The sequence below is a fragment of the Hemibagrus wyckioides genome, linkage group LG05 (genome assembly GCF_019097595.1).
Source record: "Hemibagrus wyckioides isolate EC202008001 linkage group LG05, SWU_Hwy_1.0, whole genome shotgun sequence".
Classification (NCBI taxonomy): domain Eukaryota; kingdom Metazoa; phylum Chordata; class Actinopteri; order Siluriformes; family Bagridae; genus Hemibagrus; species Hemibagrus wyckioides.
The window spans coordinates 4,268,063-4,340,151 of record NC_080714.1 but is presented as its reverse complement, the minus strand read 5'-3'; the positions used below and the strand labels follow the sequence as shown (position 1 = coordinate 4,340,151).

Here is a 72,089-nt window from a genome sequence, read left to right as displayed (position 1 = left end):
TGTATCATTCAGGAAAACAGCTGGGTGACAGTGAGTAAGTGAGACCTTTAAAGTGAACCATGTTGTTTGTAGGTGTACCTAATAAATTGACCACTTGTGAAACGTCTGATGAAACACAAACCCCTAAAAAAAGAAAAGGCAGTGTTAACTTCCTAACACTGTTATTGTCTTAATAGTAAATCCGAATGTTCTCTTTTGTTCTCTCTCTCTCTTGTGTGTGTGTTTGTGTGTGTGTGTGTGTTTGTGTGTGTGTGTGTGTGTTTGCCAAAAGCACAAGGTCAAAGCTGCCGAAGCGACAAACTTCTCACTGTGTTTTGGTTTGTGTAATGAAGCCCTTTTTTTATGCAGGATGTGTTTCCTTCCAAAAGTACAATCTCTCTCTCTCTCTCACACACACACACACACACCCACACACACACACACACGCTACAATCACACCACTTACTCTGTTATTAACACATGTTTATAGCCATGACATATATTCCTTTGAGCCTTGGCTTTATTTGACACCTGTGCTTCATACTGTATACACAAAGCAGCCATGTGTGTGTGTGTGTGTGTGTGTGTGTGTGTGTGAGAGTGTGTGTGTGGCTCGCTTATCAGTGTATCAGCATTTGTCAGTCATGTAAAGAGCCAGTGGTGATGAGTAATTAATCCCAGCGATGATCTGATTCGGGTTTAAATAAATCAGACAGCCTTCACGATTTAAAGAAGCTGTTCAGTCAAGAATCTGACACACAGATCTCACCTTTTATACGAAATCAAGTCTTCTTGAAACTCGGAATTTCTTTAAGTTACTATACTATTTTTATTTTTGTAATTTACATTACAGATAAGTCTAATGAGGTGGGTTTGTAATCAAAATGTGTGTGAATCTTCTGCCAGAAATGCAGATTTTACAAGGTGAAGTTTTGGAGCATTCTGGTCAGTTTCCACCTTTAAATTTAGAAATTCAGGGTCTTCATAATGGAAAATTTGTCCAGAATGCTTGAGTCCATAAGGCTGGACCTTACATAGTGAAGTTTTCTTCATGTTTTCAGATAGAATTTAAGATTGTTGGCTAGATTGGTCTCATAGCCCAAGTGTATTAACCAAAGACACAACCAAAAGATAACCAGAGGTGTCTGGATTAACTGGATGATAACTGTAACACACACACACACACACACATGCACACACAGATTAACTTGCTTTCAATACGAATGGAAACTCTCTGTTCTCTCCGGTGTCTCTTTTCTCAAGCCAACACATGATGTGGAACAAAAGAGAAGGGAGGAGAGTGTTTTATCTTATTAGTGCCTTTTCTTTATATCTTTTTCACTGCCCCTTGTGTTCCTCTCTCTCTCTCTCGCTCTCTCTCTCTCTCTCTTTAATAGGTGGGAGAGACGGAGCACCAGCTGTTGATCCAACATGCTTCACCCTGCCTGAACCTGAGAGAGAGAGAGAGAGAGAGAGAGGTGGAGGATAAAAGGGAAGATAAAGCAAGTGGCTGAGTGAAAGTGAGGCATCACCCTCAGGCCCTGAACCACACACACACACACACACAGGTGTACAGAAGATCAATGGGCCACAAGCATATATAACCACAAGTACTATAGTCCGAACAAACTGTACGCAACACACACACACACACACACCTCCATTTGTTCACTGACAGCGTTGGCCAGAGTTAAGAAAAAAAGGTGACAGCTGCTTCTGAAGCATCTGTGACCAGATTCCATCTTTCACATATTTCAAGTGATTAATTTCCCCCACTGCAAACACACACACACACACACACACACACACACTGAAAAATTTCAACTGAATAACCCCTGACAGTTTAATTACTCTTCACATGAAAAGAGGTCTAGAGAGCGGCAGTTTTAAGTGACAGATCAGTTACAATCTGTACAGATGAAATAATTATCCCACACCCATCCGTTGCACTAGACATAACTCTTTTTATTTATTTTTCTTTTTAAATCTCATCCCATTTTTTGACAGGCACCATAAAAGCTCGGGGGGGTGGGGGGGTGGTTGAGGCCGTGAAACCGTTCTCGCTCTGTAGGTTCAGCTGTTCTGTCGTGTCAAATCTGACAGAGTTGTAAGAAGGATCTACGAGGTGCGGCGTAGCGGTCTTCCATTTCCCTGTTTATTCATTTATTCAAGGATTAAACCGCAGACACGCATATTTCAGCTGTAGATGACAAACTCCACACTGATATTGTATACTTTCAGAAAGTTACTGACCCCCAATTACTTGTTATCCCGCTATTCTCCACTGTGATTGGTCAGAAGGTATTTTATAGAACAGGAGCTCTGACTGTAGTCCAGCTGCAAATCACGGCTGGATTCGAAACACGATACCGTTTCTGTAGTAACTTGCATAGCCTTAGATGCCAAACTGCACGCTGATATTGCATACTTTCAGGAATTTGGTGACCCCCAATTACTTGTTATGATGCAATTCTCAACTCTGATTGGTCAGAAGGTGTTGGTTGGTTTTCTAGCACAGGAGCTCTGACTGTAGTGCAGCTGCAAATCACAGCTGGATTCGAAATTGTTACATTACTGTTTTTATAGTAACTTGTGTAACAGATGTTCAAGGGAAACATGTGAAACTTGAACAGAGGTGTGTTGACAAAATGCAGAGCCTTGACTCTGACTCAACCCCACCCAAGACCTTTGGAATTAACTGGAAGACATCAGTGTCTGATCTCACTAATGCTCCTGAAGCTGAATGATCAGAAATCCTTGCAGCCACTCTCCAACATCTAAAGGATAGCCTGGAATCTGGAATACAATGTTCAACCTGCACATACTGTATGGGTGTGATGATCAGGGGTGCACAAACTTAGCATAGGAACCTCGGCATAGGAATTTAATTCATTCTGGAGGCAAGGATGTGTATTGTGAAACAAATTTTCCCATAAGAAATAATGTAAATACAGATAATCCGTTCCAGCCACCCAAAAATATGACCAATACGACCGATACGAAGTGTACGTAAACTGTACGGCTGCTTACAAAGAACTGACCCAAGCCAAGCATTCCATGTCAAGAGGATCCTCACAGGAAGTCGTGCCACCAAGCTTGGGCTAAAAATAGAACAGGCCACCCGTGCCACCAATCCGTCAACAAAAAAACGCCCGAGAAATCAACTAGCTTTTGAACGCATGTCAAAGGTAACGTTGGTATTGTTGTTGATTCTTTCCAAACAGCTTTCGCTGACTGAAAAAACTTTGGTTGGCTTCGTTTGGATTTCCTTAAAAAGGGAGGGCATTCATATGCCAAGGTTCCACTGTATACTGGAGCTTCCACAATAAAGTTTTAAGAGTAAAGTAGTTTAGTGAGAAAAACAGACGATCGGATTGGTCAAGAGTAGCATTGTTTAGGAAACAATGTTTTTTTGTGAAAGGGAAACCCCTCAGTTCTTGAGCATTCACATTCTGTAGACTAGGACATTTTCATCGACGGTCATATCGATTTCATTGTCAGGCCTTTAAAAGGTCACGTATCAACGCGTATTCACATGATCTGATAAGGTAAATAAACAGCCTAATTTGGAGACTTTTAAGCAATGGGAAATACCCAGGCCCAGTGACCAAGGGTGTGTTCAAAACAGCACTGGAACAGAGACTAAGTGAAAAAAGCCTTGTGCCTTGTAGCCCTGTGTTCCTGTTTCCTGTTATGGGTTTGGTGGTCGTGTTTGGACTTCACGGTGTACAATGCGTTCTCTACGGTTATCAGTTCTGCTTAATGCGTCGAACTTACGAGCGATCGGATTACAGAGCTGAATCTGTTGAATAAATCACATGTGCTGTGGGGTTTCGCTCTGAAACAAGACACTGCATGGAAAGACTTTATGGAGTTCAAGGTCATGTACAAGTGACACACACACACACACACAAGCAATCCAATCAGCAGATACAAGATACAACGACGAATAAAAGGCAAAGCGTGCCACTGTTTCATGAAATCATCACCGCCAGTGCCAAGAATCCCTCGAACGGGTTCCAAGGACCGCGGCTTACTTTTTAAATAAAACATAAACAAGGAAAATATCAAACCCATTAATCTTTCATTAAGCACGTCGGATAAAAAAGAATCGCTTAAAGTACCATTGGTTACCGTCAGTGCGAGAGAGCGGGGTCCCCTGCTGACTTCAAAGACTTCCTCAAAGGAAAAAGAGCAGCGAGAGAGAGAGAGAGAGAGAGAGGGAGAGGGAGAGAGAGCATCAGTTAGTTATCTGCTTGCTACTTAATGTTTGGCATTGAACCAGTTTGTGCCTGTTTTTTATTACAACTCGCAAAAGCGAGGGAGAGAGAGAGAGAGAGAGAGAGAGAGAGCTAGTTTGGGTTGAATGGATGGAATTCTGGAGGTTAACACACCATGAAATATAACATCCAGAAGTCAGTTTTTCTAGAATGAATGAAAGAAATGAAAGAAATGGAGGGGGAAAGAATCTAAAAAGAAATACTGGTTTGAATCGTTAGCCTAATACTAGCTAGCCTTCAAGATAACTGGTTTTAAGTAGCCCTATGTTTGCTAGCTTGGCTAAAATCATACCATGATGCTACCAGGTTATTAGTTTCAAATTAAACAATAATATATAATGCTAAGCCTTATGTTAGCTAGCTTTTCTTGTTGTTGTTGTTGTTAACTATCAGCTTGAAATAAGCTTGAAATGTTGTGTTCAGTTAGCTGCCTGATGTAGAGTATTATATTGTGTCACTAAAAGCAGACTTTTGTGCTAATTTAAGCTGCTGAGCCAGGGATGTCTGTTATTAGGTAAAATGCAGATAAGCAGGGAAGTACAGAGAGAGAGAGAGAGAGAGAGAGAGAGACAGAGAGAGAGATGCTGATAAGGCGCAATCACTGCCATGATGTAGGTTATTTAGCGTCATGGCGACCTGATGGAAAACATCAACCCAGCATGACCAAAAGCAGGTACTGTGTGTGTGTGCGTGTGTGGATGACAACGCTTTTACATTATGCTCTCTATTTAACCCCTCTCTATTTAAGTGTTCTACCTCAAGTACCCTTTGAAGTCTCCACAGTTTTCTCTCAACCTCTGTCATTAAATCATCCAAGAAACTTTTCCTTTACACCTCAGAGCATTATAGCTGCAGTCTGCTTCCTGGGAAGTGAGTTGTGATTACAATACAAATCGTGCACAAGACGTCTTAATTGTCCCGAGAACAGATTCTAAACCCTCTGTTAAAACCTGTGCTTGTCTCACTCTGTCCTAGATGAAGGCTGAGCTCATTTCAGGGCCAGAAAAATGTAAACAGTAGATTTAATAAAGAAGCAAACAGATGATTAGCACAAGTTGGGTCTAGCACATGGTAATATTGTGATATCACAGGTATCTCTGAAATGACATGAATATTAAAGTCGTTTAAAATAGTCACCTTTAAGGTGCAGTATGTGACCTTTAATTAAATATTGACACTCTTACATGTATGAATAACAATTTTTATAATATAGTTATTATATAATATTATTATATTATTATATAATATCTATTTATGTTATAAACTACATTATCTAAACTACATTTTCATCATCATATATGATAAAATTTGATATTTTATAAAAATATTTATTTAAAAAATAAATATGCCACGTGGTTAATTGTTACACAACAAATTAAATAACTAAATAAAAGCTGCATAAATTAAAGATATAAGGTTAATTAGATATAATCTTATCTTTAAACGGTATTATTTATTGCATGACATTTTTTAAAAATGTACTGGAGCCAAGAAATTGATGAAGCTAATAAATAAATTAATTAATTAATGAAACACGTTAGAGTACCTTAGAGTAACTTTAAAATACAAATTAATGAAGCTAATAAATAAATAAATAAATAAATAAAATACACTTTGGGCTATGGAGTACCTTTAAAATACAAATTAATGAAGCTAATAAATAAATAAATAAATAAATAAATAAATAAAAAAAAATACACTTTGGGCTATAGAGTACCTTTAAAATACAAATTAATGAAGCTAATAAATAAATAAATAAATAAATAAATAAAATACACTTTGGGCTATAGAGTACCTTTAAAATACAAATTAATGAAGCTAATAAATAAATTACATGTTTGCCTATACAGTACATTTAAAATACCAAAATACTGAGAAATATCTACACAACTGTCCCAGTTTTTTTTACAAGTTAATTGACTCAATTTTACTCCCCAGGGTCAGGGTAAGCAGGGACGCAGACGATGCTGCAGCACCCCCTATTTTCAGGACTGTATAACTGCATCTACAAAAAATAACGGTTTAGAAATAGTGGATTTGGACTGTAATCATCACGGATTCTTTTACATACAAGCCTCCATCAGTGAACAGTTGATCACTTCAACAAGACAGACGTCATGTTAAAATGAATACAATGAATTTCCTGCTTATTTTTTGATCATATAAAAAGAAAATTATTCGTAATCAAACTCCAAACCAGATAAGGATGATTTACCTTTTGAGACTGGTTTCTTCCCCTTGTCATCTTAGAGAGTTTTTCCTCACCCCCATCACCTCCGGCTTGTTTATTAGGGATCAGTTGAAATTTCTATATATCTCTAAAGCTGCTTTGTGATCATGTCCATTGTTTAAAATGCTACACAAATGAAATCAAATAATGATATTTCAGCTCCCAGTTTCATTCCACCTCCTAAAACATGCATGTTGATGGATTGATGATGTTAAATTGCACCTAAATGTCATAAAAAGCATAATATAGTTTAAACACAAGTAAATGCTGTGTACAATTTTAACCTCCTCCCCAAACTCATTTTATTCACCACGCTTTGCTATTCTATTGCCTTTTCAATTAATATTTCCTCACCGACTCGCTACAAGTTCCACGAACGTGATCGGTGTGTTAATACACTTCGTATCTTTACATGTCCCAGAAATCCTCCAATCAACAGGAAGGGTGGTTCATTAGGACCGCTTCAGAAGATGGCCTAATTGTTTCCCAGCTCTCGTTTCAGTGCTAAACATCGTGATTAGCGTGAGGATGTTGTTTCGGATTTGGGCCCCCACCCCAAGGCGTGACGGAGCGATGAAGTTCATCTGTAGGACGAAGGAGCAAGTGGACGGAGGAGAGGAAGCAGAGGAGAGGACGGGTTTAATGAGATTTCAGAGCAGTGGGGGAGATGGTTTTAATTACTGCTGAGGATTGGTTTAGAGGTGTAGAGTTGGGTGCTTAGTGTGTGTGTGTGTGTGTGTGTGTAGGGGAAACTGGGTGTCTTTGGGTGGGAGTTCACACACCACTAGAGGAGCATGCTGAGATCCAACGCCTTTGATGCTCACTTCAGCATGGCGTTTCCCCTCTCTCTCTCTCTCTCTCTCTCTCTCTCTTTCTCACACACACACACCCACCCACTGTCACTCTCTTCCTCTCTGTCTCTGTCTTCTCCTTCCACCCCTTTCTTTTTCTTCTTATTAGATCACCCGCTCCTCCCTACACTATTGTTTTGTGCCAGACTCAGAAAGGAGACATGGAGAGTAACTTTGGTGCCCTTTAAAAAAAGTTCCTGTCAACACTGTGGGTAGAAAGTTAATCATCTGTGTGTGTGTGTGTGTGTGTGTGTGTGTGAGGAGAGCTCTTGTTCCAGAGAAATCTTTCAAGAATAATCTTTGCCAAAATGGCTGCCAGGACAGAAGGCTAATATATTTAGATAAGAAGTAAGTCTATCTCACTTAAATGTGTATCAGAAATACACACCAGACTCGGCTTTTAAAACGATGTTCATATGTAGAGGTCATGATCTCTTTTTTTTAACGTAACATCACTACTTAATCTACTAGATTATCAGCTAGTCTGAAGCTAAAGCTAAAGCTAAAGAACTGAATATGAGACATTTCGAAGATTTAGAGAGAGTTTCTAAGTGCTAGTAAAATTATCCTCATAGCCGATGAAGAAAAAATACAAGAGCAAGCATCAGACACCAACATTTTGGTTGATCAGGTATGTTTGGGGTAAAAAAATGCCTTCAAATTATAAACGATTTTGTGGTTTTTGTATCTAATGTACTGTCTGAGCTGAATCGCATGTTTTCTTTTTGTCCGGTGTGTAAATATTAGAGTGAGAAGTAAAGGCGTCTGATTGGTGTGTATCCGCTGTATCGTTGCGTCCCAGCGCCCCCAGTGGGACACCGCTGCCTTCCCCGGACTCTCTGTTTCCTCAGCCGCCCAGCTGTGTCCCCATGCTTTTGTTGACTTTGAAAAAAGATCACATATCTTCCCCGCTCAGCATGGGGGGGACAAGAGAGGGGAGAGAGGGGATTCACAGAGTTTTTCTCCAGTCAAAACCACACACACACACACACAAACAGAACCATGTCCCCTACCCCATCTTGATGAAGGAAAAGTAACTGAGCTAATGTTTACACATGAGGCGTCTGTGTGTCCATGGCTACTCTGAGCCAAAGGGCAAGTGGAACTCTCAGCTCGGCATCTGGATCTTTCAGTAAAGTAATCACTGCCTTTATATCGCTCTGGTTTCCTGGAAAGGAAAAAGCCTTTTGTGTAACAGGGACAGGAATTAAATGGAGACAGCAGGAAAGTGCGCGATGGACTGTAATGGTGACTGACTGACTGTGTGTCTAAACGACTGACTGACTGACTGTTTGACTGACTGACTGACTGTTTGACTGACTGACTGACTGACTGTTTGAATGACTGACTGACTGACTGACTGTTTGAATGACTGACTGACTGACTGACTGACTCACTGACTGACTGAGTGACTGACTGACTGACTGACTGACTGTTTGAATGACTGACTGACTGTTTGACTGACTGACTGTTTGACTGACTGAATGACTGACTGTTTGACTGACTGACTGACTGACTGATTGTTTGACAGACCGACTGACTGACTGACTGTTTGACTGACTGACTGACTGTTTGACTGACTGACTGACTGTTTGAATGACTGACTGACTGACTGACTGTTTGACAGACCGACTGACTGACTGACTGTTTGACTGACTGACTGTTTGACTGACTGACTGACTGTTTGAATGACTGACTGTTTGACAGACTGACTGACTGACTGTTTGAATGACTGACTGACTGACTGTTTGACAGACTGACTGTTTGACTGACTGACTGTTTGACTGACTGACTGACTGACTGTTTGAATGACTGACTGACTCACTGACTGACTGACTCACTGACTGACTGAGTGACTGACTGACTGACTGTTTGAATGACTGACTGACTGTTTGACTGACTGACTGAATGACTGACTGACTGACTGACTGTTTGACAGACAGACTGACTGACTGACTGACTGACTGTTTGACTGACCGACTGACTGACTGACTGTTTGACTGACTGTTTGACTGACTGACTGACTCACTGACTGACTGACTGACTGACTCACTGACTGACTGACTGACTGACTGTTTGACTGACCGACTGACTGACTGTTTGACTGACTGACTGACTGTTTGAATGACTGACTGACTGACTGTTTGAATGACTGACTGACTGACTGTTTGACAGACTGACTGACTGACTGTTTGACTGACTGACTGACTGTTTGAATGACTGACTGACTGACTGTTTGACAGACCGACTGACTGACTGACTGTTTGACTGACTGACTGTTTGAATGACTGACTGACTGACTGTTTGAATGACTGACTGACTGACTGTTTGACAGACTGACTGACTGACTGTTTGACAGACCGACTGACTGTTTGAATGACTGACTGACTGACTGACTGTTTGACAGACCGACTGACTGTTTGAATGACTGACTGACTGACTGTTTGACAGACCGACTGACTGACTGACTGTTTGACTGACTGACTGTTTGACTGACTGACTGACTGACTGTTTGAATGACTGACTGTTTGACTGACTGACTGACTCACTGACTGACTGACTCACTGACTGACTCACTGACTCACTGACTGACTGACTGACTGACTGTTTGAATGACTGTTTGACTGACTGACTGACTGTTTCACTGACTGTTTGACTGACTGAATGACTGACTGTTTGACTGACTGACTGACTGTTTGACAGACAGACTGACTGGCTGACTGACTGTTTGAATGACTGACTGACTGACTGACTGACTGTTTGACTGACCGACTGACTGACTGACTGTTTGACTGACTGACTGACTCACTGACTGACTGACTGACTGACTGACTGACTGTTTGAATGACTGACTGACTCACTGACTGACTGACTGACTGACTGACTCACTTACTGACTATTTGACTGACTCACTGACTGACTAACTGACTGACTGACTGACTGACTAACTGACTGACTGACTGACTGACTGTTTGACTGACCGATTGACTGACTGACTGTTTGACTGACTGACTGACTCACTGACTGACTGACTGACTGACTCACTGACTCACTGACTCACTGACTGACTGACTGACTGACTGACTGTTTGACTGACTGACTGACTGTTTGACTGACTGACTGTTTGACTGACTGACTGACTGTTTGACTGACTGAATGACTGACTGTTTGACTGACTGACTGACTGACTGACTGTTTGACAGACAGACTGACTGACTGACTGACTGTTTGAATGACTGACTGACTGTTTGACTGACCGACTGACTGACTGACTGTTTGACAGACAGACTGACTGACTGACTGACTGTTTGAATGACTGACTGACTGTTTGACTGACCGACTGACTGACTGACTGTGTGTCTGAACATCTGTGTGTCAAAATGACTGACTGAATGACTGTAGGTTTGACTGACAGACTGACTGACTGAATGACTGACTGTGTGTCTGACTAACTGACTGTGTGTCTGGCTGACTGACTGACTGACTTTGTCTGACTGACTGACTGATTGATTAACCAACTAAATGTTTGACTGTCTGACTGACTGACTGACTGACTGTGTGTCTGAACGACTGACTGAATGACTGTATGTTTGACTGACTGACTGAATGACTGACTGTGTGTCTAACTAACTGACTGTGTGTCTGGCTGACTGACTGTCTGACTGACTGACTGATTAAACAACTAAATTTCTGACTGACTGACTGACTGACTGGCTGGCTGACTGACTGACTGTGCATCTGACTGACTGTGTATCTGACTGACTGTGTATCTGAACAACTGACTGAATGACTGTATGTTTGACTGTCTGACTGAGTGACTGACTGACTGACTGTGCATCTGACTGACTGTGTATCTGACTGACTGTGTATCTGAACAACTGACTGAATGACTGTATGTTTGACTGTCTGACTGAGTGACTGACTGACTGACTGTGTATCTGACTGACTGTGTATCTGACTGACTGTGTATCTGAACAACTGACTGAATGACTATATGTTTGACTGTCTGACTGAGTGACTGACTGACCGATCGTCTGTATGACAAACTAAATGTCTGCCTGACTTGCTGACTGACTGACTGACTGTGTATTTCTCTGACTGACTGACTGTGTCTGTCTCTCTGATTGACAGACTGACTGACTGTGTGTCTGTATGACTGACTGACTGTCTGTTTGACCAACTGAATGTCTGACTGACGGACTGTCTGTATGACAAAGTAAATGTCTGCCTGACTTACTGACTGACTGTGTGCCTGGCTAACTGACTGTGTGCCTGACTAACTGACTGTGTGTCTGACTGACTGACTGATTAACCAACTAAATGTCTGACTGACTGTGTGTCTGAACAACTGACTGAATGACTGTAGGTTTGACTGACTGACGGACTGTGGTTCTGACTGTGTGTGTCTGTCTGTTTGATAGACTGACTGATTGACTAACTGACTGTGTGTCGGACTGAGCGTCTGACTGACTGACTGACTGTGCGTCTGACTGACTGACAGACTGACTGTCTGTTTGATAGACTGACTGATTGACCAACTGAATGATTGACTAACTGCCTGTGTGTCTGACTGTGCATCTGTCTGACTGACTGATAGTGTGTCTGACTGTGTGTCTGACTAACTGTCTGACTGACTGACTAACTAACTGTCTGACAGACTGACTGTCTGTTTGATAGACTGACTTATTGACTGTATGTCTGACTGATTGACTGTCTGATCGACTAACTGATTGATTGATTGACTCTGTGTCTGACTGTCTGACTGACAGCAAGCTAGGTAAACTAATTAGCATGCTGGCTAGTTGACATGCCAATATCAGTCCGTAGATCATTCAAAAAACGGTAAAGGAAGTGTCTAATATGCACTCAATTCTTTAGAGCTGCAAGTGGCCACTCCTGACACGAGGGACGTATGCACTTCTGAGTCACAAGAGAACGTTAAGTATAAACCAGTGTATCGATACTGTTACGGTCTGCATGTACAGCAGGTCTCACTGAGATTATGTCATAAAACCATGTTTTGTAGATTTGTTTGTTTGACTCTAGCTGCATTAGTGCCCAATTCTTACTGCTGTGTTTCTGTTTCTACTGTCAAAAGTCACTGCATACCAAATGACAAGGGAAAAAACCCCACAGACTGAATAAACTGAGTTGCAGATCCAGATGTTTGATTTTAATAGCTTTTGAAACCACATACAATTGTGGTTCGAATCCTTTCAGAGTATATCAGATTTCATGCGTTTTCTTTTTCGTCCAAAATACAGGAAATCTTTCCTGTTCAAATTCCATATGGCAAAAAATCGCAACGGGGCTGCTTGTTTGAAAGAAAAAAAAACATGGCATAATGGTGTAAAGTTTTATTCAGCGGGGTATTATGTAATTAAATTTACTATTTTTTTGTTTAAATCAGTTCCTACATGATGTACAGTTCAAATCCTATGTTGTTTGGCCTGTATGATAAATACTACTGACAATAATATAATAAAATATCATATAATATCATCATAACCACTACCAGACTATTCCAAGCCAAATATGTCTTTGGCACATCAGGGTCAGTTATGGCAATGACAAATGTATTGTGAGCCAGATATGTGGTTTTATGGTTTTTAAGAGTCTTTGGATGCTGGGCCAAAAATAATGTTTAATTCTTGTGCTGTGTTTCAGTTTTGGACGTGTTATCCAACTTCGTGTTGTGCATAAGATATGGTTCTTTAGCCCTTGTAACTCTTAAAAATTCATTTCATTTGATCATTTTTCAACACTAAATCTATAAAAACACGCATTTAAACATTTAATAGTGTGTTAAACCGTCTCAGGCAACACCGTGGTGACTGGCTCTGCAACAAGATTAGGTTAGTTTATAGTGCAGAATTAGTATATACTTAAAATGTGGTTAACTAGCCGGAGGAGTTCGGTTTTTGTTGTTTCCATGTTTGCTGATTTGATGTCTTTGTCATGTTCCACTCTCCACAGTGGTGCTTAATATGAAGCTTATATGAAAGTAGACATTCAGGAATTTGTAGTGTTTCATATGTATTTCTGTTGTTCCCTAGCCTACTAGGGGCGATATTTTCACCGAAAAGTTCCAGAAAAACACAGATTTTTCACAAATGTGCAAAGAATCAAACAGTCATCGATCACGCAAAGAAGCAAGCTTGTCTCACTGTAAGCTTTCAGTGTGAGACATGAGTTTTTCCCTGTTGGATAACCTTACATCGAATTTATTAAGAGATTATAGCTGAACAAGCACTTGGAGCCTTTCAGAGAGCAGAAATGGGTTTGATATCATCATTTACATTGAAGATACACTATATTGCCAATATGGGTGTTTTGGGACACCCCTCCAAATCATTGAATTCAGGTGTTGTTTTTCAGGGGTTAGGCTTGACCCCTTAGTTCCAGTGAAAGGAACTCTTAATGCTTCAGCTTCATACCAAGACATTTTGGACAATTTCATGCTTTGTGGGAACAGTTTGGGGATGACCCCTTCTTGTTCCAATATGACTGTACACCAGTGCACAAAGCAAGGTCCATAAAGACATGGATGAGTGAGTTTGGTGTGGAGGGACTTGACTGGCCTGCACAGAGTCCTGACCTCAACCTCACAGAACACCTTTGGGATGAATTAGAGCGGAGACTGCGAGCCAGACCTTCTCGTCCAACATCAATGCCTGACCTCACAAATGCGCTTCTAGAGAAATAGTCTACTAATAAATACATTCCTAAACCTTGTGGAAAGCCTTCCCAGAAGAGTTGAAGCTGTTTTAGGTGCAAAGGGCAGGGCAACTCCATATTATATTCATGTGCATGTAAAGGCAGACGTCCCAAAACTTTTCACAATGTAGTGTAGAAACATTTGTGTGGAAAAAAACCAACAGTAATTCTATGAATTGTCCCTAGCAGGCTAGGGAACAACAGAAATACTTATGAAACACCACAAAAGTCCTGAGTGACAACTTTCATATGAGTCATTAAACAACTGTGGAGTAACAAAACAGGCATTAATAAAGTTATTTATAGTGTAGACTGACATGCATTGCTCATAAGATGATACTGGACTTTATTTCAATTTCATTTAAAAACACATTCCAGTACAACGTTCACTCAATCATGTGTGGTAGAAAAATCTCCACTACATTTTGCGCCTGCCTCCTAATCTACATATATTGTAATAGAAACTCGAGCTTCAACCCTAAACCACTGTTCAGTATCAACTGTTTCGGCTTCTGACCAGCATCCTCGATCGTTCCAATCATAATAATTGGCAAAGGTCCTGAACAGAAACTTCCACTGTATCACAGAGTGTTTTGTTTTTAATCTTCATGACTGCCTGCCCGCATTACCTCCCTTCAGCAGTTCTGCTAGATGTGGAACAGGTCAAGGGCGCTGCACCGACTGGCTCCGATTATGTGTTATCATGTGTAGGGGAAGCTGATGGTGCCAAAGGGCCCAGGAATTCAAGCGTACGCTCAGGGAATTTTTTTGAAGGTCACGTTTTGTTTGTGTGTGTGTGTATGTGTGAGGAAAGTGTCCTGTTGAATATGCGATATTGAAAAAAAAAACACTTTAGGTTTAGAAATCCATTTTGATATTCACAAGTCAGAGTACACTTATACTATATAGTATACCTTTAAACTAGGAAGGTTAAATCGGGAAAGAAAATAAGAAGAGGAAGAATGTTTCTGGTTTGGTCGGTGGATGGATATTTGGTTCCTGTGTATGATTTTTAAAGACCCTTGTTGAACAAGCATCAATTTCACTGTCAGGATTAACACTAAACGTGTCTAAACGTATATATCCCACATATGCAACCCACGTACGCGTGGAATAAGAAGTCACTGCGTCGTCTTTGATTAGCAGACACGCATGCTAATTAGTGCCAGAGTTAGCACCCTGCATCTGCCCAGTTCCGTATCTCTATATCGGGACGAGTGCGGCTAATCAAAGTGACACGGCAAACATGGTACGATTACCGAGTTGTCACGAACGTTCAGTTTCCCCTTCATCTCGACAGCTTGCTTTGCTAAGTGCCGAGCTAACTCTAAGGATATCTGTCAACTCTGTGGATTCACGTAATAAAAGATGTGAAAGCTTCTAAGCTGCAGTCATTAGACCATGACCTAGGTCATGGTACATCGGTGCCTTGGTGTGTATCTCTGGAAGCCATGTTAACTGCTCCCTGAAGAACATGTGTTTCAAAGCCAGAAGCAGAACAGGGACGAAAGTGAGCCCCATTTGCTCCACTCGGTCTGCAGACTTCAAAGCTGTCCTTCATCTTCAATTAATTGAATTGCACTCTTGGTAAGTACAGTTTGTCGTGTCTCAAATATCTTCCGACAATTAACGGGAAGTGAAGGGATTGCTTTTGGGCTCGGACAGAAGGACGAAAACGTGGTCAGATGTTTCATTTTGCTAATTCTTTCTTCGCCAGTAGACCAACTGCATGCTGAATTAGCCGAACATATTCAGCCTGTCTTTTGCAATCGCGGCTTTCTAGAAGGATCTTTATCTCAAAGGACATTTGTTTCCACTTACCAGTTCAAAGAAGTCCATTCATGTTAGTCAGAGCTGGTTAGCGTGAAGATAATGCCGTCATTTTGTATTTTTGCAGATTAAAGCACAGAGTGTTTGGTTTATCAGGGAAACTTTGACTGTTTCTGTTCTTTCATTCTTTTTTTTTTAGTTCTCCGCCCCATAAGGCCCGGGAAAAAGGGAAATTATAAAACACGGTGAAAGTAAAATGTGAGAGACGATGATGATGGAGATGAAAATGAATGAAGAGGCTCCGAGAGATTCACGTGCATACCAATTTGCATTTATGTTTTCAAGAAAAAAAAGCCCAATTATCAGAGACACTTATATATAAAATAAGTGGTAAGTATAAGCTTTTGTATGGATCGACAATAGGGAGGCTAACACAGCAGATTATGATGCTAATCTGATTTGTATTACCATTTTTAATATCATGCTACGCAATTTTTCTTCTGTTACTGCAGTCATTATTTAAATATTTAAAATATGACCATGCATTGATTCTATTGTTGTTGTAACTTTTACTCACAATAGTCTCTACAGTTTACACAGAATGGCGCAAAGAAACTGGACTTAAATAATCACTCTTTACAACCATGGTAAGCAGAAAAGCAACTCAAGCCACTTTGAACCTTGAAGCAGATGAGCTACAGAAGCAGAGGAACCACTCAGAGTCCGATCGTGTCAGCATGAAAACAGGAATCTGACACTACAGTGGGCTCTGCTGGCATATGATTGGCCAAATGAAGATGTACATAAAGTGGACAGTGAGTGTACATGACGTATAGTTGGTTAAAGTCATGCACTATAGTAGGAATCACTGTGCAAGTTGAGTACTAAATAAAACGAGCGACACCGTGTGCATTTCCATCAAAGATAAAAAGCGACAGTCATCCATCTTGATCACGAGCAGGTAAACATTGACGGCTGGGAGATTTCTCCCTCAGGACGAAGCCTCTAATCAGGCTCAGATCTCAGATATGAAAGCCAGCCTGAAGTCTGCCCTCAAATGCCACTCCGAGGTGCCAAGTGCTGGCTCTGAAAGCTTTCCCTGGCTGTGGATAAATGATGGGGGCAACTGGGATGTTGGGGTGGGTGGGGCATGTGGTGGTGTGTGTGGGGTGACTTTCCAGCAGAATCTTTTACATTTGAATCATTAATGTTTCATCAAAGTGTGTGGGAAACAAGAACGGGAGAAATCAGGCTATGGAGCGTTCCTGCAAAACCCACCATTTTTAAAACAGCTTGATGTCGAGATTTCAGAAACGATGAGGCCGTGGTTACTCCTTTCATCAGGCCAGAAGGAGAAGCAGAGGAATTATTAAACCAGCATGCTTGAAATAAAAATAGGCAGTTTTAGTATCTTTTCTCTGATCTTACTCAGTAGCAGTCTGTAGAAAAGACAGATAATATTTTTTATCCAGCCTGGAATTAATGACACCTTAAGTTTAAACCATGCCAATTCTCACATGAAACACAGAACAATAGGCAAGCCTGTGTCCAAACGACATGGCATGGAGCATCAAAAAAATCAAGCAGTGACTAAAAAACTGCAGTGTGATAATGGAAATGTATTAGCAGCATGTTTTTTGTAACTGGAAACACAAAAGGGAGGCATGGATTACGGCGAATAGACGACATGCATCATGTTTTGGAAGCAAACAAACTAAAAAAAACTGACTAAGAAGCAATAAACAGCATGACAGGAGAAATTTATGGGCGACCAAGAAATCATAAAAGGGGAAAAGCGTCTGCCTTTGACCAGGGACTAACTCTTCCCGAGCTCATTAGGGCTTCGCCTTAAATCTGAGCTCAGCGCACACAACAAATGCACCAGCTCATTTCCGGACATGAGAGAATTCTCTCCTGATGGATGCTGACTGCACTTTGAGCAGGCGACAGAAATGAGAAATGAGTAGCGTTCATTCAGAATTCATGTCAAAGTCTATTTCCCTGCATCCTACCGACTCGCCTCTCACTGATCATGCTTACTTCAAAACAAATGATGCCCGAAGAAAGGGAGCAGTTCTGCACATGGGGTGGAGGGGGCAGGATTTGTTCCCTTAAGCAAATCGGAGACAGGATAAGTCTTAAATATCTGGTAATGTTTTTTATATATATATATATATATATATATATATATATATATATATATATATATATATATATATATATATAATATAATATAATATAATATAAAGCTTTCAAAATTTTATATTTATTTTATATATTTTTTATATATGTACATTGCTCTGATAATGGTGTCTGCCAAACGCTTTATATGAAAATTATAATAATGATTTTGGTGTAGAATGTGTGTATAAGTGTATAAATTATATGCTTTACTGTAATTAAACTTTAAATAAACTTTAGTCTTATCTATTCATGTCATGATGGTAATTTTTACAAGAAGTATCTTATAGCCCTGTTGTTTTCCTTTCTGAGTCCTGAGATGTGGGTGCAGTGAAAGGACTCGTCTATAACCAGGGTGATAGATTTAGTAGCCGTGTTAAACAGTTTTAGTTTTTTGAAATCTGAGCCACAAATATCTCAAATGCAAAATGCAACCAACCATCTCTAATGCTATATGGCTAGAAGTGACTATGTTCTGGTGGATATCATGTCAGAGATTCGGCCTCATCAGGACTGAGTTGTGGTTCTGTTCTTACCAGCCCGTTTAATTTGCACAAGAAGAACTTGCATCACATTTAATTTGACTCATGGCATAGTTCTGAACATTACATCTAAAGAACAATGATGTTACTAAAACAGCATCTGCAATTCATCAGACCCATGCTGGAAAAAAAGCATTAAAGATTTCCAGTGGTTCCTAAAAAGAGTTTTATTTTATCTAACAGATTTTTATTTATTTTATTTTAGTAGAATATGTCGAACCTAATGGTACCCATAAAAAGGGCGATGTTGAGGTTTGGTGCTATTTAATGGTAATCCTCTGGTATGGATTTATTATTGCTTTTAACGGTAATGCTTCATGGATTTTAAGATTCCTGAGTCATTATGTTGTTTTTGAAATGCTTTGGTGGTTCATTGCAGTTAATGTATGATATAAATAATGTGTTTAACATGTTGGCAAAGTATTAGAGTATTAGCAGAGTTCTTCTGTAGCTGCGGGGGGAAAATATGGGAAACTCCAAACAGACAGTAATAGAAACTTAGGATCAAACTTCAAGAATTTGATGGAAAGTACCATGCTCTGGAAGCCATTAAGCCGATTCCCATAACAGTCCATCAGATTTTTGTCATTTTTTTACTCCTTTTTGTTCCAACAGGGTCACTCCTTCCTTACAGTCAGCAGTTTGATAGTACTGAACATTTAACCTAAATATTACTAAATGTTTTCACAAAACTATTCAGATAGATAGATAGATAGATAGATAGATAGACAGACAGACAGACAGACAGACAGGTAGACATTTTATTCATCCCAATGGGAAATCTAATGGGAAATTTCCCAAATAGGAATTTCCCAGTGGGAAATTTAAAATTTATTTAGTTCATTCGAAAAGAAAGTACAATCTGAACATCCTGCCGGAATGATTACTTCTTTAAACATTCTTTATAACCCAAAAGAAAGACTGTTCTTTTTATTTTTTTAGTAATAGCAACTTTTAAACGTCTCTCTTCCACCAAACGTTCTGTAGGTTTCTGTTGTATCTCTGTGTTTGAGCGTCATCTGGTGGACGGACGCCATTTTGAATTTGAAGCTCGTGCCACCTGTGCCATCTTCTAATGGAGGTGAACGAGAAAAAGTAGCGCCGATGTACATCTCACGACCCAAATTTAACTACTTGTAGTATTCTTCCAATTAAAATAGTCCCTGTCTTATTTTATTTTATTTATTTTTTTAATGTGACTGTTTTTAAAATAGCGAGCCATAAAATATAGACTAGGGGCAATAAAACAGATGGTTTAATTTTTTAAAAGATAAATATATAAGTTTTCAGATAAATGCGATAACCGTTGCTCGGATGGATACATTGTGGTGAAGAGGACAGTGCACGGCAGTTGGTCGAAGGTTAATTGAGCTCCTTGTTAGTCGTGGACAATCAAGGTGAGGATGTGTAACTAAAATATGACTTTTACTTTAATACTTATGTTTAGAAATGTACATTTGTTTATTACCAGGCGACCTGGATTTAAAATGAATGCTAATTAGATAGTTTGTCGTAAGTAGCACATTAAAGTAGCGAGCAAATGACAGATAGCCCTCAGTCAAATAATTAGCCCTCGCGCACTACTTCAGATTTAATTTAATAAAACTTTGGTTCAGCAAATGTTGCACAGCATAAGAAATAGTGCGTTAAATGTGGCATTTCCATGAATTACATTAACACACAATGTTGTATGACTTTCCGCCGCCCCCCCTCCTCCGGTGATTAGCGTGGTTAGCATAATAAACTCTCTGTCTTTAAAAGATTAATGGTCCGGTTAAATAGAGTTTGTTGTGCATATTGTTGTATATATGCACATAAGTATGTGAAATAAATCCTCTTGAGGTATTTCCACGACGTGTTTAACACTGCTTTATGCAATAAAAAAAAGTTTGTTTCATCGAGTATTTAAGAAAAAAAAAATCCTGATGGATGTTATTTGTTTTCAGTCTCATCTGGGTATTTTTTTTTTCGGCGTTTGTGGGGGAGAAAACCCCTCCAAAAACAAATAAATGATCATTTAAAACAACGCTTGAAAGGCGCTAACTAGTCTCTAAGAGCACGAGGCAGCCATGTGTCGAGCACGTGCTTAGATGTTGGACCTGCCCATATTAGCAAAGGATTGTTGTGTTCATTGATTTTTTTCATACGTTATATTTTTATATTATTATTATTACAATGTGTTTATATATTCATTTACAGTTTTGTTGGAATTAGACAAAGGTTGAAGTAAGTAGACAATATGACCGGACGCGCGAGAGCTAGATCCCGCAGCAGAGCTCGTGGCCAAGAGACTGCAGCTCCAGGGGCGGTAAGGATGCTTCATTTTTTAATGTTTTTAAATCTAATATTAAATGTTAGCACGAGTTTCAGTGTCTGGGTGCACATTTTATAGACGTTTTAAAGACAATCTTTTAAATTAAAATGTGAAATTTTGTCCTCTTTTTTTAGTCATTCATGAGCTTTATGTTTGTATTAAGATTGAATAGTTGTGACGTCAACACTTTAATTTTTCAGAGAATAAAAGATTTAAATCGTTTATAAAAGATGTAAATTAACACTTGTTGAAATGCATAGTATGATATCACAGTATCAATCAGCCTTCTTAAAAACACAAACAGGGAAAGGATTTTTCAGGGCTTGTATATGATAAAAGATGTTCAGTGTGACGAGTCTATTGATTACAGATTGATCACTCTGATATAACGATTACTGAGGACGTTGTGGAGTATGGGTAAGTGGTTAATTGCTGAATACAAACCTTCTGACACAAAATGTTCCTGTCCAGCAACCACCTCCGCCTCAGGAGGCGGCTCGACCCGTGCAGCCGGCGCCGTCCGAAGGAGAGCTCGTAGGGAGGGGAAGACAGAAATCGGCCCTGCCACCGGTGTCAGCAGAAGGTAGCTTTACATTACCAGCGTATCCTGACGTTTAGCTGATCACAGCTATCAGATACTTTGGCGTATACACCTACATACCATTTCTGATTTTTGACCTTTTATTGTCCCGTTAATGGAAACATGTTACTAATATTCCTCTTCTGCCCTGTGAAATAATTTTTTAACAAGAGTTCTTTTATTTCATTTCAAAATAAAACGCTTGTTTTGCAATACCTTTTGTCATTGTTGGTGAATTTGATGTTTCATGACAAGCAGTATTACAATTGTTTCTCCAGCTGTGTTCCAGATTTCCGCAGGCTTCCAGCAGGTGAAGCTCGGAGAGAGAGGAGGACGCAGGCGGGACTTCCATGATTCAGGAGTTAACACTCGGCAGATGATGGAACATGTCAAGGAGTCCAAGACAGGTCAGTGCTGATTTCAGAGGGTGTTAGAAAGCTTAATTTGGCTTTTGTGAATTTTTTATTTTTAATTTGTTAAATATTGTTCATTTGAATCTATTATATTTACACTAAGTATATTTGTAGATGTTGTTTTGTAAAAAGGTACATGTATTTCAATGCTGTTTTGTTTGTAGATGATAGTTATAAACAAGTGTAAACACCTTCAGACTGTTATTTGTACAGTAATAAAATGACAGAACTGTGTTTGATTTTTAACTTTTTTCATGTTGATCTATGAACTGTGGTAACAATGCTAACATTTTTTTTTTTATTCTTCTTTTGTTTTGTTTTTTTGTTTGTTTGTTTTTTTAGGTTTGTCTGGCTCACCCATTGAGCTCAGGGCGAACTATATGCGCCTGCTGTCTCGACCCCAGTGGGCTCTGTTCCAGTACCACGTGGACTTTAAACCTCCCGTGGAGTCTCGGCGCATGCGCTTCGCACTGCTCTTTAATCACGAGGAGCTACTAGGCAAAACGAGGACCTTTGATGGAGCCATCCTGTTCCTGCCTCACCGACTTCATAACACCGTAAATGGCGACACAAACAACGTTTTAGATTTTTTTTTAAGGGACCTACCTAGTCTCAGCTTTAGATGCTCTGCCAATGGCTCATACACTGTTAGATGACTTGTACACTTTTCTAGCCATAAGCTTCAGAATCCACAGACAACCACTCACCTGTAAAAGTAGTGGGCATATTTTTCAAGGATTCATACCACAGTCTAGTATTTACTTATATGTATTATTCAGTTTTTACTATGAGAAACAGATTTTTCTGATGTTTTTCTGATGTTCTGAAGGGAAACATTTTGGAGTGCTGTCCAAGCATTTTCTCTGTTAGTTATAGAGAAAATGATTTTGTATTCCTTTGAGACCTCTAAGTGTTTTGGCTAAATTAGACATATCCCATGTAAGGGAGCTAATGGTAATAGTGTTTGTTTAGGAGACAGTGCTGTGGACTAAAAGCAACACTGAAGAGGACATTCAGATCACGATCACGCTGACCAATGAGCTGCCTCCATCCTCTCCTGTATGCCTGCAGTTCTATAACATTATTTTCAGGAGGTATGAGATGATGATTGCATTGAGCAGGAAGTCTTGTTGATTTTTCTTTTTTTAGTGCTTCAATTTCAGTTATTGTTTTCAGGATTTTGAAGATTCTAAACATGCAGCAAATTGGCCGTCATTACTATAACCCTGAGGACCCCCTGAACATCCCTCAGCACAGGTACTTGCAGTTTGTATGTTAGAACAAGAGTTCCACTCTTTCAGTAGGCAAACAGGAGTGTAGACTGGGTACCATTACATAGGAGTAAGTAGTTGTGACTGACTTGCACTGGAGTAAAAGTCATTAAAAGAAATGTGTGCGTTGTCTTATGAAGCCTTTGACCTGTATTCTGTTTTTCTTTATTGCAGGCTGACCATCTGGCCTGGCTTTGTGACCAACATCCTGCAGTACGAGTCCAGCATCATGCTGTGTCTTGATGTGAGCCATAAGGTTTTGCGCAGCGAGACTGTTCTCGACTTCATGCGCAATCTGAGACAGCAGTGCGGAGACCAGCGCTTCGTTGACATCTGCACCAAGGAGCTGGTTGGAGTCATTGTTCTCACCAAGTAATAGCCCACACCAACATTCAAAGTTCATGCTGTTTCATTATGCAAGAGTATTTATATCAAGAGTGCACAATTCTATAGTTAGCTAGTGTGTTATAAATTGTTGCCATAGTTATTAACAACAGTTAATAATACGATAAAAATTTCAAAGGTATAACAACAAGACGTACAGGATCGACGACATCGCTTGGGACCACACGCCTAACAACACCTTTAAGAGAGGAGACACTGATATAAGTTTCAAAGAGTATTTTATGAAGGTAGGGTAGACTTTTAGGGTAGACTAGGTTTTCACCTTTATAGGTGAGTCTTGTTTCACTACTGACTTTGTTTCTGTTTTCTTTGTGGATTTTTAGCAATACGGTCTGCAGATCACTGACGGGAACCAGGTACTGCTGGTCAGTCACATTAAAAGAATGGGCCCTTCGGGAGCTCCTCCACCAGGACCTGCCTTACTCATCCCAGAGTTCTGCTATCTCACAGGTCCGTCTGAGGGCTTGGAGAAACACAGACACTTAAACATTGTAGACGACTTTCTTATTGTGCTAATAATTGTAACTTGCTCAGGTCTGACTGATAAGATGCGCAGCGACTTCAACATCATGAAGGATCTTTCCGCTCACACCAGACTGACCCCAGAACAGAGGGAGAACCGCCTCAGCAGATTCATCAACAACATGAGCAAGTAATAAATGTGACTGCGATTTAATTTGTATAGTAGTAAAAAAAACAAATGCATTTAACTATCAATGTCTGAGGTTGTGTCATGAGGAAGAAACCATATGAGGAGAGGAACCAGAGTTGTTAGACAGGAAGGAGTGTGGACACTGAAATAGACCTGTATTTTAAATTCACTAAAAGTTTGTAGTGTCTATATAAGTGTTGTGTATTTACAGAGACTGTTACGCAACACAAGCCCGAGCAAATAATGTGATGTTATGACAATACAATCTAAATACTTGAATGCCAGATATATTAAATTAGTTTGAAAAATAAAAGGTTTGTTTGTAGCAAACTTATTACTACGCATGTGGCTTATACTGTGTTAATGTTCAAATAAAATAGCCAAGTTGTCACGTGATGCCGTTGTGCCAAGACTTAAACCCAGTTTACAATGTACGTCTTGCTGAAGTGTTTGAAATAAATCTCTTCCAGGAATGCCAACGCTCAGGCTTCGCTCAGTACATGGGGTCTAAGTTTTGAGAACAAGCTGCTGAATCTGACTGGAAGAGTTCTTCCTGCTGAGAGGATTCTACAGGGAGCGAGAGCAGTAAGAGGAACCACGGAATGAACACACAAAAATTAGAATAGTATGCATGCGTCTCCCTATTGCTAAGTTGAGTGTATTTGTGTGTGCAGTATGAGTACAACCCATGGGCCGCGGATTGGTCTAAAGAGATGCGAGGACTTCCTCTCATCAGCAGCATGCCTCTCGAAAACTGGCTGATGTTCTATACGCGCCGTAACGCTGAAGTCGCTCATTCCCTGCTGCAGACGCTCAACAAAGTGTCTGGGCCCATGGGCATCCGCATGCAGAGGGCAGGAATGTGAGCCGACTTACTTAACCACTGTTTGGAAAGGAATTTTTGGGATGTCGTGCCATTACTGTCTTATGGGCTCTCTTTAAATTCACTCTTAAAATTGTTAAAACACTTCAGTTAGGTAGTGCAGAACTTTGCTCTAATGTTGTCAGTATTTATCTGCAAGCTGATCAATTATCATAGCAACAAGTAAACATGTTTTTGAACTGGAATGGAGAGCTCCTTAAAAGATTGTATTTCATTCAGTCAGCATATGGCAGTGGATGTTGTGTAGAAAAGCAACACTGAGCAAGGATCATGTTGTACATGTTAAAAGTCAGCGCAGTGCAACGTTCACACTTTTTCTGCCTTATTCTTTTCTCTGAGCAGGATTGAGTACGACGATCGTCAGGAGGCTCTGCTGAGAGCTCTTCAGCAGAATGTGGGGCAACAAGTTCAGATGGTGGGTTTCATTTGGTAGATTTAAGCATGACCCTAAATTGTGTAAAACTACCTATGATTACAAAGAGTATAATATCTTTAGTCCACAGGTTGCTGTTAATTATTTGTGAAAGTATCCAGTGATGTTTGCAAGGACTCTCTTTATAAATCATGTATATGTGTGTAAGGTGGTTGTCATCCTGCCCACCAACCGTAAGGATAAATATGATTCTGTGAAGAAGTACCTGTGTGTGGACTGTCCCACTCCAAGCCAGTGTGTAGTGGCACGCACCCTAAGCAGACCTCAGGCCCTCATGACCATAGCCACGAAAATCGCTCTGCAGATGAACTGCAAGATGGGAGGAGAGCTGTGGAGCGTTGAGATCCCGGTACTGTTCAGTTCTTCAAGCGCTGGCCGTTTTCCAATGGTGTCTCCTATCCCGAACCCTGAGTATATTCTATGAAGACAAATTTTTGCCTTCTCTTACCCTTTCAGTTGAAGCACTTGATGATTGTGGGTATCGACTGCTACCACGACACTGCTGCAGGAAAGAGATCCATCGGTGCACTGGTGGCCAGCCTCAACCAGGGCATGTCCAGGTAATTATATGACTTGTGTGGAAGGTTGTACTGAACAAGGCTTTTAGACTTGGTGCACGGTTGGTGCTGTTACATAACTAAGAACAGACAGTCCACAGCATTAAGAATAACTTCAAGTAGATAAGAAGTATAACATCCTTGTTGAATGAACAACATGTTGAATTGCTGTCGTATAAGGATTAAAAATTTCCAGGACAAACTGTTTAGCTGTGGCTTACGTCACATCGCACCAACCTGTCGTTGTTTATTTTTCTGTACAGTAACACATGCTCCTGAGGTTTTTATTTATCCTTTGTATATCATGTAAACCTCTGCATATTGTGCTACAATAACAAACGGTCAATAGAGGTTTTCAATCCAACAAGTGTTTTACACTTTAAAGTTCAGTGGTAGAGAATTACAGAGACTTTTGACACCACTACCTGTATCTCAGGTTACTTCAGACAGACCTGAGTTGATTCTCTATTAAATCTCACAGGCTGTTGTCTTGTGTATTTCCAATTTCTTGTCACTGTTGCCTTGATTTTAGAAATAGAAATAATCTGTAAGTATGTGGCACTGCTCTGTAATGATGCAAAGGTACTGTCTTTCAGGTGGTTTTCAAAGTGTGTCCTCCAGAGCCGTGGTCAAGAGATCATCGATGGACTCAAAGTGGCTCTGCAGGGTATGTCATGTGCTCTGTGAAGACCATTCTCATAAATTATCTTGTTACACAGTAATCTGTTTGTTTTAGGGCTTTCTACTCTGGATTTCTATGGCATAAATGCTGTGAGTGCAGTGTAGTTGAATATTGTAGAAAAAGTCAATAATTTAGAATTGAATAATTTTCATTGAGAAAGCTATTAAGATATTCCTTTGTGTCTGTCAGTATTAGGCAGATTGTTTGCTTATAAATTGACTTTACTCGATTCTGTAGTAACTACATTTATTTTTCCACTTCTCACATTGATATAATTTTCCTCAGCCGCACTGAAGACCTACTTCAGATACAACAAGTGTTTGCCGTCTCGCATCATTGTGTACCGAGATGGCGTGGGCGACGGCATGCTGCAGAGTGTAGTCGACTACGAAGTGCCTCAGATCATGCAGTCTATCAAGGCCATGGGAGAAAATTACGCGTGAGTCTCGACACAATTCGTCAACACAGACTGTGACGCACTTCTGGGGTTTCTTTCATCCGCTGCTGTTTCTGTGTACAGGCCCAAGCTGACTGTGGTGGTGGTGAAGAAACGCATTGCTTCCAGATTCTTCGCTCTCCTCGATGCCAGAATGTCCAACCCTCCTTCCGGCACGGTCATCGACACCGAAGTCACACGACCCGAGTGGTGCGTTTAGTAGAACAATACTTAATTGATCTTTTTCTTTCTCTGGCTCTCAGCGGTCATTCTGATCCCACTTTCAGGCTGCAGTTTGTTTTTTTAAATGCTGATGGCTTGATTTTGTCAGGTACGACTTCTTCATTGTGAGCCAGGCCGTGCGCTTGGGCAGCGTCTCCCCTACTCACTACAACGTGGTGTACGACAGCAGCGGCCTCAGACCAGACCACATGCAGAGACTCACCTACAAACTTTGTCACCTGTATTATAACTGGCAGGTAAAAGCCCCACATACGTTTGTGTTCATACAAGCCTGCTTTCTACACTACCCTGGAGTATGCTGGTTGATGAAGTAAGCAGGATGTAGACATTTTCTCTATCATTGGAGAATTCTCATCGTCTAATCTTGAGAGTATATGATATTTTTCGACATGTAACAGACTTAGGCCTAGATTTGTAAAGTGATAAAAGTAATCATAAACTGCTTTAATCACAAAATCTAAATCCTCTTATGAACATATTTATGCATAACGGGTGATATCTGGTAAGTCAGAAAGACCAAGGTTTTTTGGGGTGTTCTTTTCCTACATGTAAATGAACAAGTTAAAGATTAGCCGTAACTACGTGCTAGTAAGTATTTCTGACACGAGTTTTCCACTGGCTGCCATGGTGTTGCTTGTTCATCTTTACACACAGTGAGCTTTCTGTATAGTTAAATGTAAGACTTGTTTTGGAACTATATTTTACTGAATTATTCTAGCTCACATGCTGTATAATCTGTGTTTCTTTTTCCTATGAAGGGGACTGTGCGAGTTCCTGCACCGTGTCAGTACGCCCACAAACTGGCCTTCCTGGTCGGTCAGAGCATCCACAGGGAGCCCAACGTCAACCTGGACGACTTGCTCTACTATCTGTAAAGGACATATGTGACGTCTGTTAATTAGCCAGCAGCTGTTTGTGCTTCTTATATTTCTGTTGTGGGAAATTTTCATTCTAGCGAGCATGACTTTTTTTTTTTTTTTTTCCATTTAGAAAAGTATTAAAATAATTGAAAATTAGAAAACATAATTGTTGTTGAATGCAGGTGATTTGTCATGCTTTTCAATTTACGATTTAGGTTTTGTTGTTAACTTGATTATGTTCCTTGGTGATTCTGTTCCTTGGTGATTAAGTCAAGAGTTCAATGATTTGCTGACTTTTTGTTCAGTTAAAAGTAAAAAAAAAAAAAAAAAAGCACCAGATCTTGTTTACATATCAAGAAACTTTTTTACATTTCTAATTGCACCCATAAGTTCATAAAGTGGGATTAAGTACAAGAAGCTTTGGAATTGATCTGGACATTTTCTTTAATGTGGTTTTTCTTGTGCGTCACCAAATAAAAGCAGTTTGCCGGTTTTCGTGGTCCTTGAGGTGCTGTTACTTATACTTCATTGTACAGCAGTGCAAATAGAAAAATGTCTAGTGTATGTGATAAATGATGGGGGTTTTAGACTGCTCCAGAACCCTCTTCTGTTTTGTGTATGCGCAAGTCTGACTGGAGCTAGTTTTGTATTTATGTACTAGGCAATAGTACTGTAAACTAATCACAACATTAATTAAAAATAATCCTAGATAATTGCCTAATTTGGCAGCATGATGGATTGGCATGTAGGAAAATGCTGTATGTGCTTGAAAACGGATAATGTTGAAAGTGTGAAAGTGTCCTTGAGATTTACATCTTGGTCTTTGATCACTGATTGTTTATAATGTTTTAATTATATATCTTCTGCCTATAAGGTTCTTAATTATTTATCTGACATTTTAGTGAGGGAAAAAAAAAAGCATATACACTGATCAGGCATAACATTATGACCGCCTGCATAATAATGTGCCCCCCCCGGCCCGTTATGTACTGTGCATTCTGACACATTTCTATCAGCATTAACTTCTTCAGCAACTTTTGATAGATACTGACCACTGCAGACCGCAGACCACTGCAGAACACCCCACAAGAGCTGCAGTTTTGGAGATGCTCTGATCCAGTGGTCTAGCCATCACAATTTGGCTCTTCATCAAACTCACTCAAATCCTTACGCTTGTCCATTTTTCCCACCCACTAACAGGTGCCATGATGAGATCATTAGTCTTGTTCACTTCACTGCTCCCAACGTTTTACCTGATCAGTGTATTGTTTGTGGTTGTTTTTTGCATGTCCAGTTGGTGGTGCTCTTTCACAGCTTTTAGAGTCGTATCAGTTTTAGATGGAGCTGCTATAATAAACTTTATTGTGGCTACAGTCTGACTCCGAATGAAAGAGATGACCCCTACTCCTACACAACTCCTGTGTCTAACAAGCCAGGTTTGTCTATTGAAGTATCCAGAAAGTGTAAAGTGACAAAACAGTACTAGAACCAGACATATTCAGTGTCTGTGCTGTAGTAAAAATAACGCCACAAAAATTTGTGACACTAAATTACTGACATTCCTTTATTTCTCTCCTTTAACCGGCGGATAAATAATTTAGCAATAAATCTGAGTAAATAAATTCATTATTAATGAGTTAAACTAAATACACAAAAGAAAAATAAATCAGCTTACACTCGATTGTTCAATCGGGTAACAATTAAAAATATGTTTTTATTTTAATGTTTATTTTTCGTCAAAGTGGAATTCTGGGGAAAATAATGTAATCCTGAGATTTAAATTAATCAGTTGCATTGTTCATTACTTTTTTCCCCTTATAATATTTTTTTTTAATCTAATTTAATAATATGACTACAGATTTGAGATAAAAATGTTTGTTTGTTTGAAACAACACCCCCCCCCATCCCGTGCGCGCGCGCGCGCTCATACCTCCTTGCTCGCGTGAGCAGAGGTGTATGTGCGGCGCGCGCTCACTCTGATGGCAGGAAGCATCACTGAGGCCGTTACCCTCATCACCGTTACTTCACAACACATTTTAATGACCAATTTTTCGTATTAACTGCCCTCATATAACGTTTACGTGACTGTTTGTTTGTTGGTTTTTTATTTACTATCCGCCTGTTGATGTGTCACGCGGAGTTGGGATGGACTTCGGTGTTTTTAGGGAAACGGACCGGCACGTCTCATTCGTAGGAAGATAACTTTTGTTCATTTGTTTTCGGTTATTTTATTTTAAAAAATGAGGGACCGTCTGGCTGAGCTGAAATCGGTAAGTAAACTAATTTTGATCATAAATGCAACAGTTTTTTTGTGCTTTTAGAGCCGGGCTCAAACTGTTTTTTTTTTCAGATGCTAGCGTCAGGTCAGCTATATCCAGGCTGTATCCCAAACGGCGGCCATTTTGGAAATATAGTGCACTAAATAGTGTGCACAGAGCACTGCTTTGATGCGTAGTCAATTACAGTTATATAGGAAGCAGGGAGTTGTTTGGGATTTGGCCTAGGGTGTGTTCGAGTAGCGCAGCTTTTGCGCAGATCAGCGCAGCGCATGCTTTACGCAGGTCTCAGCGAACTCTACACGACCTATATAAGTTTATAGGGGTTAAGTGACACACCCACATTTTTACATGTACACTCTAAGACGAGAGTTTTGTAGTGTGGGATGTTGATTGTACATTCTAGTTTTTGTATATTTGTCTTTTGTCTTTCTGTGACACTACAAAGTGTTATAACTTGGATTTGGGTTTAAATGCTAGTCTAAAGTCGAAATGACTGAATCAAAGTGTTTGACTGTCAGACTTTCCGTCTGATTGTCTGAATTTCTGACCATCTCTCTGACTTTCTGACGGACGGTCAGACTTTGTGACCTTCTGTCTGGCTGACTGAATGACTGTCTGGTTTTCTGGCTGACTTTCTGACAACTGACTTTCTGGCTTTCTATTACTCAGACTGCCTGTCTGGCTGATTAATCGATTAGCTTAATTCTTCTTCTTCTTCTTTGGGCTTTTCCCTTCAGGGGTGGCCACAGCGAATCATCTCCCTCCACCTATCCCTATCTTCAGCATCCTCAACACTTACACCCACTAGCCTCATATCCTCATTTATTCCATCCATATACCTCCTCTTTGTCCTTCCTCTTTGCCTCCTGCCTGGCAGCTCCATGTCCAACATTCTCCTACCGATATATTCACTCTCCCTCCTCTGAACATGTCCAAACCATCTTAATCTGGCCTCCCTAACTTCGTCCCCCTGAACGTCCAACGTGAGCTGTCCCTCTGATGTGCTCGTTCCTTATCCTGTCCAACCATCTCACTCCCAAAGAGCTTAATTAACTGTCTGATTAAATGTCTGAATAACTGACTGTCTGACCATGTACAGTATATAGACTTAAAAAAAAACATGATTGGAGAAATTCAAGCCTTCTAAAATGTTCTATATAACCCCGAGTCAAAATTCAACCTTATTCCCAGCTTTAATCTTCAACCTTTAACCTTCAACTCTATACATTTTAAACCTTAATGAGAGTACTAATAATACTTACATATTTTGAGTGACCAGACATTTTAAAATGATTGCTCTCTTATGAATTAAAGCTGATTTGTTTGCTTTTCTAGATATTGAATAATCATGGGGCAGCATGCAGCCTGCCCCATCTAGCTCCATAGACTTATTATTGCAAAAAGCGCTAATAGAGGCACCAATGGTCAGGGCCAGAGCAGTGGACACTCTTAAAATGGTTGCAATCTTGATTAAAAATACTGGCATTACTCATGTCTTGCTGGTTAAAATGACTGGCTAATTTCCGATTTTCTATTTCTATTTGAATAAACAAGTAGTGTTTCCTGTATATAGGGGAGGCCCAGCGATGAGGAAGATGGCAGCGTGGTGGTTCCTGTGGATCGAGGAGGCTTTATGGAGGGCTTTTTCAGAAAGGTTCGTGTTTAACAAACATTTCTGTTTACATTTATCACTGAAGTAACTTACGAATGAGGCAGAATTTCGATCAAACTCACTGACCTGGTAAAGGACACAGTGTAAGAAACGTGAAATCTAGTACCATTGATAAAAACACGAGTAACAGCGGGTAAATAAATGAAATCAAATAGATAACACTGAACGAACAGAAGCTCTGTGTTTCAGGTGGAGGAAGTCCGGAGTATCATTGATAAGATTTCCTCGCAGGTGAACGAAGTGAAAAAGAAGCACAGCACGATCCTCTCGGCTCCCAACCCTGACGAAAGTGGGCACACACTCAATAATACACCACACACACACACACGCACACACGCACAAGAAACTCCATCTGATGTATGTGTCCCTGGTCCCAGATCAGTTTGAACAGAATATACTAGAGAGGAGGGTGTAAGTTTTAACATTGCTACGAAATACAAATGTCTTGATTATTGCATTTGATTGACACACAATCTCTGAAAATGATCCATTATACTCAGAACATCTGCTTGTTTGGGAACGCAGCACTTTTTGTCCTGATGGCTAATGTACAATGCTCGGTTTGCGTCACAGCGCTGGCTGAAGGCATTGTTTGAAATGCACACACACACACAAACTAGTGGAGCTCAGGCTAAATATACTGCGCTTGAGTACTGAGCAGTAAAAGCAGGAAATCTCACACACACACTCTTCAACTGCATCCTCCAGGAAACATAAAACATACAAAGGAAACCTCACCTTTCCCGACTTCAAATACATTCATTCATCTGCTTTAAATACTTGTTTACAGCACCTGTTAAATGTTAATTTCCCCTCTCTCTCTCTCTCTCTCTCTCTCTCTCTCTCTCTCTCTCTCTATTTCTCTCTCTCTCTCTCTCGCTCTCTCTCTCTCTCGCTCTCTCTCTCTCTTTCTCTCTCTCTCTCACTTTCTATTTCTCTCTCTCTCTCTCTCTCTCTCTCGCATATACACAACACAACTAATATACACCGCCTCAGCTCACCCAGAGCACATTCACACATACAGTGATTTTATCTCTGCAAGTCATCTGTCTCTGTACTATGAACCTGCCAGTAGGTGTTCCTACTACTGGTTGCCATGGTAATGACGTTTTTATCAGTGGGTGGCGCAAATCAATTTTCCTTCCACTAACATGAAACATTCTGCAGGAAGATTTGGCGTGTTTATAAACATCAACATGTGTGTGTATATATACATAATATTGCCAAAAGTTTTGGGACACCCCTCCAAATCATTGAATTCAGGGGTTGGGCTCGGCCCCTTAGTTCCAGTGAAAGGAACTCTTAATGCTTCAGCTTCATACTAAGACATTGTGGACAATTTTATGCTTTGTGGGAACAGTTTGGGAATGACCCCTTCCTGTTCCAACATGACTGCACACCAGTGCACAAAGCAAGGTCCATAAAGACATGGATGAGTGAGTTTGGTGTGAAGGAACTTGACTGACCTGTATCCTGACCTAAAACACCTTTAGGACAAATTCGAGTGAAGACTGTGAGCCAGGCCAAAACTGTGAAGTCTGCCTTTACATGCACATGAATGTAATATGGAGTTGTCCTGCCCTTTGCAGCTATAACAGCTCTTCTGGGAAGGCTTTCCACAAGGTTTAGGAGTGTGTTTATGGGATTTTTTTGACCATTCCTCTAGAAGCACATTTGTGAGGTCAGGCACTGATGTTGGACGAAAAGGTCTGGCTCACAATCTCCACTCTAATTCATCTCAAAGGTGTTCTGTCGTGTATGGGGACACTGTATTGTCCCCATTCAATATAGTGTCATCCCCAAACTGTTCCCACAAAGCATGAAATTGTCCAAAATGTCTTGGTATGAAGCTGAAGCATTAAGAGTTCCTTTCACTGGAACTAAGGGGCCGAGCCCAACCCCTGAAAAACAACACCTGAGTTCAATGATTTGGAGGGGTGTCCCAAAACTTTTGGTGATATAGTGTATACATACATCAAGGTGATCATGTCATATGAGATGGAGAAGAAGCAATGTGTGCTCTTTACCACAGATCACATAGGCTCTGTTGTTGTCTAGACTCCCATTTGTAGTCACTGCAGATTTACAGCTGCTACAATGCAAGTGAAAACAAGAACAAACTTCTTTCATAGGCATTCTGCACTGACTATTAATCTACACTCACATATGTTTGTACTATTTAACATCAGATTTTTCATCATTTAGAAACCAAAGAGGAGCTCGAGCAGCTGATGGTCGAAATCAAGAAAAATGCCAATGTGGTACGGACCAAACTCAAAAGTGAGTGTGTGTGTGTAATCCTCATAATGAATATCATTCTGCATCCATTAAAGAAGTCTTTCAGTCCACTGCTACAGGATTAAAGCTTCCTCACCTCTAATGATTGTTTCCTACACATAGTAGTATGATCCGCATGCCATAACAAATTAAATATCTCTACTGGTAGAAGTCAAACAGTTCAACTGTCCTGTATAAAAATCGCATTTTCTGCATGAATAAACTCCAGGCCCGTCTGAGGCGTGATGTAATTATTTCTCCTGTCTTGGTCCTCAGCTATGCAGCAGAGCTTGCCTCCAGAAGACCAAGCCAACCGTTCCTCAGTGGATGAGCGCATCCAGAGAACACAGGTGGAGATCCTCATCTTCTCAGAAACAGGGACCCAGCTTAGGTCCTTGCTTTGTTTTTAATTAACGCTAGAACGAGGTGGAAAAGAACAGCGAAGAATCAGGGAGTCGTATTTTAACGCTTATGAGAAGCTACAGTGGGTTTTTAGGGACTGAGTTTCTAAAATAAAAATGTGAGATTTTGAGAATAAACTTGTAATTGTTTGGGAATAAAATTGTCAAATTTTGAGAAAAAAATTATATTGCATGATAAAAAGCACAATATTTTAATAGAGTTGTGAATATTTTTGACAAAATGTCATTTTATTCTTGAAATATTGCAGATATTTTTTTCTCATAATATTTAATGATTTATTTATTTTATTATTATTATTTTCACTTTTATCAAAAACTACATTTTCAAAATGATCTTATGACCTGGAAACAAATCTTTGAATTATTTATTATATTTGAACATTGTTGCCCTGCCCTGCCCTTCCCTAACCTGACTCCAAATTTAATTTGAGACACTTTAAGAGGTAAGAAATATCGACACTGATGTGATAGAAATATGGTTCATGTCTGATGCTTTTCTGGAAATCAAGCAAAGTTTTATATTAGCAAAAAGAACCAGGTTTGTATGGATGACTAAACGAAAAGGTGCTAAAATTGCTCCTATGTGTGAATACGTGTGAGCATGCCACCTTGCAACAGACTGGCATCCCAGCCAAGGTGTATTCCCACCTGGTACCCAGAGATCCTGAAATTGTACGTCCACAGCATGTCCCTGACCAGGATAACGCAATTGTTGTAGATGAGAGAATAAATGAATATTAAAATGAAAGCATTTCTGTATAAAGCAATAACATTTCCCATGTCTCAGAGTTAAAATGGAAGAGATTTGCAGTGTGATCTCCTTTTTAGTGTTTTTATTGGTTTCATTGTTTCTATTGCTTTGAAGCTGACTGTGTTGTTTCTCTCTCTCTCTCTCTCTCTCTCTCTCTCGGTCTAGTACGCAGTCTTGTCTAGGAAGTTTGTGGAAGTCATGACCGAGTACAACGACACACAGGTCTCCTTCAGAGAGCGCAGCAAGGGCAGGATCCAGAGACAGCTGGAGATTAGTGAGACAGACACACACACACACACACACACACACACACACACACACTGAAGAGATTGTGATCTCGCTCACATGCATGTACTTGTAACATTTCTTCTCACCAGACATACCAACAATTAATGGTAGTAGCCACTGATTTGTGGTGTGTGTGTGTTTGCATATACATACACTCAAATAACCTTTCTTTTTGTAAATTACTTTCTGACTATAACCTCCAGCACATATACGTGCTTGAAATACTTCTCAAGTGATTGTCATATATCTCACATATCACACACACATCACTGACTACTAGCATGAGCTGCTAATAACTGTAGTGGATGGAGTATCTTAAAGGTGGTATTGACAAAAGACGTTTGTCTCACTGATGCCAGGAATCAGAAAACGCAGTACTGTCTGTGTGGGCGGGGCATGCTGTCACTCCCCTGTCAATCACAGTGACACTAGCAGGTTCATGTATGAGGAAGAGGGCAGAACGCACTTTCTTCAGTTTGGCCCAACAGCAGTTTGAAACGATGCCGTAGTTAACTTTACGTGTCTCGGAGGAAGCCACTGTTATGGGGAAGAACCAGCTAATGGGTAGGAACTGTCAAATGACCTAATTAGGAGAAAATGGCGAAAATCATTCTACCAATCAGAAAAAACAAGCATTGATCAGAGTCACATCATTTTAAACAAACTAAAGGCAAGCTGTAACGCTTGAGCCTCAGATCGGGCCATGATGCTTAGCTTGTGCTTCCTTTGTGGCAGAAAAAGTCACACTTCTGCAAAATCTGTGTAACGTTTGTCATATTTTGGTAGCTCATTGCGTTGTCTTAATGAAATTTTATCTTATTGGTTTCATATTAGAAAATACATAAATGCTGCTGTAATTTCAAGAATCTTAGAGTTGGTGGATGAGGATTCATCTAGGATCTATCAACACTTCCACTGATCTTGATAGATGTCCGGGTAAATTGAGTAAATTGAGTAAATATGAAGATGTGTGTACACAGGGACTAGTTGTGTGTGTGTGTTTCCCGGCAGGAGCTGCTTAATTAGGTCCTCGTTCGGCATGTGACACATGAGACTAGCCTCTCTGTCACCAGAGACCGTGTTGTGGGCGTTTCCTGGGTAACGCAAGACTGGAGAATCGGATAGTCCTCGCCACAGCGGGCCGAGAGAAGGGTCATGTGACTCGGGCAGTATTTCTGCTCTAGGTCAGGGGTGTTCTTAAAGGTGTGATTAATCCCAGCTCCTTAAAATACAGCATCGATCAAACATCTAACTGATGTGTGTCATAGGGATTTTCTTTCAAATTTATGTTACCTCAGGCTTCCACACACTACAGTACAATTTCTGTGTCACGATGGGATAACATTCAACTAGTAGCCTCTGATCAATATGTCTATTATATGACTGAATTTAGAAGAATTACTCAAATATGCTGGATATCACACAATCAGGTGTATGTTAGGTCGATAAACAGGAGCTGTGAGCATCCTTGTCCCTCATGTCCCCACTGTTTCTCCCTGCAATCCCCTCTCCCATGTTTCTCTCCCATCCCCGGAGTGTAACAGAAAGCCTTCCCGGTGGGAGCAGCATGGAGCTTTAGCAAATATATTGTGTGTTTATCGCTTAGATCATGCTGGTTAAGGTTGTATCACGTTCCCCAAGTCTGTGGAACGGGATGGTAAGACAAAATGAAGAGAATTTCTTCCCAGCATACCTGCGTGTGTGTGTGTGTGTTTGTGTGTGTGCATACACACATGATTATAGACATATAGGTTTCAGTCATGCTATTGTTCTAGCTCTTGATTTTCTGCTTCTCCCAGCTGAATAAACACAAGTCCTACAGGGTTGTGTTTCAGTCTATCTCTCACACACACACACACACACACACTCATACAAAAATGAATATAAACATCAGGGACACAATAGTATTACGTACAGTCACATTTTAGTGTACATCTCGTACACATGCACACACGCACACATTTTTTTATATATATATATATATATATATATATATATATATATATATATATATATATATATATATATATATATATATATATATATATAAATAAACACCCTGTGTGCATAAATATCAGAGATGAGTATCATTCAGAGTTGTTGTATGTTCTTGCAGCTGGAAGGAGGACCACCAATGAGGAACTGGAGGACATGCTGGAGAGCGGGAACCCCTCAATTTTTACCTCGGATGTGAGTCTGATGAACTGGAATCTTGAATTCAGTGTTGAAGTCAATGTTGTAGCACATCTGCAGACAGCAATTCACTGATTCTCTCTCTCTCTCCTCAGATAATCTTGGACTCACAGATCACCCGGCAGGCGCTGAACGAGATCGAGTCACGGCACAAAGACATCATACGTCTCGAGTCCAGCATCAAAGAGCTCCACGACATGTTTATGGACATGGCTATGCTTGTAGAGACGCAGGTGGAGCGCTTGATTAATCAGTGAAGATGTACACCGATCAGGCATAATTTTATGACCAGTGACAGGGGAAGTGAATAAGACTGATGATCTCCTCATCATGGCACCTGTTAGTGGGTGGGATATATTAGGCAGCAATTCAACATTTTGTCCTCAAAGTTGATGTGTTAGAAGCAGGAAAAATGGACAAGTGTAAGGATTTGAGCGAGTTTGAGAAAAAGGGCCAAATTGTTTAGATGACTGGATCAGAGCATCTCCAAAACTGCAGCTCTTGTGGGGGTGTTCCCGGTCTGCAGTGGTCAGTGTCCATCAAACGTGGTCCAAGGAACGAACAGTGGTGAACCGGGGACAGGGTCATGGGTGGCCAAGGCTCACTGATGCACGTTGAGAGCGAAGGCTGGCCCGTGTGATCCGATCCAACAGACGAGCTACTGTTGCTCAAATTGCTGAAGAAGTTAATGCTGGTTCTGATAGAAAGGTATCAGAATACACAGTGCATCACAGTTTGTTGCGTATCTGGCTGCATAGCCGCAGATCAGTCAGGGTGCCCAGGTAGTCATAATGTTATGCCTGGTCAGTGTATATTAATGTATTGATGTATATTTATCGGTCCTGACTTTTGAATCAAAGGCTATGTATGTTCTTTTAATGGCACACATTGAATTACATACATTAAAGGTGCATCAGGTAGGATTGGTGAAAAATAAGAATTGAGTTATTTTTCTAGTCATTGAGCCCGCCCCTTATTTCCACCCATGTACACAAAGCTTCGCCCTCAAAATACAGCTTATGGCACATTAGCATGCTAACTAGAATTATCATTAGCAAGGATTGTCCTTACAAGTGCACTCAGACATTTGATTGATTGAGTTATATCTTCTCCTCATGTTGTACGAAGATGTGAATGGGCTTTGGGGGCGTGTCTATAAAATGACTGACAGGAGGGCAAGCAAAGCAGGTTTCCAGATTTTTTTCTAGCAAAGTAATAGACTATAGAGTTCTAATATATATAATATGACAAATATTGAGTATTGCTACTTTAATATTAGATTTTATTACTGTATTTTTATATTTAGCTTAAAATATCATGTCTTATGGTATCTGAAATCCACATAATCTACATAAAACGTTTTAGACACATACTTTGCAAAATGTTTATAGTTAACTAGATCTAGATTTTCAATAAAATGTGAGAATCAAATATGTTAAGCTCCCTACATTGAAACCGGCTAAAAGTTGTACAGGTGAATTGTTGCTGATTGTTTTCATTTTTCATAATTTAATAATGTCCGTCTTGACAGGGTGAGATGATCGACAACATAGAGAACAACGTGAGGAACGCAGTGGAGTATGTAGGCAAAGCTAATGAGGAGGTGAAGAAAGCTGTGAGGTACCAGAAGAGCGCCCGCCGGGTACGAAAAAAAAAAAAACACCCACACACACACACACACACACACACACATCCACTTTCACTTCACATTCTGCTAAATTTCAATCACACAGGTTTAAACATGTCTGAACATACCTGCAGGGTGGTTTTATTATCGTTTTAACCTGCACTTAAACCACTTTTACATTTTTCACTCGTTTTGAAGCAAAAACGAATCAGTGACTTGACATGTGCTGTTAATCAGTTGAAGAGTGTATGGTGAGACACACACAGACATGCACACACACACATACACACATAATTTTTCCATATATGCAAACACATCACCTCTTAAACAAGTCCATATACAGAAATGTGAGTTGGCGTGGGATGTGGGTATGTCTTTGGATCCATATATGGAAAGCTTTGAATAAAAAGAAGGAACTCGCTGGCATTCCTAATTATCTGCGCATTTGCCAGCTAGCTATAATGAGCTAACCTGACAGGATTTAATAATTAAAGATATTTTAGATCATAAATGTTAATAATAATCCTATCTCCTAATGTTAACCAGCTAGCTGGGATTTTGTTAATAAAGATATTTAAGTCACACAAGTTCTGTAAATCACACCTATCTGCCTCTGTTTCCTTGCTAGCTAACCTGACAGGTTTTGTTTTTTTTTTTTAAACCAATAACACTTCTTAAATCATATTCTTAAATATTCATAATCCTGACTGCTAATGCTAATGCCAGCTGTCAAAACTCTGCTTCATCTGACAGGACTTCTGAACCATTTTGAATATAATTGATAAATATATATCAATTTGTGTTAAGGCTAGCTAGCTGGCTAACAGCTCAAATTCATAAATGCTCATAATTCTTACTGCTAATGCATGCCAGCTAGCTACTAAAATGTAACTTTACTGGGATTTTATAAATAAAGTAAGTCATTTTTTTAAATTGGTCATAATCCACACATTTGAGGATCCTTGGATTGCTAACTTAAGCTAACCTGACAGGATTTTCTGACAGAAACGTTTTTTATTTGAAAGTTTTTATTGTTAATCTTCGATAGCTGGCTATCAAGAGCTAACCTGACAGGATTTTTAAAATAACTAATAATATATCATATTTATAAATGTTTGTTAATTTTTACTGTCAATGCCTGATAGCTGAATAATAATATATCATATTTATAAATGTTTGTTAATTTTTACCGCTAATGCCTGACAGCTGGATAACAAAACCTGACAGGATTTCTGACAGAAACCTTTAAGTTTTTATTGATAATTCTTGATAGCTGGCTATCATGAGCTAACCTGACAGGATTTCTAAAATAACTAATAATATATTATATTTATAAATGTTTCTTCATTTTACAGAAACTTTAAAGTTTTTATTGATAATCCTCAGTAGCTGGCTATCATGAGCTAGCCTGACAGGATTTTTTAAATAACTAATAACAATATAATCATATTTATAAACGTTTGCTCAGTTTTCTGCTAATGCCTGATAGCTGGATAACAAAACCTGACAGGATTTCTGCTAGTTAGCTAGTCAACATGAGTTGAGCTAAGTATAGAGTATATGTGAAAGACCCTTTCCCCCTTTTTTACACAGAAATAAAGCTACTTGTGTGTGCTTTGGAGTTATTAAGAAATATTTAAAATTAACCTCCTAAACCTGGCGTCCACATACGTGGACATCACATTTTTGGTTGTGTGCACCATAATACTAAATTCTTTGTAACTGGAACCTGCTGTACACAAAAGAAGTGGCTTCATGTTCAAAGATAATATCTGGTTATTATATTTATTGGTTCCTCCTAACCCCAAATAGGTAGAAGAAATCTAAAATGCAAGCTCAGGTCTTAGGAGGTTAAGAAAAATGTTACTCGTTTTAAATATGGACTCATCCCCATGAAGGACACACCCACTGGTCACCTAAACAGAATATTATTTAATAATCATTATGAGGAAACCTTTGTTTTTCTGTGTTCTGGACAGAAATATATCATCCTGGCTGCGATCCTGCTGGTGATAATCGGTGTCCTCGCACTAATCATCGGCCTTTCTGTGGGCCTGTCGTCTAAATCGACCATAACCTCTGCCTCCTCCATTACCACATCAACCAATCCCGCTTAAGCATGCCTTCTTTACTAACACACTGACCAAGCACAGTATGTATTTCCTCATGTAAGCTCATGCTAATGTCTGATTTGCAGATGAAATATTTACAATATTTTCTCTTTCTCCTTTATTTATTTATTTTTTTAGAAAATTGTGTATGTTGCCATTTGTGGATCGGCATGCCTCCTTCTTCTGCTCATCGTGATCGTCGGAGTGTTTGCTAGTTAGCCGCCAAAGACTCCAACCAAAGAAGTGCAGAACCTTCTGAGCTAAGCTAAAAAGATTTCTATTTAGCCATTTTTGCTACTGCTGCGTTTTCTAATCTCATGAGCTCGCGTTTATAGACGTTCAAATGTCAAAGAAGAAATTTTCAACATTTCTCCAGGAGCTGAGATTTAATACTTTGTTACTGTGATGTTTTGCCATAGATATTCATGGCCAGTTTTTTTTTTTTTCTTGTTCTTGTAATGAGATGATCTTTCTTTTGGAGAGATGAAGTTTTCTCATCATCACCTCACACACTCTGCTCCTGTAGTTTGATGCCTATTACACAACATTTTGGCCAAAAATATGAACACGAAAATGTAATCGATCAGCCAAGACGTATTTGGTGACTGAACTATGAAGCTTGTAGCTACCAATTTCAAATGAACATCAACGTGAGGTCAATATTTGAATGTGTAATTATATTCCAAAACCCCCCTTGGGTTAAGATCTGGTGAGTTTGAAGACCCCAGCATATGATTTACATCCTTGTCAATCTGTTCAGTGAGTAATCATGCCTGGTGGATGTGGGTGGAGTCATCCTGTAACCCACAAATGCGATCAGTCCAAAGAACAGCAGAGTTGATTTGCTTCCCTGTAAGTGGACAAATGTAGCCAAACCATGGCAATTAAAATGAATAAATGCCCCCAAACGCCCAATGAATAACAGAAAAAACATTTTTTTCCTTTAATTCGTCACACATATTGTTTACGGTTAAACTGATTTAATATCTTGCACGGCCGGTGGTGGACAATTCCAATTTCTCTGGAAACTTCGCCTGAAATTTTGTTGATTTAGGCTTGCATTCCATAAATAAAGATGATTTCTGATTCAAAATCCCCCCTTTGGAGTTTGAAGGCCACAGCATATGATTTACATCCTTGTCAATCTGTCCGTTGTAATGTAATCATGCCTGGTAGATGTGGGCAGAGTCATCCTGTAAAAGACCACACCCACCAGAGAAATGCGATCAGTCCAAAGTTGATTTGCTTCCCTGTAAGTGGACAAATGTAGCCAAAAATAAAATGTAAAAAATGCCCCCCAAACCCCCACTGAATAACAGAGACAACCATTTTTTCCTTTAATTCGTCACACTGATGCTGATTTCATATTGTGCACAGCTAGTGGTGGACATTTGCCTGTAACGTTCCTGTTTTTGTAATTTGCCTGAATTTTTCTTGATTTAGGCTTGCTGTTGCACTCTATGCAAAACTGGTAGCTCCACCCATTTCTGTCCTTGCTAACTCCATTACCTACAAAAACAGAAATAATGGAGGAAATTTCTTGCTGAGAGTTGCACAGTTGAGTAGTGTTCTCGCTCCGCAGCGCTATGATGTGTAACGTCGCTGCCTCGTGAGGTGTGACCGGAGGCCGCAGACGCCTGATGTGATCCCGACTAAGTGCGCTTAATACTGTACTCAGAACACACACATCAAGTGCACTTAATATTCAGCCAAATGTTAAAAAAGCTAGCACTGAAATGCCTTTAATGATGACATCATGGTGCACAGATTCACAGCTCACTTTAAATGCTGCCATGTTGTATCACGTGTGTGAGATTTTCATCTGCTTTACACCTCAGACCAGGCTGGAAAATGGACCAAGATGGTCATTCTTTTAAAGTAATGTCACAGACTATCAACACTGGAAGGGTGATATCAGACCTTTGAACATGTTTGTGAGAATTTGTTGGATGTACTGATTGCTCCTATCACCATGGATGTAAAATAAAATCCATAATTTCTGGAACTAAAATGAAATTGTGCAACATGTGTATTCAATTCTTGTGTCAAAAATCTCCACTAAATGTGTATGTTTATATATATATTATAGGATGCATACATTCTTTGAAAATATTACACACTTATCATGATGAGCAACTCAGTGAGTGTGACAAAATGGAGGCAGGTGCAGGAACACATGAGGAACTCTCTTTCTCTTTCTCTCTCAAACACACACACACAAGATAATAAACACACACAGCCCTCCTGACCCATAAAGCTGATGCTAGAACCTGATGAGGCGTAAACGAGAGACGCGGTTCCATCAGGACAGAGCGCTTATACGTGAGTGAAATATTCTCCTTCTCGTCCCTTTGCTATTACTAAATCCTCCAAATCTTGTTTCTGTAATTTCATTTATAATTTATAAACTGTGTACAGTGAGTGATGTGTGTATGATCCAGATTGTGTGTGTGTGTGTGTATGTGTGAAAAAGGGGGAATGAATTTTAGAACGAATAAAATGTGGTGGTTGTGATTGTACGCAAGATTCCTTAAAAGGAAGGAACATGAGAGTCGAGGCGAGTCGAGTACCAGCTTTGGACGTCTCGCATAGCAATTCTCTCAGGATTCACGTGAGGACCTTCTGTAGAAGAATCATTCATTCATTTTATCCTGGTCAGGATCTGAAGACGATCCCGGGAACTCTGGACCTGAGGAAGGAGAAGGAATACAGACATTCACACACTCCCTCACACATAGGAGCAATTTAGAATATCCAGTACACCTAATAGAGTGTTTTTGGGAAGTGGGAGGAAACTGGAGAACCCAGAGGAAACCCATATTATGATGAGAATTTAAAAGTGCACACACACAATTTTACATCAGTGCAGGTTTTCCAGAATCGCCAACCTTCCCTGTGTGTGTGTGTGTGTGTGTGTGTGTGTGTGTGCCATCTTGTGGTTGTGACCATAATTTCCAGAAAGGACCATGGTCTCTGTCTCAATATTGTCTCCTCTTGCGTCCATCTTAAAGGTCGATTCATTACTTTACAGCTCTTAGACAGTCAACGTAACGCACGACATCAAGAGAAGAATTTACCCAGAATTCCACTTTACGATCTGATTCTGAACTAGCAGATTACGATATATATATATATATTGCAGTATAGAGAACACACATGTAGAAGATTCGCTAGCATTTATTACCATCTATAGGATGTCTAGAATATCTAGAAAAGACAGCACAAGGTTTTATCCTCTGATTATGGTCTGATCTTTGAGTTAGACCCTGAATCTCTGACATTGAACCATCTCCTCATGGGGAAAAATACTTATTATGGGTTCATTATCCCTAATTAGCACCCGCTGTTAACATCCAACACCATTGGAGGAACCATATAAGAATCCTTGCTGCCATTTTATAGCTCAGAAGATCGTCAGATTTAGTGATCAGCATCAAGACTATCTAAAAAAAGAAGAAAAATCTAAACAGCAGGACTAGAATTTACCCAGAAGTCATTGTTGGTTGATCCAGTTTCCTTAAAATAAAATCGTAGATGATGCTGTACATGTTTTCAGGCATCATATAAGAACTGTAAACAGACTTTGTACATACTTTGCTAATTACTGATCATAAATTCTCTTCCGCATAACACACACCCCCAAAGATTAGCAATTGAGTTTGTGTAAGTGGTAGTGATGTCTGATTGATCATGACATTTTTCATTTTTAGCTCCACTTATGCAGCAGATTGCGAGGTTATAAGTGATTTTCCCAGGTTAGTTTACTAGCAGATAGCAAACCAGCTAGCTTGTTCAACCACTGTTAGTAAAACCAGGCTACCTTGAATGGATTTTAGAACTGTCACTATTTTATTGAAGCACAAAACAAACACAAAGACTGACTTTTCTAATCCTCTAAACATTTTTTTCCTCTATTCTGAGCCATACTAGTTTGCTAGCATGCTAACTATTCGTTCTTTGCATGCTTATTAGCTAATAACAGGCTAGCAAATATGGCATGGAATAGTCAGCTAAATGAAACCAATTTTGAAGAAATAAAATATTCAATGTTAGATACACTGTAGTGCCAAAAGTTTTGGGACACCCCTCCAAATCATTAAATTCAAGTGTTGTTTTTCAGGGGTTGGGCTTGGCCCCTTAGTTCCAGTGAAAGGAACTCTTAATGCTTCAAGACATTTTGGACAATTTCATGCTCCCAGCTTTGTGGGAACAGTTTGGGGAGGACCGCTTCCTGTTCCAACATGACTGCACACCAGTGCACAAAGCAAGGTCCATAAAGACATGTGGAGGAACTTCACAGAGTCCTGACCTCAACCTGATAGAACACCTTTGGGATGAATTAGAGAGGAGACGGTCAAAACTGGGACATCTGCCTTTACATGCACATGAATGTAATATGGTGTTGTCCCGCCCTTTGCAGCTATAACAGCTTCAACTCTTCTGGTCAGGCTTTCCACAAGGTTTAGGAGTGTGTTTATGGGAATTTTTGTCCATTCCTCTAGAAGAGCATTTGTGAGGTCAGACACTGATGATGGACGAGAAGGTCTGGCTCACAGTCTCCACTCTAATTCATCCCAAAGGTGTTCTATCAACTTGAGGTCAGGACTCTGTGAAGATCCTTCTCACCAAACTCACTCATCCATGTCTTTATGGACCTTGCTTTGGTCACTGGTGTGCAGTCATGTTGGAACAGGAAGGGGTCATCCCCAAACTGTTCCCACAAAGCATGAAATTGTCCAAAATGTCTTGGTATGAAGCTGAAGCATTAAGAGTTCCTTTCACTGGAACTAAGTGGCCGAGCCCAACCCCTGAAAAACAACACCTGAACTCAATGATTTGGAGGGGTGTCCCAAAACCTTTGGCGATATAGTGTATATATATATACATTCCTCTCTAGAAGCGCATTTGTGAGGTCAGGCACTGATGTTGGACGAGAAGGCCTGGCTCGCAGTCTCCTCCCTAATTCATCTCAAAGGTGTTCTGTCGTGTATGGGGACACTATATTGTCCCCATTCAATATAGTGTATGATTCTAATGTATATTTGCTCCGTATGGTCTCTAAGGGCTTATCTAACAAACTTAGATAACACTTGACCTAATAAAATCTTGGCCTGGCCATTAAAACCACACGAGGATTCTCCCATGAGGAAATGGTAAGAGGAAGGGGAAGTCAATGCGCGCGTGTGTGTGTGTGTGTGTGTGTGTGTAAAACAATATTGGAACAGCCTTAATCTGTTTCCTTGATAGCAAGCGTAACCCATTGCCATGCTTACATAAGAGCTTGGAAGTGCAGGGATTATTAATCTCGCAGAGGGGCTACAGGGGCAGTGTGTTGTGGGGAAACATCATCAGGTTGTGCATCATCTGTCTGGAGCACAGTGGGAGAATAAGTGTAGATTATCTGTAGGTTATGGATTAATGTACTCAGTGCCACAGCACTCATATGTGCGGATTGAGATTGTGTGTAGATTACGGGATTACGCCTGTGGATAGGGCTGAACGTATGACTTTGCTGTGCGACGTATGATGAAAAAATGTGTGTGTGTGTGTGTGTGTGTGTGAGTACTACCAAGAAGCACCAGAAATCTCTACCTCTGCTTTTTCATCCAACATTAATGCCATTTTTTTTTATCTGTAAAGAACAAAATGTATATATAAACAAGTGTAAATAAATAATACATCTAAAATCACTTTATATTGCATTAAAACAATATATAAGATTTAAAAAGGTGCATTTTTAATATAGAAACCTGAATTATTCCTGAGTATTCTAATATTAAATGACATTTTTAATAGAAACTGCAGTGTTGAATTTTCAGACATTTTTTGTTAGGGTTTTTATGTGTGTGTGTGTGTGTGTGTGTGTCTTATGGACCCTGATAAGTATGAGGCAAAATATTATTAAACAATATATCAGTTGGTAACCATAGTAACTATTCGTTAGACCAAATAACATCCATAAGCACCATTTTAATAATCTTTGTCTTACAACATTCAATGTACTGTTCACTAACATAGCATTAAAGATCCAAAATGGAGGAAGAGCTAACTGTGAGCTATGATTAAAGATAAAGCTATAAAGTAGGTGGTTTGTCTCATTGACTAGACGCATAACTAGCTGTCTAGTTATTCATTCTTGTATTAAATAAAATGCTAGATTGCCTCAGTGAATAATTGGCTATAGTATTCAGTATATCTTGAGCTTCAACTGCATTCTAAAACCAGAAAGAAACAACTATGACTGATGGAAACTGATGGAAAAATGTGGAAAAGTGAAAGGCTGGGACTAGACATAGGACATAAACTGCACATATAACTTAAGCCTAGTTTAAATCGTTCCTAGTCCAAAGGGAAAGCACCAGGAACCTCAAGAACTAGGTTTAGCCTGCAGTTGAAATGAGACTATACAAGGTCATGGTAGATGATGCATCAGCTCTGGGTTGAACGACATGTGTATTGATGTTTCAGGACATGATGGGGGCTGACAGACAGTCTAAAGTGGAGCTGATGCTCGAACAGTCGCAGAAGGAGCTACGCTGGATCCAGAAGCAGCTGTCACTCATCGCTAATGGGAGCAATGGACCGGTGAGGACGAACGAGAAGGTGAAGGTGACTGTGGACACACAGCCACGACTAATATATACATAATGCAGGAAATACACTTTCATGCACTTTTTTAAAAGCCATGTGATGTCTGGGGAGAGGGGTCCATGATTTCACTGATGTTTCACTGATTATTATGTAATGATTAGAGTTATAACCCTTCTCGATTGATTGGGTTCATCTGCAACTCAATAACATTACCTGAATTTTTAATAAAACATTTTGTAGATTTTAGAAAACAGAAGCTCTCATGAATGGAATAATGTAAGACAACATAAGAGCAGTGGATTTTTCAGTGCCGAGAGTTGTATGTATTCTTTATGTGCAGTACCGAATACAGCCATGAGGGTGCAGCAGTGTGTCGCGTAACGGTTTGGTTAGCTGGTTTGGTGGGGAAACCCGGAAGTTGACAAATAACCCTGTTAATATAGCGCAGCATCAGTGGACTCTGATTGGACTGCTGTGCTGGTTCTCTCTCTCTCTCTCTCTCTCTCTCTCTGTTTTCTCTATATGTGGTTATATATGTGACCATATCAAAACTGAAATAGATAGATGAAGAGAGGGACAGAAACGCAAGAGAGTTGAATAGATGGATGGATACATGAATAAGTGGATGTTGGTACTATGTATAGATGGATGGATAGACAAACAGTCAGAAACTCAGATGGATGGATGGATGGATGGATAGATAGATAAGTGGATGGAAAGAAGATGGAAGGAGGGATGGTAGATAAATGATGGATGAGTGGAAGGATGTACTGAGGGATGGATAAATATATTGGATGGATTGATAGATGGATGGATAGATGGAAAGAAGAATTGATAAATGGATGGAGGGATGGTGGGTAAATAATGGATGAATGGAAAGATGTACTGAGGGATGGATAAATATATTGGATGGATGGAAAGTAGAACTGATAAATGGATGGAGGGATGGTGGGTAAATGATGGATGATTGGAAAGGTTTACTAAGGGATGGATAAATATATTGGATGGATGGATGAATGGATGGATGGATGGATGGATGTGTGGATGGATGGATGGATGGATGGATGGATGGATGGATGGATGAAAAAATAATTGATAAATGGATGGCAGGAAAGTGGACAATTGATGGATGATTGGAATGATTTACTAAGGGATGGATAAATATACTGGATGGATTAATGGATGGATGGATGAATGGGCACAGGGATGGATGGATGGATGGATGGATGTGTTGTGAGGTGTGTATGAAGAAAGAGACCCCAAAACAACCCAGGCGACCTTGTCAACTCTAATCACAGAGAGAGAGAGAGAGAGAGAGAGAGAGAGAGAGAGAAAGAAAGAAAGAGGGGGGGGCAATCTAGCAGCAGCAGCAACAGCAGCAGCGTGTCAAAGCGCGCGAGTGACCGAGACGCTGTGCTCTCTCTCTCTCTCTCTCTCTCTCTCTCTTGCGCGCGCGTTCTTCTCTCTCATCTCCTCTCCTCTCAGGTCCGCTCTGTGTCTCGTGCGCTCTCTCTCATTGGATCTCCTGCGTCTCGCGCTCCTCACTGTTTCTGAGGCGCTGCTCCCAAAAGCGACCAGCGGATATTTGCCCCTTTTTACCTTCTGCAACAAAAAACAAGAAACAAACAACAAACAGCAGCAGCACGAGAGAGAGAGAGAGAGAGAGAGAGAGAGAGAGAGCGATAACCTCACGATCCAGCGGCGCAGTAGGATACAGCAGCGCTCACGCGCAGGAGGAGGGGGGGGTCGGGGCCGCCGTTATTAACGGACGCAGCGCAGCGGAGGAAGCCACCGAGCAGACAGGTAGGCTACTTGGAGGCGAACCGCATACTACCGACCGTCCTGACCAGTACGGGAGAGCAGTGTTACCCTTGACATGGCTAGGCTGGAAAACGGCACACTTCCGTACTAGTTAGCGTGTCACAACACTATGCGTACTCCTAGCACGCGCACTAGTCATTCGGATGACAGCTATTTCCGTTCATCCGCTGATTAACTTGGCTTGGAGAAGCTTCATGGTCCTTGTCATCTGTCATCTTTTTCTCAGTTGTTGTTTATTGTGTGAATGTCGCCGAAGTTAGCATAACAACAACAACACCAACAAAAAATTAATGTTTGTGCCGCTATTACGTTGTCATGGTAACGTTGTTTACACGTCACGGCGTTGGGGCACGACGCTAATTCTATTAATTGGGTGGTTTAATATTCCGTGTGTGTTTTCATGCGGTGAGGTTGATGTGGTGTGTAGCCTTTTAACCCCGTCTGCACTCTGAATGTGTGTGTGTGTATGTGTGTGTATGTGTGTGTGTGTGTATGTGTGTGTGTGTGTGAAAGAGAGAGAGCTCTAATAGCTATACACAGTTAGGCCATTTTGTCAAAGCCAAAGCCATCTTTGCTCTGTGTATAAGTGTGTGTGTGTGTGTGGGATATGATATGTGGAATCACTGCAGCTTTTTTTGATGTGTCGTTGTGTCACACAGTTCTGAGAAATTACAGGCTTTTAGCTCTGCCCTTCTGTGTGTGTGTGTGTGTGTGTGAGAGAGAGAGAGAGAGAGAGAGAGAGAGGATTCTGATGCTTTCCGATCTTTGCTCAAGGCGGCGAGTTTTCAGCGTGTGTTCTACATGGAAGTGAATGGATCAGATCCATGACACAGATAGACACACACACACCCACATACACACACACACACACACCCACACACACACACACACACACATCTGGTTATGTAAACACATGTCCAGTGCAGTATGTGTTCTTATTGTCATTGACACATTCATCCCTAATGGTGAGCAAACACACACAAACACACACACACACACACACACACACACACACAAACACACACAGACACTCCACTCAACTCACTAAGTGGAGTACCCCTTACCACAGAACGAGAAATACCAGGGGGTGGAGTCATAATTCTCAAACTCCTAAACTCCTCTCACGTTGTCTTTTTATTAGTCTCTGTTTTCACTGTTTCTGGTGTTCTCTGATGTTCAATATTAACTGAATCTCTTCACACTCAAGTCACTAAACTGCACCTTGCCTTGTCTCTGTCACGCCTGACAATTTATGTACCTGAATCGTGGTTATAATATCTTTTGTATTGACAGTCCATAATTTTGGATTTTTTATTCAGCTATAATTCCATGAATGTCTTACTCAGACTCAGTGTTTTTTCATCTTCATATGTTAAATTGAATAATTCCCTCACCTCTGAAATACACGCACCTCATGAGTTATTTATTGGGTATCGTCTTTTCACAACACGTCTGCTCGTGTTCTGAGAAATGACGTCTGACCGACCGAACCACAGCGTGAAGCATCACAGCTGTCCAATCAGACGCCTACCCTTAACTCCTTGCCTTTAGCCCAATCGTCACTTCTCCATCTGTTACCTAAATTTGTCTTTCAACATGAGTAACTGGTCCTGACCCGCTTTTGGAGGAACAGTGCTGTTTTTTACGGGAGTCATGACACTTACAGGAAGTAGATCTAGATCAGGCAAACACCAGGAAGCTTGAGAGAGTGTGTGAGGGGAGCTGAGTGTTTTATTATCAGTTCAGTGGTTAAGGTGTTGGGCTAATGATTGGATGATTGTGATGATTGAGTTTGAATCCCAGGTCCATCCAGGCTGCCACTGTTGGGCCCTTGAGCAAGGCCTTTAACACTTAATTGTATAAAATGACTCTGGATAAGGGTGTCTACCAAATGCTGTAAATGGTAAATCACTGTGACTACAAAGGCGTCACACACTTTAGACGCTCTTAGGTTACTGCTGAAAGGTTTACACTTGTATAACAGATATATATGTTATTAAAATATATAATAATAAAAATATAATAATATTATAATAATATAATATTTTTTACAATGTTTAAAATATAAAATAATATTTGAATATATTTTTAAAATATTTAAGTTCCTTCTTTAATATAAAGTAATATTTTAAATATTTTAAAATAATATTTATGATATTTTTGGAATATTTTTCATATATATATATATATATATATATATATATATATATATATATATATATATATATATATATATATATATAATTTAAAAAATACAAAATAATATTTTAACATGTTTAAAATATAAAAGAATATTTTAATATATTTTTTAAATATTAAAGTTATTTAATTAATTTTAAATAATAATATTTTATAATGTTTTTAGAATATTTTTTTTAGTTCATCAAATAGTTATAATGTACAGTACATGGTGTAGATATATATATATATATATATACACCATGTACTGTACATTATATTTTTTTTGTTTTAAGCATTTAGTATTTGGAGAAAAAACTAAAACATAAAAAAACACTAGTTTCGTCTTTCTGTCATATTAAAAAAAACATTTAGCATTCGTTTCCATGAAAGCCACAATTAAAAATGTAAAACTCTGCACCAAATCATTTATACATTACCCAGAAAGATAATTTATTCCCCGTTACTGAGCAATATTTAAGAGGTTCCACGTCACAGACCTAGCGATCGAGCTTCGTATCTCACATCTCGAGTGCAGAAACCTCATCTGTTGACTCCTACAAGACCAATCAGAACTGAAGCTGAGCATATTTTCGAGGTTCACTACATACATTTGTAGATATCCTGTAACACCAGGACCTGGGAGTGTGTGGTGTGTTATCCGTGTGTGGGATTGTGTGATGCTGTATTGAAATAATAACCATAATGAGGATGATGTGATGCAGTGGTGGGATATTAGGATATTAGTTTAGTCGATTCTTTGGCTTAAGTAGGATTAGTTTTATTTACAGTTTATCCTGCGAGGCTAAATGCTAATAGCCAGCACTAGGAAGGACACGCAAATCCTCTTTCCTTTATCTCTCGGTCTCTTTCTATCGCCGTGACGACGCTTCATATACTATATATTAATGACTGTATAGTTCAGACATTACTGTATAGCTCACTTTTGGTATAAAGCTGCGCTTCCACACATCACATCTTCTCCGCCTCCTTTATTTTTCAATTGGTCATGGTCCGGTGAACAGGATTATGGGATTTCCTTTCCTGGAAAAGACATGCTTTTTCAAATGGGTCCAAAATAAGGTACATCAAGGTGAGAAGACCGGAGCCTGAGCCACCGATTCCTGCTTCCTAACAACATTAACAGCAATCCCAGAGCTCCGTGATCGGAATCAGATTTTAGTTCGCGAAGTTTTTTAGTAAAGAAGAAGCAGTTTATGTGACGGCGTGATGGAGCGGAGATTCCGTCATCATCCTGACGTCCATTCATTTCCTCTAACATCACGTCCTAAAGTGTTTGGTTTTTTTATTATTTCATTTTACACCACTGCGAATTATCAGTGTTTTATTAACAAACACATTTTTTATTTTTTATCTGTTTATAGTTACATTTTACTCTTTGACAAGCTCTGGAAAATACCGTAATGTAATATCGTCATAAATTGTGTGTATACAATACATTTTTTCCCAAAGCACAGGTTATAATATTTTTTTAATGCAAAATAAATGTATTTTTATACATTTATTTTATTTATTTTTAAATGTATTTTATTTTTATTAGTAAAAATTCGCATCGAAAACAGCTGATTGGTTGTTACTGTTCCTCCGTTTCTGCTTCACATCAATGAGTATTGTTCAATAAAAATAAATGACATATATATTATAAAATTTTGCAGATAGTTTATTAACAAATACCTACATAACCTTATATTATAGAAATGCCTATAAGTATGCCTTTTTTCTTTTGCCAGAACGCCCACCCTGGACTGATGAGTAATCTTCCTTTACTTGCGAATGCAAAGCTAACGAAGCGAAACCCCAGACACTGAACACGTCCCAGCTGATAGACTGTGTTTGAGGTGAAAAGTAGTTCGTAAGAGAATTTTATAAAATTATACCTAGGATAAAGTAGCAGAAATGAATTAAAAACACACAATGTGTGTAGTTACGTGTGAGGTTATAATCAGATATTGTCATTGTGTTGATTTTAGGGTTGTACCATCATCATTCCAGGCCAATAAACTCATTTGTGTGTGTGTGTGTCTGTGAAGACAGCATGCCTGCTTTGGCAAAATGGCATTAATTCAATAGCGCAGTGCTCCAGCACTCTGTATTCAAGCCAGGTCTCTGCAGTGCACAGATGTGTGTGTGTGTGTGAGAGAGAGAGAGAGAGGGAGAGAGAGAGAGAGAGAGAGAAAGAGACACAGAGAGAGAGAGAGACTGCACTGTAGTAACATCTGGAGTCATCGCTGATGATGCGTTGTGTCCGACCGGCTGAACAGGGCACATGTTTCTCTCTTTCTTTCTCCATCTTTCCATCACTCCATCTCTCCATCACTGCTCAGCTTCAGCATCGGCGTCAGCTTCATCGACAGTAACATTGACAGCTGAGGGCCGGCCGAGCGTCCGGATTATGTAACAGGACCTCCCTCGCTCCCCTCCTCCTCCTCTCCACCCTTTCTCTCTTCCTCCCTTCAGCCTTCTCACACACAGACTGCTGATGTGCAGGAGAGACAGGCGTGTTGAATGCCGGGGAGAACAACACAACTCTGTCGTTATCATCATCATCATCGTCGTCGTCTTAGCACTGAATCCGTGTCTGATGAGGCAGATGATCTTTCTTACTGTGTGTGTGTGTGTGTTTATATTATTCCTGATATTCCCCATAAACGTGATGAAGAATCATAATCACCCGTCATGTAGGTGAGGAATAAATCACTACAGGATGTGCTGTAAAAAAAAAGAAAGAAAGAATCCGGTTATGAGAATGATGAGAGTTAGCAAGTTTGTTTCTGTCATCGCTTTATCACGTACGTTATAGCAGCTAGGGGGGAATAGCTATTCCGTCTCTGGGGGGAAAATCAGCATTTTCTGATTTGCAGAAATGAACTCAAAATCAAATAAACTCAAATATTCTGAGGAGTTTGCGGTGGCTGGTGAGTCTATATCGCGCTACACTAAATTGCCAAAAGTTTTGGGACACCCCTCCAAATCACTGAATTCAGGTACTGTTTTTCAGGGGTTGGGCTCGGCCCCTTAGTTCCAGTGAAAGGAACTCTTAATGCTTCAGCTTCATACCAAGACATTTTGGACAATTTCATGCTCCCAACTTTGTGGGAGCAGTTTGGGGATGACCGCTTCCTGTTCCAACATGACTGCACACCAGTGACCAAAGCAAGGTCCATAAAGACATGGATGAGTGAGTTTGGTGTGGAGGAACTTGACTGACCTCAACCTGATAGAACACCTTTGGGATGAATTAGAGCGGAGACTCTTTAAAAATCCCAGCAATACAGTAGTGCCACAAATACTATCTGGTATATTTCTTTTAAATTAATTTAATTAATTAATTTATTTATTTATTCATTTATTTATTTTAAATGTATGAACACTGAAATAGCAAAATTATTATTTTTAAAAAAAAATGTACAAAATTTACATATATTAGCTGCATCTAAGTCTACTTAAAGTCTACTAAATAACATTTTTAAAAAGCGATGTGGGGAAAATAAAATGTTTTATTAAATGTTTTGCAAAAATTACCAGTTATACAGTAGCGTAGCTAAAACTGTCCGGTTTAGTTTTTTTATTATTATTTATTTATTTTTTTTTATTTAATTCAATTCATGAATTTATTAATTTATTTTTAATTTAACACTGAAAAGGCAAAATTATTATTATTATTATTATTATTTATTTTACATAATTTCATATATTATCTGTTTCTTGCTTAAATGAGACTTTTATTTGATGTGTACTAAATTACATGTTTGTAAAGAAAAGTGGGGAAAAAAATTAAATAAAAAAATATATTTAAAAAAAATTCCCAGCAATACAGTAGTGTCACTAAAACTATGTGGTATAGTTTTTAGTTTTATTTATTTATTTATTTTTTTAAATGTAACACTGAAAAAACAAAATTATTATTCTTTTTTATTTATTTCACAAAATTTCGTAAAATGTCATATATTAGCTGCTTCTTGCCTAAATGAGGCTTTTATTTGAAGTGTACTAAATGTAATTTTTGAAAAGAAAATTGGGGAAAATAAAAATAATAATAAATTAATTAATTAATTTTTTTTAGTCCAATGACAGTCTGTAACAGAAATTAAATTAAACAAATTGAAATTTTTTTTTTTTTTTTTTAAATGGTATCATGACACTGATTTCACCCAACATCTGGACTATTTACTGTTTATTGTTTTCTGCTGTACGTCATGACAACGTCAAATACATCTGATGTGTTTTTTTAATACACAACACCAGAGACACTGCGCTCAGGTGTGAGGAATATCTGTGTGTGTGTGTGTTTGTTTCATTTCAGACTGTAATTGGAACAAACCGAGCGCCCACACACATACACACACACACATACACACACACACACGCAGCTCCTGACTCTCTCTCAGCGAGCAGATGCTTTTATTGATCATTTAAATCGGCGTGCGGCGAAGTGACCCGGAGGTTAAAATCAACTTGTGGATAAATAACAAGCAAGACGAGCAGACACCTTCTTTCTGAAAGCAGTGTGAGGAGTCGTGGATAATTAGACGAAGAAGCATGTCTTATATTGCCAGAATTAGAAGATATTAGTGAATGAGTTGAAAGTAAACATAATAGATGATCAAAAACATCTTCTTCCAGACTCCAGCTGTAAAGTCGTACCCACTGTATCATGATGTTCCTGTTCTTGCCTGGCTTTAGCAGAACCCTGTGAGATCTTCGGCTTTGCGGCTCAAGACTTTGACCTGATCTGAGATGCTTTTTCTGCTCAACACGCTTGTACAGAGTGCTTACATGACTTACTCTACCCTTCCTGTCAACTTTTTGGTTTTTATTTTCCTGTGGAAACTCTAGAGTTGTATTTTTGTATTATTGTGTATCCGGCACCAGCATCCATGCACTTTTTGATGTTTGATTATAAAGTTTTTATACATGTATCTGTGTGTTTTTATGCATCACTCTGCTGCCATGTGATTGGCTGAGTGGATAATTGCATAAATGTCGGTGTTCCTATTAAAATGGCCGGTGAGTCTATGTCATGCTACAGTTCAAGTATATAGACTTTTGGAAAAATAGATTTTTGGAAGCCAGCAAAATTCAATTTAAAGCAGAAGTATGTGTGTATGTGGGGCTGGGGTGTTAAAAAAAAATGAATGAATAAATAAAAAATAATAATAAAATTCACCAAATCACCTTGTCTAATTAGAGTTTGCAATTAAAATAAATTTAAATAAGCAGGTAAATGTAAAAAAATGTATTATAATAATAATAATAATAATAATAATAATTTTTATCAAGTATTGCCATTTTACCCCTCCATTTGTATCACAATACTATAATAGTAATAATAATAATAATAATAATAATAATAATAATAATAATAATAATAATAATAATAATAATAATAATAATAATAATATTGATCTAATTACTGGCTTTTAAACCCTCAGTTTCTGAAAGTAAATACATAAATAAATAAATTAATTAAATAAAAAAATTAGATAAAAATAAGTTTTAAATTTTTTTTATTTTTTATAATTTTGATTTCCAGTGCAAAAATATTATGGAATAAAATAAAATATCCAAACTTGTTCTATCTTTATCAACTGATAAATATTTACAGGTTGCTATTTTCCTCTGGCTGTAAATCTAACATTTCTATTCGCATCTAAAAGACCGGTGTTGTGAAGCATGTGTGGGAGAAACATATCGATGTTTTCTGGCTCTTTCTCCGCTTTTCTTCTGTATGTTCAGCGTGTCTCTTGCAGTTCTTGTAGCAGGTTTTCCGAGCGTCGTGCCAGACAGGATTTTGATCTCAGTGGGATTGCTAATGACCTGGGCATAGCGAGAGTGGGAGGCTTGTTGATCCAATCACGCAGGATTGACATCGCACTCCGACGGCAACATTAACACCACCCTTTCCGCTCGGGAACACGGCTTTATTCGTAGACGCCGTTTTTTTTTCCGTCTCACGTATTCACACGTTCGGTTTTCATGACCATATGATAATAGAGAACTGTGCACGTGGAGCATTATGGTTCATTATGAAGCGAGACGAAATATAAACAATCACGTCCTTATGAGACTGGGACAAGAAAAAACACTGGAAAATGAAAGCTGTAGCACATGTACAGTGCCGCCTTGTCATGGTGTGTGTACACAGACATACGCTGACTGGCCATTTTATTAAGAACACCTGCTCATTTATCCGATCTATGGAAACTCCAGTGCAGCATGGTGGCTTAGCACTGTTGCCTCACCGCAAGAAGGTCCTGGGTTCGAATCCTGGGTTTGGAGAGGCAGGGGGCTTTCTGTGTGGAATTTGCATGTTCTCCCTGTTCCTGCGTGGGTTTATTCCGGGTACTCCGGTTTCCTCCCACAGTCCAAAAACATGTACATTAGGTTGATTTGGTAATTCTAAATTGCCCATAGGAGTGAGAGTGAGTGTGTGTGGTTGTCTGTCTATATGTGTGGCCCTGTGATGGACTGGTGACCTGTCCAGGGTGTACCCCTGCCTTTCACCCAATGTGTGCTGGGATAGGCTCCAGCAGATCCCCGTGACCCTAATTAGGAATAAAGCCGGTATAGAAAATGGATGGATGGAGGGAAAGTCCAATAACAACTATTAACCGAATAACTGAACAAATCTTTTAGCTGTCCATGTTCAGTTAACACTTCCGTGAGCACTTCTGGTGTCATAGCCTCAGGCTTGTGTGTTCTGAGATGCTTTTCAGCTCAACACGCTTGTACAGAGTGGTTACTCTATCCGTTCTGTCAACTTTTTGTCTTTTTTTTTTTTATCATAAAGAGTGATTATTCAAGTTATCATGTCCGTCCTGTTCATACTCACCATACACTTGTCCTCTGTAATCAGAGCATACTCAATACTCATTCTGCTGCTAAATGCTGCTCACGCTAATGCTGTTGATGCTAAGCATAATTGCAGAGAAAACCTAGGGTAGTTTACCAGCATATCTGAGCGTATCTTATTTCTGCTGTCTTCTTCCTGCATATAAAACATATCTCATTGCTGTGTTATAACTATAGGTGATATCTAGCTAATTAAACCTTAGCTGGCTCTTTTCGCTAATCTGCGCCCGTGTTCCCTTCTCGCCTAGCAATAGAGAAAGCGACCTAATGTAACCCAGACCGATTCATAAATCAGGACGCTTTCATGGCATGGGCTCTTAAGTATAAGAAACATGTTTACAGCAGAACGTTAGCGTGGTGTGTGAAAAAAACATCTTAATATTAGCTCGTGTAAATATTGCCAGTGAAAAGCAGATCTCTGTTCATCTGCATGATGGCTGCTGGAGGACAGAGGCTAAATCTGCGCTGCATTTCTCTGGACCCTGAGGGGGAAAGCAGTTTGTGTCTCAGGTGGTTCGGGCTCTTTATTATTGTTTTGGCCTCGGTTTAGATGTCTAGCGCTGCTGACGAGACGTGTGCTGAATATAGGGAAATATTTATGAGGGTTTCCGTGGGTGGAATATGAGTGTGCAGGATATACTGCTATGATAGCAGTAATAATATGCTGTAGCGGTAACAGGTAATGCAGAAACGTCGAGCGAGTACAGATTAAAAGACCTGGGGGGATTCAGTGATGGGAAAATAATCAGCTGGTGGGATGTGTCCTAAAGTTTCAATTACTGTATGTACCGAAGGGTTTTATTCCTCTTACATTATTTTATTTAGCATTTATTGAAGAACATTATAATTTTTATCCATTGAGCGTTACGTTTCATGCTGTGGAACATCCTGTTATCCCATATATTATAACTGTTATGCATAATTCATGCACTTTTTCTTCTCTCTTGAAGTTAATAAGACCAAAAAAAAAAAAACCCACGCAACATGCTTTATCCTATTGTGGATGTTACAGCTTTATGCAATCAGCCGGTCGCTATGGCAACTCAAAGAACCACTCTTTACGTCCATGAGGAGCAGAAGAGCATCACAAGTCCAGCCAAGGGTTTTTTTCCCGATCTTTACCTGTCCAGTTTTGGTGAGCCTGTCATCGAGATTCCTGTGCTACAAGTTACAGGTTTGTCTGATGAGACGGTCGCTATGGCAACTCATATAACCACTCTTTACATCCTCGATGAGCAGAAAGTCGAGACTAGGTTTTTTTTCTAGTGTCCAGTTTTGTTAAGCCTGTCATCGAGATTTCTATGGTGGGAAAACAAGTTACAGCCTTATCTAATCAATCAGCTGGTTGCTATGGCAACTCAAAGAACCAATCTAAATGTCCAAGGTGAACAGAAAAGCATCAAAAGTCCAGTTTTCTGTAAGTTTCTGTGATAGCTTATGATATAGATTTAGCTTGACCTCTAAGTGTTCTATGTGCTCTATACTCTATAACCGTATCCATACAGAATGTCACCAAATCGATGTTTTTCTCTTTTTTTCTAATAGCATAACATTATATTTTATTATTAGCATTCAGTGATATCTGATGATCAACATGTTTAGTGCTGAAAAGGGAAAAAAAACACACTGTGAGTGGACCGAGTTTCATCTGCAGTGTTTGTGTAACATGAAATGTGTGTGTGTGTGTGTTGGGTGGGTGGGTTGGTGACTTTGCTCAGGGCCTCGAGGTCCTGGCCTTTCTCCAGCACCGCCGTGATTACGCCCCGGATTTAGCTTTGGATTGCGATGAAAAAAAAAAAAAGCTCATCAGTCCTCGGGTTTTTCAGCCGAACGTCTGTTGCCTGGTGCCGAAGTCTACTCTCGGCTACAGTCTGCGCCCTCTCAAGTGCTCATCACGTCCCCTGAGAAGGCCAGCGAGAAAGCGTGCGAGTGAATCATTTTGACGCTTGTGCCACAATAGCTGTTTCTGGAACGCCATCCTTCTTCATTTTTAGTTTATATCGCAGTATTTTTTGTCCATTTGTCAAGTTTTTTTTTTTCTTACAGCCCGCCTTCCTATTTTTATGTCTGAGAATTTGATGATGAGCTCTCGGCTTGTTTAATTTTTTTTTTTTTTTTTTTTTTTTTTTTTTTTTTTTTTTTTGACACACACCATATGTTGTTGCCGGCTCGTCTGGTTCCTGCCAGTCTGAACGTAATGACACCGTCTGAGAGAGTGTTGCGTTGCTTGAAGACTTCGGAAGTCGGGGTGTTTCTGATTTCTCTAGCGATCAGACACAGATGAGGAACAGATGTGCAGAAGGTAGCTGAACCGTGCTATAATGAGCTCACCACACCAGTCAGTTCAGCGACTGATAACATGATGAACGTAGAAGTATTCGGTGTCGAAAAATTAATAGATTAATATGATTTTTAATTCCAAAGACGTTATTAAAATGGCCTTGTAATATCTCCGTACGGTTATCCTTGTAATAATGTAATAAAACAGTAGTCTCCTGTGTTTTTCTGCCTTCACACACAGCTAGCACGCTAGCTAAACACATCAGCATTCCAAAAAAAAGAGGTGTGGCTTGTATTCTTCTCTCTAGGGAAGGGGGCATGGCATGTGTTCTGTATGTGAAGGAGGCGTGGCTTGTGTGCTTCTCTGTAGTGAAGGAGGGTGGTTGTGTTCTTCGTTATAGTGATGGAGGTATAAATTATGTTCCTCTCTATAGTGATGGAGGTGTGGCTTGTGTTCTTCTCTCTAGAAAAAGAGGTGTGGCTTTTGTTCTTCTCCATTGTTAAGGAGGCGTGGCTTGTGCTCTTCTCTGTAGTGAAGGAGCTGTGGCTTGCATACCTTTTTATAGTGAAGAAGGCAGGGCCTGTGTTGTCTTTAGTGAAAGAGGCATGGTTTATGTTCTTCTCTGTAGTGAAGGAGGCGTGGCTTGTGTTCTTCTTTCTAGTGAAGGAGGTGTTTCTTGTGTTTTTCTCTATAGTGCAGGAGGTATGGCTTGTGTTCTCTATAGTGAAGGGGGTGTGACGTGTTCTCTTTAGTGAAGGAGGTGTTTCTTGTGTTTTTCTCTATAGTGAAGGAGGCGTGGCTTGTGTTTGTCTCGTTAGTGAAGAAGACGTGGGTTGTGTTCTCTATAGTAAAAGAGGTGTGGCTTGTGTTCTCTATAGTAAAAGAGGTGTGGCCTGTGTTCTTCTCTATAGTGAAGGAAGCGTGGCTTGTGTTCTTCTTTATAGTGAAGGAAGCGTGGCTTGTGTACCCTTTCATATTGAAGAGGGCAGGGCCTGTGTTCTCTTTAGTGAAGGAGGCATGGTTTGTGTTCTTTGTTATAGTGAAGGAGGTGTGGTTTGTGTTCTCTAAAGTGAAGGTGTGGTCTCTTTAGTAAAGGAGGTGTGGCTTATGTTCTTTTCTCTAGTGAAACAGGCATGGTTTGTGTTCTCTTTAGTGAAGGAAGTGTGGCTTGTGTTCTTCTCTCTAGTGAAGGAGGTGTGACTTGTGTTCTTCTTTCTAGTGAAGGAGGTGTGACTTGTGTTCTTCTCCATTGTGAAGGAGGAGTGGCTTGCGCCCTTCTCTATAGTGAAGAAGGTGTAGCTTGTGTTCTTCTCCATTGTGAAAGTGGTGTGGCATGTGTTGTTCTCTCTAGTTAAGGGGGCGTGGCTTGTGTTCCTCTCTCTAGAGAAGGGGCGTGGCTTGTGTGCCTGTCCATCACAATAGTTGAAGTGTGTATTTTATTCCTGAGGGAAAATCATGGCGTCTTTATTTATCCATCACAGTGAATAAGATATAATTATGAATTTGTGCTATTTTAAAAAGTATGATTTTGGACCGTACCATTATTAACCCCGGAATCTTTCACATCTCCCCCATGTCTGGTCCAAAGAGTTATCTAGCACACCATTTGAGTATTTCTTTTATGCAGGATAAACACAAGTTTTCATTCCGTTGCATCATTTTTTTTTCTTTCTGTTTTAGCTCTGCTAGCGCTGCGGTCTGGTCAGTAAGCACTAAGGGCCCGAGTTTATGATTAAAATCTCACCATTTCATCCCCAGGCCTAATTGATTCTCACGGCCGCTCTGATCAATCTCATTTCACACATCATTATGTCAGAATAAATAGTGTCCCTCTGCGCCTTTGGAGAAGCGTTACTCCTTTTCTCACTTAAGCTTTTTCTCTTTTTTTGGATTTTGGTCTTTGACCCCAGCCTCCTCTGCTGTTAGCTCCTGCAGCTTCACTCGCCTGCTACAGGGACAATAGTGTTAATGAGTCAGCTTTGTTTTCTTTCCTGCGCATTTTATTTCATTTCCACATGCCTTATTGTGTCTTCTCATCATGCCATATGGAATGGAAAGGGCTGATTTTTTTTATATCATACCCTGTGATTTTTCTCCGTATCTCCATCTCTTCCTTCCAGATCACCCGGAGTAGCAGAGGCTAATCGAATAGCGTAGTCATAATGGGCCAGATTTAATTAACCCTAGCCTGATGTTAAAACCAATTAGGGTGGAAAGACGAGCGCTCACACTCCGTTACTCAGTTTCTGGATGAAGAAGTTTGACATATGTTAAATCAATGGATCGACAAAATGTCAAATTCACACAGAATGTGTTCAATCAGCCAGGATATGTTTTGGGGATTTTGTCTCTGGAGCTTCCAGGCTTATGTAGCTAACAGGTAGTCTATCTTCCACAAAGTCATTTCATTTCATTATATACTTCAAATCAGCTAGATAATCACATCAATTCCAAATGTGATTTTGATAGTAGATGTACGTCTTCATCAGATGTGCATCCTCTCGGGAATAATTCCACTTAGGGAGGCAGGGCCAGAAATAAAGTCTCTCTGTTGTTGTGTTATCTGGATTGCTTATTATGTTTGTGTTGTACTGGATTATTTGTACTGTTTAAAATATTTGCATTTGCACTGTGCCTTTGTTGTATATTTATTTATTTATTTATTTATTTATTTATTTATTTATTTCAGCTGTACGACAGCTCCACTGAGACAATTTTCTACATGCAAGTGTCCCTGACCAATAAAGTGTTTCTGATTCTGTTTTGATTCTTTGTTCTTATTCTTTTTAAGTTCAGATTCTGATCTGGTTCTGTTTTGATTCTGACTCTGTTCTGAATCAGTTTCGATTCGGATTCATATTCTGTTTTGAATCTGATTCTGTTATAAATCCATTTCAAGTCTGATTCTTATTCTGTTTTGGTTCGGATTCTGTTCTGAATCAGTTTCAATTCTTATTCTTATTCTGTTTTGATTCTGATTCTGTTACGAATCAGTTTTGATTCTGTTCTGAATCAATTTCAATTCTGATTCTATTCTGTTTTGATTCTGGTTCTGTTCCAAATCAGTTTCGATTCTGTTCTGAATCATTTTTGATTCTGATTCATATTCCGTTTTGATTCCGATTCTGTTCTTATTTTATTTAATCCAGATTCATATTCTGTTCTGATTCTGTTCTGAGTCAGATTTGATTCTGATTCATCTTCTGTTTTGATTCTGATTCTGTTGCGAATCCGTTTGGATTCTGATTCATATTCTATTTTGATTCTGAATCTGTTCTGAATCACCTTTATTTCCGGATTTGATTTTGACTATTATTCTGTCACGTTTTGTTCTTATTCCGTATTGATTTCGATTGTTTTCTCTGTCGCTGTTTATTGTGTAGATTTCGGGGTTATGCAATGTAACAGCAGTCTCCAAAAACACAGTACAGAACATCCAGCACACACTTTTAATCACATAACTCAATTACTTCATTGTCCTTAGGCCTGATACCCAAACGATCACGTGGGAAGTGAGTTAGTGCTGTTTGTGCACCGGAGTGTGACTCCTGCTGCAGTCTGATTAGTAAAAACACATGTAATGCTGTGTAAATTGAGCAGTTTGAAATGATTGACTTCACACACTAAGGCCTGTTAAACACTGCTAACTCTACAGAGCTCTCATTTCTGCTCATTTTTGTCGGACTGATGTTTGATTGTCATGCAGTCTCCATTATTCCAATATGCCGGAACCCACTGCGATGCAGTGTGCTTCAAATATATATCTTGGGATGTTTTGTGTGGTGTATAGAAATTTGTTTTGTGTATATAAATGGCAGAAAGTGTGTAAAAGGTCATGGGTCAACTGGTGCAAATGTCCCTCAGCTATGGTGTGGATTAGACTTCCTGTTGTTGACCGATTTCGGTTTGTCCAGTCACTTTACGTCTCAGTGTAACATTGTGTAGATGACATTGTCACACTGTCTCTTAAACCACACGTCCCTGAAGAGCTGAACGTGGTTTGGGGCAGAGATTTCCCCCGAAAAAAGATTTTAGGTGACCCAAACTTCCATTACATAACTCCAGAATGTCCTTGCGACATCTACAGATACATTTTCTGAGAAATATGAAAATGTGTCTTTCTTGATGTTCATGCGTTTTCGGATCAGGTGGACGAGGAGCGAGCGGCTTCACCACCAATTTTCATGCTGGATCTCTTTCCATCTTCCTCCCTCTTGATTTCTCTTCCTCTTTGATCATTCACGATGGCCCACATCCAGACGTCAGTTGGCGTTTGAGGACTTTCGCATGTTTACCAGGCTTCCTGGGCTTGCTGGTGCTAATTGCCCCGAGGCAGGAGGGTGGGGGGGTGTGAAAATGTGCAGCTAGGGGCGGAGCGAGCTATAAATATCCTGCCTGGGTTTCTCTGGAGGCCAGTACAGAGCTCCAGCATGCGGCTTCTCAACACAAACACATCGTACACACATCCTCCAGGCTTCTTTATTCAAAAGCACTCAAGGTTATCGTCATTTGGAACATACATTAGGAACAAAACATGCTGAAGAACGCTGGGGTTGGAGTTCTTCTAATCTATAATGTTGAGCAGTTTGGAAACCCCTGACCTAGAGCTTCTGAAGAAGCTGCTCTTCCTCTAAAAACATCATCCATAGGAGATGTAACAAGGACACAGAGGTGGAGGTCAATCCATCGAAGGTCACATGCAGCAGCTGGATGGTGGAGGAAGAGCAGGATTGGATATCTACCGAGAAAGGTTCCTCTAGTCACAGGAAGCAGATCATTTTATCGCTCTCACCACTTCCATGCGGCATCACTACCGCAAATCTCGCTGTCGTAGATATTTCTGACCGCTAAACAAACCAGAAACACGATACCAATCATTCATGCTCATAATACAGGACTAAAATGTACGATATGCACTCTGATGTAACAATCGCATCTGTAGAGGAGCTGACGCTTAGTGTTTTTTTTTGCTAATAAGCTATGTTTTTCTCATGAGTGTCCACTGCATTATCTAACTAGAATCGGTCAGTTGCTGTGGTAAAATATAAAAATATTTCTGCGTCACACCATATCGTCATCAGTTAGTTTTCCTTAACAGCACATCCTGGTGTGTTTTATTCCCTACATCACTGATCGTAGGAGAAGACAGTGTTGCTGAATAAAGAAATAAAAATCATAATTTTTTTTAATGATTTAAAATAAAGCTTGGAACTGATCGCTGTAGCAGAGAGAGAAGAGGAAGAGGAACAGGGAGAGGGAAGAGTACTGGGACGTGGCAATGAGCTTTAAGTGAAGAGTTTATAAGTTTATTATAAAAGTTTATTTATTTATTTATTAATTTTTATTTAATTGATTTTATTATTATTATTTTTTTAACTATAGTGTGAAATAATTTAAATAAAAAATATATTTTTTAATTAATTTTTTTTTTTTTTTTTTTTTTTTGCTGAAAGCTACTTGATTTGTCAAAATCACAAGCACTTCGTCTTTTTAATCTCCTGCTGTGTGTAATGGCTTTCTGTGATACCTGCACTCTCTATGATACCTGTGCTCACATGTGAATCGCGGGGGCTTTGGTTGAATGTGTGTTCTGCAGAAAAATTTGCATTTTTCTGAATATATCTCTCTGAGATTTTGCTTGATTGTGTGTTAACTGCAAAATTGCTAAATTCTGGAGGGACTTGAATCTCGATCTTGAATCTCGCACTCTATTTTTGTATAGAAATCTGCTGTACATGTCGGTGATGTGTAAATACAGGAAATATTTAAAATTCTTTGCCAGTTCACACACTGCCTTATCCACATACAGTGTGCAGCCTCACGTCTGTAGTGTGTGTGTTATTGTTTACAAAACGCAAACAGCCGTCTTTGACTATTCCATCTATGACTCAATGACACCAAAAGCCCCTCACTAAAAGTCAGATCAGCAGATAGGGTGAAGCGAGTGGACGTAAATGACCTTGTTTGTGACTCGTATTTGTGTGTGTGTGTGTGTTTGAGTGTGTGTGTGCTGCTGCTTTGTTGTTGATCTACTAAACTCACAGCCTCTGGACATTAGAGAGGAAGCTTCATGCAGGGGGGCAGGGTTTCCCTCTGCCCTTACACACAGATGGGGTTTTAGTTGATGAGAAATGACACACACACACAAACACACACACACACAAACACACACTCAAACTGACCACAATGTACAGAAGAGCTCAAAAGTCTGACTGGATTACCAACTGGTTTTATTCAGTCTGCCCTTAAAAATATATATTGTTTTCAATTATAAACTGATATAATACCCTTTCTGAAATTCTAATCTCTATGAATTATTTTATTTATTATATTTTCTATATCATTTATTATATATATATATGATATAGATTTATATATATATAAATATTATATATATATATATATATATATATATATATATATATATATATATATATATATATATATATATATATATATATAAAAATCTATATCATTTTATTCATATATTATTAAACCTTTATTATTTACTTTATTTATTATATTTTTCTATATAATTTTAATTATAAATTATAATATATTATTCATTTATTTTATTTATTTTATTAATCAAATTTGTATTTGTTTAATCAAGTCATTTAGTAATAATCTGCATGAGAGCTTAGTATTTTCATAATGAAAAAAACTTTCATTCAATTTACAATCACGTGACCGATTAAATCCGGATGATTCCGGAATGAAACGGGACGATATGTGGAAAAGTAAGCACACGTTCATCCTGGGATGCGTAAAAAAAGTCTGTCTTTAATAGAGATGCCTGACTTGCTCAGTGCTCGCCTGAAGGAATTTTGAGATTGGAGATTTTTTGAGATTTGTGTGATAAATTTTGTTGAATCTCCAAAGGATTCATCCTGTGCATTAGCACAGTAACATACACTAGACTCAGGTTACTCACTATCATATGTTATCGGATGTTTTTTTTGCAATTATTCATCCGGAAACAAGATTGGTATCATCGCTAGTGCATCACTAATCCCAAGTGATGGATCTGGGGTTAGATATAAAAATAGAAACATTACAGATTTTTCTCTGATTTTATCTTATACTTTAAAATATAGTGGCAGTGGTGGCTCAAGTGGTTAAGGCTCTGGATTGTTGATCAGAGGATCGCGGTTCAAGCTCCAGCACCACCAAGCTCCACTGTTGGGCAACTGAGCAAGGCCCTTAATCCTCTCTGCTCCAGGGGGGCTATATCATAGCTGCCCCTGCCCTCTGACCCCAACATCCTCAGCTGTGAAGAAAAGAATTCCATAATAAAGTAATAAAGATAATAAAGTCTTCATGCCCTCAGTTCTTACTAAGTGATTTGTTTAGATTTTAGACGATCACACCTAATTCAATCCCAAATTCAAGACATATAGATGCTGAAATGTTTTCTATGAATAAATAGAAGAAAAATATGTTGACTCAGTGGTAATGCACTCTGTTCTGTGCACACACACACACACACACACACACAGAGCGGCATACATGAACCACATGTATGTTTGCACAAGCATATATTATCCACGCCCCTCACATGCGCTAGTCTAATTTTAGCCGTGCTGAAGCGATGTGTGTGTCTCTGCAAGCCGATCGGCAACACAAAGCCGCTCCCCGGTTCCACATGAGCGGCGCTATGAATTAATAAGCGCTTCTTTTGCTCTTCCTGCTTCCTGTGCTCAGGCAAAAAAAACAAAAAAACAAGCCAAAAGGCTAACTGAGCGGACAGGGTTTCACAGGGTTTGACCTGGCATGTTTCTTATCAGCCTGCTACATAGTGTTTTAGAATACTGAAATCATTCACATATCCCAAAATGTTGTGAAAGACATCCATGTCCCTTTTCCATGACTCCCCAAAACGTCCTACACGTGAAGCTGTAGCACCCTGGTGATTAATCAGCCCTTTATTATAATCCTTTATTCATCAGCGCTGTGAATTCCAGACTCGGCTGAGCGCATACATCAGGAGGTTATGTTTATTCATGTGCTCAATGGAATATGGAATCATTTCTTATAATAAGAGTTCATCCGCAGAGACACTGCACATTATCTAAGATGTATAGGCATTGCTTTTATTATTGAAGAAAAGAAAAATGGCAGAACAGGAAAAGCTGTTCATTATTCCCACTCAAATAAGAGGAACTTGCCACACAGCAGTTCTTATGAATTAGAAGACACAACACATCTATCCATCCATCCATCCATCCATCCATCCATCCATTCAACACAACACAATCCATTCGTCTTTCCATCCTGGTATCCATTTAGCTTTTCATCCATCCAGCCAGCCATTTATTCTCAAAATCATCCATCCATCCATCCAGACATCCATCTAGCATTTCATCTATCTATCTATCTATCTATCTATCTATCTATCTATCTATCTATCTATCTATCTATCTATCTATCTATCTATCTATCCATCTAGCTTTTCATCCATGCATCCATCCATCCATCCGAAATCCATTTAACTTTTCATTCAGCCAGCCAACCATTGATTCTCATAATCATCCATAATCATAATCATTTCACCTACCCATTAAACTGATCTAATCCATCAATCATTCATCCATCCATCAATCATTCATCTATCCATCCAGCTATCCATCCTGCCATCCATTAGCTTTTCATCTATCCATTTATTCACATAACCATCCATCCAGACATCTATCTATCTATCTATCTATCTATCTATCTATCTATCTATCTATCTATCTATCTATCTATCTATCTATCTATCTATCTATCTATCTATCTATCTATCTATCTGAGAAGCTGCTAAGGAAATAAAAAACAACTGCTATAACGTAAGCGATAACTCTTTCCCAGACGTCACTGAATGTAACTCTAAATGGATGAATAGTATTGTATTTTTCAGCGTTTCAGTGTAATGTGATATTAGAGGAATAACCCACTTCAGGATGCTCTTCATGTCCAGCTGCATCACGTACACAATTTGGATTATTTTCCTATTACAGCATGCCTGAAAGTGTGTGCTTGAAATGAAAGAAATCAGCACTAATGCTGCATGCCGTTTAAACCGTTATGAAACGTCTGTGTTCAGAATTCATTTTTTTTTTCCAGTGGCACAGCGTCGATTCCTTTGCTGTAAACCATAATAAAAGGTTAGGCAATTACCACGATATAGAAATGTGATATTTGGCACATGCCTAACGGCGCTCGCTCGCTCCGTAATTGAGTGTAGTCATGTAGGTGTGACTGAATGAGTTTATTTTAGTAATAGAGTTAAAGAGATGAAATCAGCTGGGTCGGGCTGCACTCCGATTCCAATCATTATAAAGACGATTTTATTATTCACTAACTTTGGCTTAAGGTTTAATAGAGATGTTGTGTTTGTGTGAAGCGCGACTGAAACGCGTGTGTGTTGTGCTCTGGTGTCAGCGTGTACACGCTAAAGGTTTAGACGCTTTTGGCAGCGAGCTGAAATTCATGAACAGCATTAAGTTTCACAGCCACGGAGAGCATCTGGTGTGCACCGTCTCCCGCATTCATAACATCTTCAGCCATTCCAGAGTCATTACTGCCCTGTGTGTGTGTGTGTGTGTGTGTTGCAAGTATTGTTCGATTGTAAATATTGCACCAATTCAGACCGATTAAAAGTTGCATAGCATCTCGTGCAGATTCAGTTATGTGTGTGTGTGTGTGTGTGCATGTGTGTGTGTGTGTGTGTGTTGTAGAAGCTGAGGAATGACGTGCTCCTTCAGCACAGAACAGATTTTCAGCCTCAGCACGTAAAGGCAAATCATCTCCTAGAGGAAAGACAACACGTCCCTCACCTACAGCAGCACAGCCTACAGGTCTGACTCTGTTTATTTATTCTGCTCATTATCTCCATCCATCCATCCATCCATTCATCCAATCATCCAATCATTTATTCATCCATCCATTCATCCAATCATCCATCCATTCATCCATTCATTCATCCATCCATCCATCCATCCAATCATCCATCCATTTATCCATCCATTCATCCATCCAGTCATCCATCTATCCATCCATCCATTCCACATATCTATTCATCCCTCTAATCCATTCATCAGTTTATTCATCCATCCAGCCATCCATCCAGCCATCCATGCATTTATTCATCCACCCACCCACATATCTATTCATCCCTCCAATCCATTTATCAAATTATTCATCCATCCATCCATCCATCCATCCAGCCATCCAGTCAACCATCCATTTATTTATTCAACCACCTACCCAATTTATCCATTCATCCATCCATCCAGCCATCCATTAATTTATTCAACCACCCACCCACATATCTATTCATCCGTCTAATCCATTCATTAGTTTATTCATCCATCCATCCATCCATCCACCCAGCCAGCCATCCATGCATTTATTCATCCACCCACCCATATATCTATTCATCCCTCTAATCCATTTATCAATTTA

At 39.5% G+C, this 72,089-nt stretch overlaps 3 protein-coding genes and 1 long non-coding RNA gene across 5 annotated transcripts in view; all 4 read left to right on the top strand.

Annotated features, from left to right (window-relative positions):
- The first annotated feature begins 14,302 nt into the window (after positions 1-14,302).
- Positions 14,303-17,970, top strand: LOC131353298 (uncharacterized). Its single transcript, XR_009204611.1, has 3 exons — positions 14,303-15,644; positions 16,027-16,217; positions 16,410-17,970. It is a non-coding gene; the product is annotated as an uncharacterized LOC131353298 (long non-coding RNA).
- Positions 17,971-19,839: 1,869 nt separating this feature from the next.
- On the top strand, positions 19,840-28,764 carry piwil1 (piwi-like RNA-mediated gene silencing 1). The gene is made up of 21 exons (XM_058388970.1): positions 19,840-19,947; positions 20,750-20,858; positions 21,336-21,447; positions 21,723-21,851; positions 22,200-22,414; positions 22,830-22,951; positions 23,034-23,114; positions 23,303-23,500; positions 23,652-23,760; positions 23,857-23,983; positions 24,068-24,185; positions 24,656-24,770; positions 24,860-25,047; positions 25,411-25,483; positions 25,650-25,850; positions 25,958-26,061; positions 26,655-26,725; positions 27,026-27,179; positions 27,261-27,386; positions 27,508-27,655; positions 28,178-28,764. The coding sequence occupies exons 2-21, from the start codon at positions 20,790-20,792 to the stop codon at positions 28,292-28,294; spliced, it is 2,577 nt and encodes an 858-aa protein (XP_058244953.1). The 5' UTR covers positions 19,840-19,947; positions 20,750-20,789; the 3' UTR covers positions 28,295-28,764.
- Positions 28,765-30,224: 1,460 nt separating this feature from the next.
- Positions 30,225-43,898, top strand: stx2b (syntaxin 2b). 2 transcript variants are annotated; one of them, XM_058390740.1, is made up of 11 exons: positions 30,225-30,549; positions 32,132-32,212; positions 32,420-32,519; positions 34,436-34,510; positions 34,784-34,857; positions 35,846-35,954; positions 38,085-38,158; positions 38,257-38,394; positions 39,693-39,803; positions 41,768-41,940; positions 42,038-43,898. In XM_058390740.1, exons 1-10 carry the CDS (start codon positions 30,520-30,522, stop codon positions 41,903-41,905), a joined length of 930 nt encoding a protein of 309 aa, XP_058246723.1. In that variant the 5' UTR covers positions 30,225-30,519; the 3' UTR covers positions 41,906-41,940; positions 42,038-43,898. The 2 variants fall into 2 exon arrangements, with proteins under 2 accessions (XP_058246723.1, XP_058246724.1); XM_058390741.1 differs by lacking the exon at positions 41,768-41,940.
- A 6,374-nt stretch (positions 43,899-50,272) lies between these two features.
- rimbp2b (RIMS binding protein 2b) overlaps positions 50,273-72,089 on the top strand; it is a 118,784-nt gene continuing 96,967 nt past the window's right edge. The window contains exons 1-2 of the mRNA XM_058390435.1: positions 50,273-50,293; positions 71,363-71,482. The gene's annotated coding sequence lies outside the window, so the exon portion shown is untranslated. The remainder of the gene's footprint in view (positions 50,294-71,362; positions 71,483-72,089) is intronic.

Excerpts from the sequence above, each read along its gene's own strand:
- stx2b (XM_058390740.1), top strand. The coding sequence starts at position 30,520 with ATGAGGGACCGTCTGGCTGAGCTGAAATCG. Across the intron at positions 30,550-32,131 it reads GTCTGGCTGAGCTGAAATCG|GGGAGGCCCAGCGATGAGGA; the intron begins GTAAGTAAACTA and ends TCCTGTATATAG. Across the intron at positions 35,955-38,084 it reads CCAGAGACAGCTGGAGATTA|CTGGAAGGAGGACCACCAAT; the intron begins GTGAGACAGACA and ends ATGTTCTTGCAG.
- piwil1 (XM_058388970.1), top strand. The coding sequence starts at position 20,790 with ATGACCGGACGCGCGAGAGCTAGATCCCGCAGCAGAGCTCGTGGCCAA. Across the intron at positions 25,048-25,410 it reads CGCATGCAGAGGGCAGGAAT|GATTGAGTACGACGATCGTC; the intron begins GTGAGCCGACTT and ends TTCTCTGAGCAG. Across the intron at positions 25,851-25,957 it reads TGTGGAGCGTTGAGATCCCG|TTGAAGCACTTGATGATTGT; the intron begins GTACTGTTCAGT and ends TTACCCTTTCAG.